Source organism: Aricia agestis, chromosome 13 (assembly GCF_905147365.1).
Source record: "Aricia agestis chromosome 13, ilAriAges1.1, whole genome shotgun sequence".
Lineage (NCBI taxonomy): Eukaryota > Metazoa > Arthropoda > Insecta > Lepidoptera > Lycaenidae > Aricia > Aricia agestis.
The window spans coordinates 15,770,019-15,832,364 of record NC_056418.1 but is presented as its reverse complement, the minus strand read 5'-3'; the positions used below and the strand labels follow the sequence as shown (position 1 = coordinate 15,832,364).

The window sequence follows — 62,346 nt, the reverse complement described above, 5'->3', positions numbered from 1 at the left end:
GGGTCCTTTTTATTAAAAAAAATGTACGGTTCCCAGGCATTAAATAAAAATGATTTCAGCTTATACCGCTATCGGCTACGTGGATTTCGATGATATTTGGTATACAGATACGTTATGTCTCGGGAAAGGACACTTTACATCCGGGAAAAAGGTACGGTTCCCATATGATAAACAAAAATGATTTGCGCCTAAACCACTGAACCGATTTTGATGAAAACTGGTGTGCACATACTTTGACTCTCGTGAAAGGATATAAGATAATTAGTGTCTTGAAAAATGTACGGTTACCGCGTTATAAAATTTCCTATTTTGCGCCTAAACCGCTGAACAGATTTTGATGAAACTTGGTATGGAGATACTTTGAGTCCCGGAAAAGGCCATAGGATCCTTTTTGTCTCGGAAAAATGTACGGTTCCCAGACGTTAAATAAAATGATTTCTGCTTATACCGCTACATGGATTTTGATGATATTTGGTATGCAGATACGTTATGTATCGGAAAAGGACAGAGAGTTCCCGCTTCTTCTTCCCTTCCCGCGCTTCCCGCAGAGTGCTCTTATGTAACTGGTCTGGTTTCATTGAAACCAGACCATTTACGTAACTGGTCTGGTTTCATTGAAACCAGAGTGCTCTTGTGTATTGCGCATACACTTGGGCACTATAAAAATTACTCCTGCGTAACTGGCCTGGTTTCATTGAAACCAGAGTGCTCTTGTGATTGCGCACACACTTGGGCACTATAAAATTACTCCTGCGTAACTGGCCTGGTTTCATTGAACCCAGAGTGCTCTTGTGTATTGCGCACACACTTGGGCACTATGATATTACTCCTGCGTAACTGGCCTGGTTTTATTGAAACCGGCCACCGCCCCGAAATCGGTGTGGGAGTTTTTTATTTATTATAATTACCAGCATTGGACATTGGGCATAATTATTGAAATACTCGTTAGTCTAATTAAATTATTAATCTAATTGCAAACTAACATAATTAGAATACATTTTATACATATTCTTATTAATCAACTTACGGGTAATTTCAGATGCACAATTACTTCATCAATCTGATTAATTTGTAATCTGATTAAAATTACTAATTACTTTTTGCCCAACTCTGCACGTGATAAACTAATTATTTCTACATTAACTAAATTTAATCAAAATCGGTTCAGCAGCTTAAACGAAAAATTAATAAAGTTTATTGCGTGAAAACCGTACATTTTCCATGATAAAAAATATTATCCTATGTCCTTCTCCAAACACTTACGTAATATCTACATGTACTCAATATCGATAACTTATGCCAAATTCATTGTTGTTGACTGCGCGGGACCGTACATTTTCCGGGACAAAAAGTATCTAATGTCATTTTAATTCATTCAAAGTATAAGCATACAAAATTTTATCAAAATCGGTTCAGCGGTTTAAGCGCAAATCATTTTAGAAACATAGTACATAAATGCTGTATACAAAACCTCACTAAGAGCAATAAGCATTAACCATTTTTGTACTCTAGAATATGCTACAGTGGGTTTTCAAAAAAATGGATTTCACTGTCGTAAACCTTATGTTATAAAGAACAAAACTGCATTATTAACTCAAATCCCCATTTTATGTGGGATGAAACACCAATGCTTAACAGCAGCCAATTATACAGGGTGTAACCAAAATAAGTGATAATACTTTAGGGTGTGCACGTGTTCCTTGTAGAGAGTTCACTGTGAAAGTAGCAGCGCTGAAAGACCAACATTTTTTTTCACTTTTGTATGGGGAAGCTCGTGACGCTCGGGCCCTTGCCCATACAAAAGTGAAAAAAAAATTTTGTCTTTCAGCGCTGCTACTTTCACAGTGAACTCTCTACAAGGAACACGTGCACACCCTAAAGTATTATCACTTATTTTTGTTACACACTATTATACAAATTATGCCGAATAAACGAAATGCAGCAAATCAAAGTTGTGTGTAACAATTATTAGTTGCATACAAATATTTAAGTTGTGTACAGTTTTGCCATTGTCATTGACGAATACACGATAAAAGCGACCTAATAGACAAGGACCAAGATAAGACAAGACACAACACAGAAAAAAATTGCTAGATGACGCCCGCAACTCGTTCCATCCGTTGCGCTAAATCTCCGTACATTTTTTCGAGAAAAAAGTATTCGATGTCCTTTCCTGGGACTCAAATTATGAATGGCAAATTTTAGCAAAATCTGTTCAGCAGTTTGGGCGTGAAGAGGTAACAGACAGACAGACATACTTTCGCATTTATGATATTAGTAAGTATGGATTGATAGAGTTTAACAATTATTAAAGTTTAATTGGAATATATAAAACTGGAATATCTTCAGTGTGACCAGGAAATGGCAGTTAATTAGACATTCCCAAGTTCCGTGCGCAGGCGCAGTTAGCAATCTGCCCTTCAGAGATCATCTCCAGATTAGCCAATTTGGACTTGCCATATTAAGGGCAATGTCACAGTTAATATTATTTTTAACAAAAAATTAAAACCGACTTCCAAGGTAAAAACAATAATAATATGAACTAAAAAGTATTAAATAACTCTTACTCTATAATAGTGCCTTTTTCAGAATTCGTCTAAATCTCAACTATTTCTGTACATACTAGAGTCTTCATTATTTGAAGTCGGTACCAGCTAATTTTATCGTGAGTTCAATGTCAGAATATCTGAAACTTGGGACTGGTACCGACTTCAAAGTAATGAAGACTGTAGTATGTACAGGAATAGTTGAGATTTAGACGAATTCTGAAAAAGGCACTATTATAGAGTAAGAGTTATTTAATAATTTTTAGTTCATATTATTATTGTTTTACCTTGGAAATCGGTTTTAATTTTTTGTTAAAAATAATAATTTCACTCTTTTTAGTTATCTACAAGATAAGGCTTTATGCGTAAATAACCACTACAAATGTTAACTATTTACATTATGTTACTGTAAGCGAAATTGTGGTAAATGCTTGCAGTTATCTAAGCGATGCTGCAATTTAAAAACTTTTATCTTTAAAGGTTCAGGAGTTCTGTTCAGTGCCTTTGGACCAAGAGTCACCTTCGTATGAACTTTCTCTTATTCGTAACATATGTTTAAGTTACTAGAAACAACATTTTAACCACTATGAGTCTTTTGATAAATTTCAAGGATTTCCCTCGATTGCTCATAGATCCCATCATCAGCTCACCACTTTCGTAATTATTATACAAAATCAAGATTATATCCTATACAACAACACAAGAATTTTGAAAATCGGTCCACAAACAGCGAAATAATCATCAAAACCATTTGCTTCGATGCAAAATATCACGAAAAGCATCAATAATTGGGTCATAATGTGATGAACCATGGCATAATTATGATTTTGATGATGATGATCAAATAAACTGATGTGTTGGCTTATGCTTTCAGTTGTTTAAACAACGCCGAAATCCTCGAACCTGTATCTATAAGGATTAAAAAGTTCTGTTGTGTACCTTCGGATCCAGGTTATAACCTGGTGCGAAATCTTACTTTTTGGTAGCATTTACCTCGAATGCTTCAGAAAAAATTGTAATCACTATATGTTTCCATACAAATTTCAAGGAGTCCCCTCGATTCCTCCAGGATTCCATCATCAGATCACCACTTTTGTGAACATGGTACCAAATTCGAGTTAAACCCTATACAACACAAAAAGAATTTTGAAAATCGGATCACAAATGGCTGAGTTATCGTTAAACATACAAATAAAAAAAAAAAAAGATACATACAGCCGAACGTATAACCTCCTCCTTTTTGGAAGTCGGTAAAAAGCAGCTGAGGCCGAGCCCATTTATTCGTACTATAGGCTTTTTTTTTTTACATATATTTTAGTTAAGTCCCAGAATTTTATAAATCCTGGATTTTTTGGATCACCTCATGGTAAGCCCAGCCAGGCAGCCAGGCCCTGGCAGACAACATACTTTCACATACTAATTAGGTTATACTTACAACAAATATCTATATATCTATGGACGCTTCATACCACGTCAGTCTGGCCCCGTGCTAAGTACCTGAAGGACTTGTGTTACAGATACCAGACAACGGAAATATATTTAATACTATTATTTATATATATACTATACATAAATTTGAGATTTTTATTATATTATACACAATATATTTAATACACATCCAGACCCGGGAACATTGAAAACTTTTTGTTCCGTCGGCGGGATTCGAACCCGCGACCCCCGGCTTGAGCTGCCACACACTCAACCAATTGAGCCACAGAGGTCGACAAAATATTTAAGTATAACCTAATTAGTAATTACACATTTGACATTATACATGGTGTAAAATAAGTGATAATACTTTAGGGTGTGTACGTATTCCTTGTAGAGAGTTCACTGTGAAAGTAGCAGCGCTGAAAGATCAAATTTTTTTCACTTTTTTATAGGGAAACTCTTGACGCTCGGGCCCTTGCCCATACAAAAGTGAAAAAAAAATCGTCTTTCAGCGCTGCTACCTTCACAGTGAACTCTCTACAAAAAACACGCATGTACGCCCTAAAGTATTATCACCTATTTTTGTTACATACTGTATTAATTGTCATGCTTTAAATTCTAAAGCCTAAAAGGACTCCCGTTACCCAATGAGGTCAAACACAACACGCCGGTTTTCTTTAAGAATTTTCATGTATTTACATAAGTACTTATGAATATCCGATGGGGCCGACTTGTTCGTGCCGAAGCGTCGGTTTCCCAAGTTATATCCGATCTAAATGTGCAGGAGCATTCGCTTGTAATGTAACGTTACGGAAACACGCAATGTTTAATCAGTGAGGGAGGAGAACCGAGCATTACAATAATTTACAATGCGTACCTTATAATAATACGATGTGTAATATCTTGATACAACTTGTAACATCAATGCTACGTGAGTCGTGACCTCGTGACAGTGAAATCAATTGGCAACAACTTAAAGTTACATTACACGCCAATGCTCGTCAGTAGGGAATGCAAATCCCGCGAGTTTATGAATACAATACCGCGAGATCTCGCTAATTTCGAAATCTCGCGAGATTAGCAGTTTCGTGTTTTTTTTTGCAAATTTTTGAAGAAATTACGAAAAAAAAATAATAAATATTATAAGTATTATAAGATTAACATTCATTTTCACGATTTTTTCAATAGAATTTTATGCATCAAACATTGTTTGATGTATCTGTCTATAATTTTTAAGTAGTAAACTTTGACATAGTAACTACTATATTATAGTATATATACATATACTATATAGTCCACGATAACGTGACGTCCAGAATTATAAAAGCGCACTATCAAACACAAATCTTTTATATAATAGTATATATATAATTTAAATCTTTTATATTATATAATAGTTCTTTTATAACAAACAAAACAACGAGAAGTCTAAATTCAGGATCTAGTTGAGATTCACAGTGCACCGTAATTGCTTAGGTCAGCTCCTCTTTGTTTTGACTCCGTGATCGCAACTCCGTCCGTGTCAGTCCGCGCTTCAAATAAGACGATTTTATGCTCAAGTGCAATCTCGTCATACTCGCGAGATCTCGCCTTTTTTTCGTCCGAGTCAATTTCGCCAAAAAAGGCCGAGATCTCGCGAGAACGAGATTGCATTCCCTACTCGTCAGTCAGGGAGGTAGTATTGTAATGTAATGTTCAAAATCGAGTCTAAATTGTTACATTGCTATACGTAAATGTTTGCGGTGAGGGAGCACCTTTATAGGAATTTTTGAACTGTACATCGGGCACATTTGTCATATTATAACAATTTTGGTAATTTTATAACTCTCTTTCAAAGATGTCGTAATTATAATGCCTAAGTAATTCAGCCTTCGTAGACTTAAGGGTCAGTTCACATTGTACCGTGACGAGGTGATACGATGTATTTTTAAATGGGCCATTCATTTCGTCCGAATCCATTCAGATGTTTAAGCAATTAACAGACAGTAAAATTTTCGTGTTCATAATACTAGTTGATGCCCTCAGACAGACAGACAAACAGACAGACATTTTGTCTAAATCAGTAAAGCAGTTCATGCTTTCAAGAGGTACCTAAAAAATCGACAGTAACACTTAAGTACGTGTTTATAATATACTTACTAATAGGATTTTCCTCCTATTTAATATTCTAGTGCTAGCCTCAATAAGAGATCTGAATTTTCCTATAATTTTCCTGTTTGTGTTGATTGATACTATGTATCAAGCTTAAGGATAGTTTCCGGTCTCGTACACAGGAAATAGAACTCCTCGGTCTCACAGAAAACCGACCGAAAATAACGCATTAATTGACGGTTAGGTAATGTAAACAAAGAAAAGAAACAACAGATAACTTTGAAAGTATCGACTGTCGAAGGGTAAACGAAACTGAGCATTTTCCATGCGCAGTAAAAAAATGTTAATTACCCTCCAACGCCGCACCCGTCTACCCTCCGTCTTATGAATTTTCTTAATATGGAATATTACGAAAATTTAATCAGAGTCGAGCGCTACTAGCTCATACAGTAAACACTGTATACAATAATCCGACCAAAATTTGACATATTGCACACGTCATATCAGAATATCGACAGAAACGTTATCATACCCGTAACACAAGTCCTTCAGGTACTTAGCACGGGGCCGGACTGACGTGATGTGAAGCGTCCATAGATATTATATTATTATTATATTAAACGTCAAACAAAACTTTGGGAACGAAGTTCCTTATCGCACGTTCGGCTTAAATCTGAAGGCTAAACAGAACGATATTTAACCTTGATTTGAACTCGACACTTTTTTATTAGTACCTGCATGTTAGGGGCAGAGTGCGTCAATTAGATGGCGTTTTTTAAATAAACAGTGACGTGTTGTTAGTATTCCTGGGCGTCAAAAGATGGCTTTTTTTTAATAATTTTTAGAGTCGTAAGTATATTATGTATACTTACAGGTTTTTTGAACATTTTGAACATTCGGGTGTCACTTGACACCTCTTACGATTTTTTTACTTTATGTGCTGGTGCTGCCGTCTGGCGTGAAAACATTGCAGTAAAATGTCCTATTACTTGTTTTGTTTACGGTACGCCAGGGAGGGGCAGTTAGCTATACAAAATATTCTGCTAAGATTTTACTGACTGACTTGAAATCTCTAAGCACATTTTATGACGCATAATCCAAGAAATTAATATGATTATTATTGGCTACATTATTGGTATGATAATGTTCATAGTGTCATAGATTTGGAATAAACCACCCGTAACTGAACTCATATATCCGTCGTGTCTGACGCATACAATGAATGGTAGTAATCAAAGTATTATAATGTCACTAGAGTACTAGACGTTTCCCCCGACTGTGTACAATGAAATGCCGCGGGAACCACGTCCATTTCATTTATCCCGTCGTGAGAAGCGTATGTCCTTGGGGTGCAAATTCCTATATCCTTCGGGTACAACTCCTGTGTATTCGAAGGACGTTGAATTTTTATAGCTTATGGAGGTCCTTACGCTATGTCCTTCAGCTAAATAAACCCTTTATTGTAATGTGATCTGATCAAATATGATCGAAAAGTGGTACAACGGGTCTGTCTTTTTTTATAAAATAAGGGGGCAAACGAGCAAGCGGGTCACCTGATGGAAAGCAACTACCGTTGCCCATGGACACTCGCAACATTAGAATACACATTAAAAAAAAAACGCTCTCTTCTTGAAGGTTAGCAGGTCGTATAAGTTCGGAAATACTGCAGGTAACAGTTCGTTCCAGAGTTTTTTCTGTCTTCGAACATACATCGAAATCGGAGCGAAGAAATGATATAGGGGTACACCATGGTGTATGTTATGAATCATGATTCATAAGCCCATAAAGGACCCAATTACTAGGACAAACGATTACTATCACATGAAGTATATTTTAGTCAATGATTTCCCTAGATCGACCTTGGTGCAAGAGTTTCACCATCATGGTAGCCACCAACCAAATAATGTTTGCATGAAAAACTAGGGATTTACGAGTATCGTTGACATCATCAAAACTGTTGCAGTTACTAATGAAATACCAGGATAACATGCAGGAAGCGTAAGATATTTGGAGGATAACGCTGCGCGGAATACTCATAGCCCTAGTTGTGATGCGGCGCGCGCCGGACCATTGGACGGTGACCCTAAGGTCGTTTCCGGTCAGCAATAATACGTTTGATGGCAAAATTTTAAAAATGTATCCAAGTGTCTCTACTGTCTAATCTCTATGTTTGTCTTTCTGTTCCTTCAGAAGATACCGTTAAACCAATTTTAATGAAATTTTGTGTAGAAGTTAAAGAGGCATAGAATAATTTTCAAAATTGCGGGCAACATCGACAACATAATAATAATTATCACAAGATGTCTTCGGTTTAGAATATAATTACTATTGACTACTACTGTATGTAGAGAACATCACTTTACCGAAACTATTTCCGGAGTCGGTGCTCTGGTAGAGTTAGGTCTACGAGTCATGAATTAGTAAAGCAAATGAAAAAATAACATTTTTTCTAAAGCTAGACAGAACGATATTTGACCTTGATTTGACCTCGACACTTTTTTATTAGTACCTGCATGTTAGGGGCAGAGGGCGTTGATAGTAAATATTCCTGTGCGTCAACTAGATGGCTTTTTTTAAAGTTGTTGTTAGTATTCCTGGGGGTCAGTAGATGGCGATTTTTTATATATTTTTTGAGTGTATCTTATCTTATCTTATATCTTTAAACGAGCAATTCTTGTATATATCTATATATATAATTAGAATCTAGGAATCGGCTAAATTTAGTATAAAGGGGGTTTCGGGGGCGATAAATCGATCTAGCTAGGAATCATTTCTAGAAAATGTCATTTTCATCGGATACCGAGCAAAGCTCGGTCAAACAGCTAGTAATTTATTATCCGTACAGGTTTTTTGAACATAAGAAATAACTTCGTTCCATTCGGGTGTCCCTTGACACCTCTCAAGTTTTTTTTCAACATTCACGTTCAATTCATTCAATGAATGTACACAAATTAGAAATGGCATGTTTTTGAGATGTATTGTAGGCATTGTATGTGTTGTTAGCGCGTGACTCTCGTTCTAGGAGTACCCATGTACCTATGTGGCAGAAGTACGTTAACTAGTATCAAAATCTGAAGTAGGCATTATCAGACTGTCAACCGAATACCGATTGTAGATTACAGATACAAAAAGTAAATACTTGATATTGGCCTACCTCATAGATCTTCATGTAGGTACTAGGGCCTTGTTACACGTACCGAGTAGAGTGGCGAGACAGTGAGAGACGAGTTTATACGTGGGAGAGCCATGCTTCGGCACGAATGGGCCGGCTCGACTGGAGAAATACCACGTTCTCACAAAAAGCCGGCGTGAAACAGCGCTTGCACTGTGTTTCGTCGAGTGAGTCAGTTTATCGGAGGCCCAATCCCTTACCCTATTCCTTTCCCTACCCTCCCCTATTCCCTTCCCTTCCCTTCTACCCTTTCCTTCCCTATTACCCAATTCCCTCTTAAAAGGCTGGCAACGCACTTGCAGCTCTTCTGATGCTGCGAGTGTCCATGGGCGACGGAAGTTGCTTTCCATCAGGTGACCCGTTTGCTCGTTTGCCCCCTTATTTTATAAAAAAAGTGACGGGACAGTGCTCTTGGCCAGTCAAATTGTCTGTTTGCACTGTCTCACCACTCGGTAGGTGTAATCAGGCCCTTATTAATGTAGTGTATCAATACTTTAGTACGGCTGTGGACCCGCGTCGGCCCATCGTGCCGAAGTATGGTTCTTCCACATTTAGGGCCTGTTTCTCCACTTCCTGATAAGTGCCAGATAAGCTATATCTATAACTTATCTGACAGATGGAGTATACTCTAAGTTCTCTAAGTTGTGAATAGCCCATACGGTACCTTTGAGGAAGTGGTGAAGTAGGCCCTTAATCACATGCGAGTTTACTTACTAGTAACGAAATTAAAGGTCTACCAGAATCTGATGGCAAATTTTGACAGCAGATTTTCAAAAAATATTCTTGATCATTGGATTTTATATATTTGCATGTTTCACACACAGAATCAGCCGCTATAAGGAACTAAAGGGATCAAAATGTTTTATTCCAATTACCCCGGTATTGCTAGAGTCAATTTTCTTTCTCACTTTTTGCCATCGGATTCTGGTAGACCTATAGGTAGGCACATCTTCAAACCAAAATATGGGCAGCAACGTGGTCTTGAGAGTTCGTGTCGCTGGTATCGAGGTGATAGGCCTCGGATTTGAAGCCATGGATACCGGGGCCAGTGCTCTGAAAAAAATTTAGAAGAAACTGCCATATTATATCCACCCCAAGGGTAACATCGAAATAAGGTATAATAATGAAACTCAACTTGACAACGCATTGCGATCAAAATATGTCGTGCTTGTATTGCTTTTCGCATCGCCAATGGGCATTGTCCAAAAAAAACACATGTACTTTTTATATTTTTTTTCGTTAAAATAGGGTATTTTAAGAATATAAATTAAATAATTTTGAAATTCATTGGCTAGTTTTTTCTCAAAAAATGTTTAAAATTTCGCTCTGACGTCATCATCGGCGGCCAATAATTGACCTCTGCAGTATGTTTTAAATTTCCTTTCAATCTTATTTATAATGGCTGGTTCGTCAAATGCAAGTTCTCATTATGTGAAAGCTGATACGAGAAACGAAAAGTTCGAAACGTAATGTTGGTCGAATTTATTGCTAATTTAACGCCATTGAAGGTCAAACAAAGGTTAAACATATTTGTTCAAAAATATAAGTAACCAATGGGTATTTTCTTCGTTTATATACAGAAAAACGATCACTGACCTTATTTCTCGAAATGTTTTTGTAATGAGCAAAATTAAAAAAAATGGACAATCCCCATTCAATCATTTTAATGTCCAAAAGATCACGATTTTACATAATATAAAGCACGTCTTAGTTATTTATATTATATACTAGCTGTCCCGGTGAACTTTGTTTCACTTAAAAACCTTTCCCGGACTTCAAGGATTATTTTAAGACTAAAATTAGCATAATCGGTTCAGCCGTTATCGAGTTATAGCGTTACTGATTATATAGATACTAAAATCGACATTTATTTGCATAACAAGAAAATACTTTTCATTACGACAGAACTCTCAATGAAAAATGTTTTTGTTTCAAGCTTTTTTTTATGAAATAAGGGGGCAAACGAGCAAACGTATCACCTGATGGAAAGCAACTTCAGTCGCCCATGGACACACGCAATATCAGAAGAGCTGCAGGTGCGTTGCCGGTCTTTTATGAGGGAATAGGAAGGAAATAGGGAAGGGAAGAGTAGGGAATTGGGCCTCCGGTAAACTCACAAACACAGCGCAAGCGCTGTTTCACGCTGGTTTTCTGTGAGCCCGTGGTATTTCTCCGGTTGAGCCGGCCCATTCGTGCCGAAGCATGGCTCTACCACGTAATGAGCATCGTGTTGCGCATCACGTTATATATGGCTCATCTTTTCCCTTCATCGTCATTCATAGCCGAATTATTCCTTCCGGCTGATCCTTCATTTGGAGCCTAATAGGATCTGATAAGGCTTCTGAGGAAAATCGTCTATCAGAGCAATTGATAAATATATAAACAACGCGGCGCGCGCGCAGTCGCGTTCCACGAGGCGGACAGGTGGACGCGTACGGAAATATTATATTATTATTAGTGATAGTGTTGCGGACATTTTATTATTATATAGATAATAGAATATCATATTATTCGAAAATTAAAAAATCGAAACTCGAAAAAAAATTTTAAGTGCAACAATGGGTATTGTCGAAACTCAAGAGGTCCAGAAACCAGGTATTTATATTTTTGTGTTTTCATTTTGTTAATTATATAATAATTATTTTATAAATAAGGGTAATTTTTTAAAATACAAATCGATTGTCATAGTTTTTCCACAGTTTTTATGAGCGAGCGCGTAATATTCATCGATTGATTTTGTTTACGCCAATCCTACCGCCAGTCAATAACAAACAAGAGCATTCTTAGGAATTTTAAAAGTAAAAAAAAAACTTCCATTTGAACAACCTAAATCCTTTAACGCGGTTCTATTGTTTAATGCAACATTAATAGCTGGGTTCCATGTTCGATAATCAAAGAGAATATAATCACTACGTTTTATTCGACGCACCCCTTTCTCTTATCCACAGTAGAAACATTTTCATTTATATATCAACTTTGAAATGGTGGGGCGCGTCATTTCAAATTAGACAAGCTCTACACACTTCAAACAAACGTGTTAACTCAATTTGACATGTGAAAATAATTTTATAATTGGTAGAAAACTGACTGGAGCGAACAAGGTGTGTAATTTTAATGTTGTTTTAAAATAGTAGAGTCAAGGGTTCTTTTAAGGTTGCTACATAAATGAAACTACGACAAAACTCCGGTCCTAACATTTATGTCAACTAAAAACCGCATCAAATTCTGTTCGTTTACGCACTTTAATGACGTATATAAGTTATAACCCCTCTTTTTGCGAGGTGGTTAAATGGGGGTATGTTCATTAAAATGATTAATTACTATGGTTGAATGGTGATGGTGATGAATGTCCATCAATCATGTTTTGCTAAGGTCGTGCTCCCATAACGAGGTGATACTTAGCGTTTATGATTTCCTAGTGTTTTGTGCTAATAACTTAGATTGTTTTTACGTGCAAGCGCTGTGACGGAGGTATGCAAGTGCGTTGCGAGTTGGCGAGCGGTTACATCTTTTAACCGATTTTTAAAAAGGGGGTTCCATGTTAGACTTGATATTTTGTGTAAATTATAAAAAAGTGCAAAATATAAGCATTCAGCGAAGTGATGATGATTATACAGAGCACTTGAATGCTGTGAGTTTGATAGAGTTGTACAGGGTTCTCAAAAATCCTATATCAAAATCGGTGTACACGTTGGTCTACAATGACACGGACAGACACGTCAAATTTAATAATATACTCCCACCTGTGTTTTTTTTCTATCGGAAAAATTTTAAGATATCGTGTTTTCGCTCAGATCATATAATGTAGTATATTATGTTTAGAAAATGAAACAATTCAGGGCTTATTTTCAAGTATAAAAATGAATTATAAAATGGACAAATTTGGGTTAGTCGCCCCCTTAAGGGGGCTATTCGTGCCGAAGCTTTAAATCTTCGGCACGAATAGTTGACAACAGACAACAACATTGAAGTAACACTTTAGGACTCAAGAAGTAGGGTTCCCATGGACTGAAGGAAGTGTCGAGTGGTCCTTAACACTTCCCCTCCAGTGTTGCTGATGTTGGCAATCGCTTACCATTAGCTTTGTCCACATTGTGCCTTTTTCTGTTCATCAAGGGCATGCCTTATAGCGCTGTCAACAGTGAGGCATGCCCGTAACGCGCGTTGTAATCGTAGCGCGCGCTATGACACTTTTCTTTGAACGCGGGTGGATTTTGACGCGCGTCACGGGCATGCCACATCTTCGCTGTTGACTGCGCTATAACGCATGCCCTTGTTGAACAAAAAAAGGCACAATGTGGACAAAGCTAATAGGCGATATTGCTTTTTCCGGTCTAGCGCAAAAAATCTGCAACGATCAATGATTAGCCTGCCATTATAGGCTCTATGGTGATTTCGTGACATAAATGTTATAATTAATTACAAACGATTTTGAACCATATTATGTAGAGGACATAAAGTCTGAATTATATTGACAAGCCGTAGATAGGTAATACAGATAACATTGAACTCTGCTTACAGGGAATAGAGTTTAAAATTAAGTGGCTAGTTATGTAGTTAAGTACGTATAATAATGGTCACTATGACTGTAACAAATTGAAGCATTTTCAAGTTCAAAGTTACTGCTAATCGGACCATTATGTGAAGGACCGACTTTATCAATATTTGGAACAAATTTGCGCCAAAATATAGGATTAATCACGAAATATATCCAAAATTGCTTTGATTTGATTGATTATAATAGACATAATATTTTTCAATTTATACCACAAAATTTATGTAAAAACCTTTAAATTCACAACTCAGGATTAATACACATTGCAACGCGAGGCGCTGCATCTCTATGTGTATCTCTAATCTCTATTAAGTAGTAACAGAGACTACAATGATATACGAAGTAAGTAAATTTCAGTGCGTCCGATTGAATCGACGCGACACACAGACAATGTGAACTGACCCTTCAAGTTGGAATCTATTATACGGAACTGCAGTAGATACCCCGATTCTATCAACCTAATGCAAAAATAATACAGTTTACTTCTTCGAACCAGTAGGCCTACGACGATACCGTTTTGAGACTCAAACAATCGGACGAGAATGCCGCGTCCTGCTCTAACAACGTCATTACACGTTTGTTACAGTAGGACCAACATTCTCGTACGATTGTTTGAGTCTCAAAGCGGTTTCGTGGTACAGGCCCAGCTTATATTTTCATTACACTGCTAGATCTACGCTCTTTCGACTTTTGCGGAAATCTCAAAAAGTTTTATTCAGCGTCTTATTGGTACATTGAGAGAGTAATGTAATTTTTTTTAATGAAATAAGGGGGTAAACGAGCAAACGGGTCACCTGATGGAAAGCAACTTCCGTCGCCAATGGACACTCGCAGCATCAGAAGAGCTGCAGGTGCGTTGCCGGCCTTTTAAGAGGGAATAGGGTAATAGGGGAGGGTAGGGAAGCGAAGGGAATAGGGTAGGGTATTGGGCCTCCGGTAAACTCACTCACACGGCGAAACACAGCGCAAGCGCTGTTTCACGCCGGTTTTCTGTGAGCCCGTGGTATTTATCCGGTTGAGCCGGCCTATTCGTGCCGAAGCATGGTTCTACTACGTCATTATACGTGGTAATTCTGACAGAAGTGATTGTTTACAAACAAGTGACGTAGGTCACCATGTGCGCGGCCTGCCGCCTTACCTGTAAGGAAGTGACGGAGCGCTGGCGACAAGGGCGACGCTTTCCATCCGGCATTACTGATAAACTTAAACTGTATGTTATTAAAAAAAAAAGAAAAGGAAAAAATAAACCGGCGCTCTTACACAGTAAAGAAGCAAAAAAATCCGACGCAAAAAAAATACCGCGTCAGATTGTGTGAAAGTTACGCTTGCATAATAATAATATTATGATAATGTCATGAAATTGTATGTGATTAAAAAAAATATTGACGCGCGACAAACACTAAAAAAAATGTTACGCCGGTTTCAAAGTTAAACCTCGATTAAGTATGTTTTGATCTCGTTCTCAACAATAAAATCTCTAAAATAATTTCTAAAAAAAAAATTAACGTGCCATAAGCCACGCTTCGGCACGAATGGGCCGGCTTGACCGGATACATACCACGGGCTCACAAAAAACCGACGTGAAACAGCGCTTGCGCTGTGTTTCGCCGAGTGAGTGAGTTTACCGGAGGCCCAATCCCCTACCCTATTCCCTTCCCTACCCTTCCCTATTCCCTTCCTTATCCTCCCATATTTCCTCTTGAAAGGCCGGCAACGACCGGGGCGACGAAAGTTGCTTTCCATCAGGTGACCTGTTTGCTCGTTTGCTACCTTATTTCATAAAAAAATAATCCCAAAGTAATTTAATGTTTTCTGTACTTTAATGACATTTTGACAAAAACTCAATTAATTTTCATTCCTTTCAATCAAAGTTAAAAAAATCTGCCAAGTGGGAGTTGGACTCATGAAGGATTCCGCAGCAGCAATAAGGTTTATTTATATGAAATTAAAAGGTTTTTGATTTATTTTTATATTTCAGTTGTTTTAATGAAAGTTAAATTAAGGTTTACAATTTATGACGTATAAAAAAAACTATTGACTAGATCTCGTTTAAACCTACATGCGTTGGTAGTTTTTACAGTAATGTACATCATACATATATTTTTTTAGACTTATCATAAAGAAGTTAGGGGGGGGGGGGGGCACACTTTACCACTTTAAAAGAGTCTCTCTCGCAAACTATTCAGGTTATTTTTTTTTTATTATAACCTCAATATAATTTTTGAAGACCTATCCATAGATTTAGATATCCCACACGCATAAGTTACATGATTTTTTTTTAATTTCTTTATCAAAATCTTAATGCTGTTCACAGACTACATCTACTTACCAAGCTTCAATAGTATAGCTCATATAGTTTCGGAGAAAAGTGGCTGTGACATACGGACGAACAGACAAACAGACAGACAGATAAACAGACAGACATGACCACAGAAATGGATATAGCCTATAGGACATGACGAATCTATAAGGGTTCCGTTTTTTGCCATTTGGCTACGGAACTCAAAAAAACCGTTAGAAATTAGAATATTTAATTAAATAATTTATAAGTTATAACTTATAACCAGAGGTCGGCGTAGGTAGTGCCATTTAGGGTGAATGACCTCAATTGTATATGTTAACATGGACATACCTCCGGGATCGCGGGATAAAATCCCGCGTTCCGAATTATCGCGAATAATCAAGTATTTACTTTACAATTAATGAAAAAAAACGAGTTTTGAGTCATAATTTCGCCGATAAAAAAGGCCTAAATAAATGAGTCACTAAACTTTTTTCTACGTCTAATATTTCTTCAGCCATGTTTTGCTTAGTTGCCAGTATGAAAAAAAAAGATTACGCGTCAAAATCGATATCTATTATTTATTAACTAAACATAACTCTTTCTTTTTAATTATAATCCATATTTATTTAATACCGCAGGAGCAAGACGTGTTCGGGGTGCGGGGTGGCCCGCACCCCGCACACAGCAAGCAGACACTTGCGAGTAGCGCATGGCTTGTTGTTCTGTGTGTAGCATTTTTTTTGCGCGTGAGTCCAAAATATCCCATCCACACATAACAGACGAAAAGAACAAAAAATGTTATATTTATTTGGATATAAGTAGTATATCGTAAAGCACTTTCAGGCTTGCCTGTGTTGCCTGCGAATGATCGCTCGGTTGTTTGCGTCGAATGTTTAACGGTGCCACTAAGCAAATTCATTATTGTTTATTGTTGTTTAAATATATTTTAAAAGAAAGTCAATATTTGATAAACATTAAATGGATTTTTATAATTAAACAATCAAATTATTTGCAGGTAACACAGGCAAGCCTGAAAGTGATCTACGATATACTACTTATATCCAAATAAATATAATCACATTTCTGTTAATTTTTTACTTATTTGTTAATATCATATAAAACTTATAATTATGATAAATAAATAAAAAACTAACAAATTATTTCTTTATTTACGTTTGTCACAATATTTGTTGTTTAAATATCAAATTCTGAATGTATTTCCGATTATATATTATTTCAATGCGAATCCCAAAATCGCGGGATTGAGAGGCATGTCCACGTTATGCCGCGATTAACGAATCCCGCGGGATGGCACTACCTACGCCGACCACTGCTTATAACGTATCGATTGAACCAAATATAGTTCCTTTTTCAATCACTACTATATAATGTCGTTAAAAGATTAAAGTATTAATTACTTCATAGTTTATAGTGTATTAAACCACAGTTAATTAATATTGTATCCGCTTATCTCAAAGTACAAAACAATGGGTCAGGTTAGTCTTATAAAATAAGGAAATATTATGTTTTAATAAATTCTCTTTCACAAATTCTTTTCAATATTTTGTTCTAAAAATTAAATATTTAAACAGCTGGTTAAAATATTTGATAATGAAAGAATGCCAAAGTAGTCTGTTTGCAGAGTTTGCTAAATGTTTTTGTCGAATATTTGGAATTTTCAATTAACAAAATATATTTAAGTAATCTACTTATTTTTTAAACAAGCAGTATGCATACGTCATAATATTATGACGATCTCTGTGCCTCAGTTGGTGGGCTATTGGTAGCTCAAGCCGGGGGTCGCGGGTTCGAATCCCGCCGGCGGAACAAAAAGTTTTCTAAGTTCCTGGGTCATGGATGTGTAATACTCCCCACACCGGTTTCGGTGACGGTGGCCGGTTTTCATTGAAATTGAAACCAGGCCAGGTACGCAGGAGTAATTTTATAGTGCCCAAGTGATGTGTATTAAATATGTGTATCATATAATAAAAATCTTAAATATATGTATAGTATAAAAGTATTAAATATTATATTTCCGTTGTCCGGTACCCGTAACATAAGTCCTCCAGGTACTTACCACGGGGCCAGACTGACGTAGTGTGAAGCGTCCATAAATATTATTATTATTATATAAAAATATTACGATTATTAAATTATATATAGGTCTAACTACCAGAATCTGATGGCAAAAAGTGAGAAAATAAATTGACTCTAGCAATACCGGGGTAATTGGAATAAAACATTTTGATCCTATTTTTTTCTTTTAGCGGCTGATTATATGTGTTAATCATGCAAATATAAAAATTTATCCAATGATCAAGGATATCTTTTTGAAAATCTGCTGTCAAAATTGCCATTAAATTCTGGTAGACCTATGTACCTATGACATACTTTCGAATTATTATTACTCTAGATTTTTCAGAGCTACATATTAATATTATGTACCGTATGTTCTTCTATTTCATTTATTTCTGTTTACCTATAAATTTAGCGTACATTCAAAGTGACACTCTTCCTTAACGATTTTAGTTTGTAAAAACCTCAAATTAGTGCTCTCACAGATGTCTAGATAAGGAAACCTAGCCCAGGTTTGCCGAAGTGGCTGGTCGCAAACCAAACATATTTCTATGTTTGACGTGGGAGAGCCATGCTTCGGCACAAATGGGCCGGCTCGACCGGAGAAATACCACGTACTCACAGAAAACCGGCGTGAAACAGCGCTTCCGCTGTGTTTCGCCGAGTGAGTGAGTTTACCGGAGGTCCAATCCCCTACCCTTTTCCTTTCCCTACCCTCCCCTATTTCCTTCCGTACCCTCCCCTATTTCCTTCCGTACCCTCCCCTATTACCCCTTAAAAGGCCGGCAACGCACCTGCAGCTCTTCTGATGCTGCGAGTGTCCATGGGAGACGGAAGTTGCTTTCCATCAGGTGACCCGTTTGCTCGTTTGCCCCCTTATTTCATACATATATATATATATATTTTTTTTTGATATATATATATATATAATATATATATATTAATCTGGATAAGGATTTTTTACACAATAAGGCTTTATTCAACTAGTATAATTTATATAAGGCTAGAATTAACCGACTTTAATAAATGAGGTCCTCAATTCGACCCGTATGTATGTAATATTTCCAGAACTGCCCAGTTTTCGTATATTAAGTTAGTCTATATCAGGCATCAGCGTCCGAACAAATGTACCAAAATTCAAAAATTTTAATTCTTAATTATTCAGTACGTACAATTTTAAAATCAGTTTTGTTTTTTTTTTCAATACTTATGTTTGATCTCTTGGAAGCAATTGAATCTATTATTTTTATTATTTATCAGTTAATGTGTAAACACTACAATAGTTTAACAGAATTACCATTTACAGAAGTACAGAAGCACATTATACTAAGTATTTCAAATGTTTCTACCGTAAAGACTCTCTCTTGTTTACATTGGAATATTTTCCATAATTTTCCTGAAGTCACAGGAAAACTGTGAAAACTCATAATTAGTTTAGCGAAAATAAGGTTTCGCTGCGATTCCTTGACCAAATTATATTATTATTATGGAAAATTAATAGTAAGGTAATTTTAGTGCTTATTCTATTGTTTTATAATTTCTAGGAGGTAAATAAACGAAAAAATTATGGTTATAACATTATTATTAACAAAGATGAGCAATTTTTACCCTTTTTTTCATTAGCTCCTTTTGGTCACAGCGTGCAGCGTGATGTTGTATAGTCTGAAGCCTTACTCGATAAATGGACTATCCAACACAAAAATAATTTATTTAAGAATAACATTGTCCTACAAATAAAACAGTCCATGTTTTAGGACCATCAATTCAAAGTATGAAACCCTTTCTATCTCCGTTAGCTACCACTTTCGAGTTATTTTTCGCAAATAAAAATGTTGTTTGTCGTATCAAAATGAAGCTACTTACAAAAATTAGCTTGATAGTAATAAAAAAAATTGTTCTAGGGCTCCCGTACTATATAGATTTCACGACGTTTTTATTAGGTCTTGCTATAGATCATGTATCTAGAGCTAGTCTAGTAATTAACTACTATACCTATACCCTAGTCCCTAGGGCCTAAAATCTAAGACTAATAGTTTGACAACACCGTTAATTTTAGCTCCAACGAGTCGGTTGAGTTAACAATTGGTTATGGTTTTTACCGCCATGTTGGATGACTAGAGACTTCCTGTTCATGCACCGGAAGTACAATTTTCGTCACAAACGTTACGAAAAAAAAGAAAAATGTCAAGTGCGAGTCTAATTAAAAATGGGGTTATGTACAAATTATCGGAAATTGTTGTGATTTACAAAAATATAATCCTGCACAAACAAAATATGTCATAGCGTGATCGCGTCGCTACTTAAATAAATCGTTGCATACAATTATTGCTATAAGTGATCTTGTATAGCGGCCAAACCATGGTCCACGGGTTCGCGTGGACGCATAAAAATTGAGCTAAATTATTATAAATAGTAGAGAACAGGAAATTCGATTATCCGAACAAATCGATGGTCCCAACGAATAAACGTGCAAGAGCTCTTACCCAAAATTTATTTTTTTTTTGATTTTTCGTTTGCATAGCCTATAATACACCTATATTAATATTTTTGAATTTTTTTGACTTAAAATAACGTTTTTATAGTATTAATTATTGTACGGAAAAAATAATGTGCTGTTTCTTTGCCCGAGTGATCTCTCTTTAAGGATCTATAGGCAAGTTGTACTTCATTTTATATGTATGTGTCCTCGTATAGGTGTGAGGGAGTTCAATATTAATTGTCAACAACAACAAAAGGTCAACAATATTGTTTTACTGAACCGTCAACAAGAAAATATAAGCTAACTAGACGTTCCACGCGGCCTCACCCGCATAAATGAGAAACCGTACATTTTTCCGCAAAAAATAGCCTATGTTTCTTCATCATGTTCTACTCTACATCTGTGCCAAATAACTTAAAAATTGATATAGTAGTTGGCGAGATAAGCGCCTTCAAATAATTTTCCTGGTTTTTTCCACGTTTTCCTACGTTTCTTCACTTCTATTAGTCTTAGAGTGATAATTTATAGTCTTTAGACTTCCTCAATAAATGAGCCATGTCATAAAGAAAACATTTTTCAAATCAGACCAGTAGTTCCTGAGATTAGCGCATTCATACAAACAAACTCTTCCACTTCATAATATTAGTATAGATTTACATTTTATACCATGCACTAATAAGGTCGTATTACATAAATAATGAGTCGATCTTCTTAACACGAATATACGGGCTTTTATCTTTACAAACATGTTTAAGCAACAAAATATACAAGAATAAGCGTGTAAATAACCAGAGCATGGCTCAGGGGGAAAAAAATATACATGAAATAACCATGCAACATTTCATTGCACTTGTTAAAATTTAATTTATGACACGAATAAACGTGCATTGATACAATAGTTTTAACAAGTCACATATTATTCACTAAAATAATAATTTAATATGGTTTTTCTTAAATATGTGGTAAACCGTCAATATTTGATTTTTAATAAATATGTGAGCTGAAAGATATTTTTTTTACCTTTAATTTGAATATACTTTATAATTGTCTATTTATTATGTAGTCAAAGTTATGTGGTTCCAAACGTTTTTTTGTCTTCCTGAAAAGTTGTCTTTTTTCGATTGCACGTTTATTCGTTGGGGCCATCGAAATGGATATTTGTTAGAATAAGATTATCGCACTGTCTCGTGTTTGCTGCGTGTTCGAGTAATAGTATAGGATCCGACCGTAAAATCCTGCATGAATAGTTTTTTTCGAACAAATACTTATATTTAGATTAAACTTAATTAGAGGTACTTGCGGCTACTTTTAACAAGGCAACCTAACATTAATCCATTCTATACGCTCTAAAGATTATTCTTAAATATATTTGATCGAAAAAAACTATTCATGCAGGATTTTACGGTCGGATCTTAGGATATAAGCGGTGGTTTGCGTTCCACTGTAATCGAATGTAAGTTGTCTGAGTACCCTGTATCTTGATAAGTACTACTCGAACACGATTAATCTTGTTATTATTTAAACAGCACAAGTATTCAGGTAACCTAGATAAACTAGGGTACAAATGAAAGAGCAATAAGCGTCTTTTCGTTTGCCCTAATTTACGTAAGCCCAGGTAATCTTTCATTTCATCGTTTTCATCCAGCTTCGCTAGATTAAGGGCACGTTCACACCAGCGTAGACACATGATATAAAGCTTAGGGGTTACACGATCAGTCTGGCATCAGTTCTGGATCAGTCTGAGACTAACGCCAGAATGATGTCCGGAAGGTACATGGTAAAAAAATGATCAGTCCGTCAATAACACGGTTACACAATCATTCACCCGTCAGTTTGGATCATACTTTGATGGACTGAACTGATGTCAGACTGACCGTGTAACCCGAGTCATACTACTGCAATATTTTGACGCTAAAGGCAGCACCAGCATAGACAGTAAACAAAAAGTTTTGTTCGACGTTTGACAACATTAATGTTAATATTCTGATATGACATGTCGAATTTTGGTCGGATTATTTACTGTATGTGTTAGTAGCGCCCTCTGCTCTGACCTTTGCATACTATTTATTCCCTATCAATAAGAGATATGAAAGAACGGGGCGGGCCGGTCAATTTCGCCGTGAACGATAGCACATAGGGAAGCCTATATTACCAACGCACACGGCGGGCAAAAAGACCGCGCTGCAGGTGCCCGGCGGGCACTGCCGGCGCATGTCCGCGGCTGCCCGCCGTGACCACACACAAACCAGTTTACATGCAGTAACGCGGAGGGCGTGTGTGTACGCGGCGCGGGCAGCCGCAGACATCGACGGGCGTAGACCGGCACGCCCCGCCCCATCGCGTCGTCTGCTGTCTGCAAAGCGCCTAAGAGATCAGAACAGCGTACTATCACGTCGCGCACGAGTAAAATATTCCCAGCATTATATTTTGTACTGCAGTGGTAGTCGTTATAGCGTATATCACGTGATTCCTGAAGCTGCATTCAAGCTATTGAGATTGGACACCTAATGTTGTAGAAAATTCACCATTATTTTGCATCAGGAATTCCGTCTTCTAATGTTGAACATAAGAGTCTTCTTATGCATATAATATATTATGAAGATAATATTATGCAAGTTAAGGTACAAGTTGGAACCGAGCGACACGCGACAACTCAGGGCTGTAGCTAGAGTCAAATTTGAGGTAGGGCAGCGTCGGTTACAGGTAGGGCGAAAGCAAAAAAAATCGGTCAAGTGCGAGTCGGATTCGTGCACGAAGGGTTTCGTACCGTTATAGATAAAAAATAGGCCAAAATTGTGTTTTTTGTAATTGAGCCCCCTTTAAATATAAATGTTATTTTAATTGTATTATTAATTAATTAAGTGATTTCGCAAAAATGTCCAGTGCCTACTGTTGCCATTAATATCAATATGCAGCAAAAAAGGCCAAAAAACACGAATCCTTAAATATTGATTTTATTTTGTTTTTAGTATTTGTTGTTTTGATTTATCTCTAGGTCAATGATGTATTCAATTCATTCAATAGTTATTCTTAGATACTTAAAAAAATTCTGTGACAAAGCATGAGCACTATATCTAAGAACTACATATTATTAAATCCTCAATTACGAAGAACAAGCGAACAATATGGTTAAACTTCTGGATGTAGCGATCCACGTGTGAGTGAGAGTGAGGAAATAATAATTAATTGTTGGGTTGGGTGATACGAGTCAATAGATACGACTAAAAAGATATTTAGATTATTATTGTTTCTGCAAACTTATTAAAATAATAATTAATAATAAAATAACATAAAATATTTAAAACAGCTGAATTCTACGATTCGCCATATTATTAAAAATGCGAAGAACTTCGTTCAGATCAACTTTTTTTGTTTTATTTTTTCAAAGGCCAGAAATACCATACCAGCCATTCTTTCGTGACCCATTGACAGTCTTTGAGGCCTATTAATCGCAGTTAAAGTTGAAAACGTGGACTCGCACACTGCAGTACTACATCTTTTTTTTTCATTAAGATTATAATTAAATGGACGCATCGCTTCATGTACTCGTGATTGAAATGCCATATATACACAGAACAAAGAATTATTATCGACGACTTCTGTGGCCCAATGGTTGGCAGCTTAATCCGGGGGACGCGGGTTCGAATCCTGCCAACGGAAAAAAAAGTTTTTAAAGGTATAATAAAAATCTTAACTATAGAATGTATAGTTTATATAAGAATAAAGTATATTTCTGTTGTCTAATACCTGTAATGCAAGTCCTTTAGGTCTTCCTTTTTAGGGTTCCGTACCCAAAGGGTAAAAACGGGACCCTATTACTAAGACTTCGATGTCTGTCCGTCTGTCCGTCTGTTTCCAGGCTGTAACTCAAGAACGGTAATAGCTAGAGAAATGAAATTTTCACAGATTATGTATTTCTGTTGCCGCTATAACAACAAATACTAAAAACAAAATAAATTAAATATTTAAGGAGGGCCCATACAACAAACGTGATTTTTCTAACATTTTTTGCTTAACTATCAATGATGACAACAGGTAGGCACTTGAAATTTTCACAAAGGCCTTAATAATATATGTAATTTAATAAATAATAATAAAAGTTAAAAAAAAAAAATAAGGGTTAGGTAGGTAGGTAGGTCCCATACTATTTTTGCTCTATACGTACATGCACGTACCGTACGTGCGCGGTATAACCCTTATTGCGCGGGTCCGACTCGCACTTGGCCGATTATTGGTATTTTTAAGGTAGGGCATTGTGATTTTAAGGTAGGGCATTGCCCCACTATGCCCCCCCCTAGCTACGGCCCTGCGACAACTGCAGAGGGAGAGCCATGCTTCGACATGAATGGGCCGGCTCGACCGGAGAAATACCACGGGCTCACAGAAATCCGGCGTGAAACAGCGCTTGCGTTGTGTTTCGCCGAGTGAGTGAGTTTACCGGAGGCCCAATCCCCTACCCTTTTCCCTCCCCTCCCTCTCCTATTCCTTCCCTACCCTCCCCTATTCCCTTGCCTTCCCATCCCTATCCTCCCCTATTACCCTATTCCCTCTTAAAAGGCCGGCAACGCACCTGCAGCTCTTCTGATGCTGCGAGTGTCCGTGGGCGACGGAAGTAGCTTTCCATCAGGTGACCCGTTTGCTCCGTTATTTCATTTTAAAAAAGACGACGAGTCGTCGCGACACTTATACTGGTTTGTATGTATTTCTATGAAATACCATCCGCAGCTAGCGACACGAAGCGAGCGACACTTATTCATAGAAATACATAGAAACCAGTAGTGTCGCGACACGTCGTCTGCTGTTGCTGTTGTTGTTGTGTGTCACTCGGTTCCATGCTCTTCCAAAAGAGGACACGAGGGAGGTGTGTGTATCTGTGTCTTTAACTCATAAAGTTAATATACCTAGCGGAATAGAGAAACAAAGGCCTGAGCAAGAGAGATGTCACTATAACACTATAGAATTCATGTTCAATCATGCTTGTGTAAGTGTATACGTACACATATTTTTCACACATATGAAAACCAATTTTGGTTTCGTTTGACAGCTCGAGATTGTTGCTCTATTCCGCTAGGTATATTAACTTTATGCTTTAAGTCTTTAACTCTGCGCTAGTCTGATTTGTCGCTAAGAGAGGTTTTACATAATTTACAATTTGGATAGTCACCGCGAGGTAATCCTATAATTCCCGTTTTATCTCTGAAACGGATATTTTTGGACTTCCTGTTTATCTTGTTATACTTAGTGGTAAAAAGTTTTAACTCCCTGTTTAGAATTTTGGACGCGGATTTGACGATAATTATATTCTACATTGTTTAAAAGAATTTTCCAATACTTGTAAAAAATCGTGTCACGGTGTTCAATGGTAAACCGATTTTAATGATTATTTTGCGGTTAGGTATGAAAATCTCCAACGTCTATTTTACGTACTAGAAATTGCATTATAATATAATAATAATCATAGTTATGGTTTAAGAATGATGTAAAATATATTGTATTTACTAGAATGATAAAACTATTTTAAATAATTATTATTTAGGTTGGGTTGCACCAGAGGCGTGGTTAAAGTTAAAGTTAAGGTTAAAGTTATGGTTATAGTTAAGGCTAAATTTAAATTTAACTTTAACCTTAACTATGACCGGAGAAATTGACAGATGACAGCTGGTCCAACAAGGTTATAAATGAACGTGGGCGGGGCGCTGCTGGTAAAGGAGAACTGTCAAAAATTGCGTTTTTGTATGATGACAGCGTTAGTTCCTTTTTTCGCCACGTGCATTTAAAACCTTGTCGAGCTCTATGGTTATGGTTAAATATGGCGTCTTGATGGCGTCCAGTTTTAACTTTAACCAAAGATTTGACATTTTGCATTGTAGTTAAAGTTACAGTTGTAGTTAAAGTTAGTTGGTGCAACCCAACCTAAGAGGTCACATCTTTTCATGGGCGTAGCTGCCGTCTCCATAAAATGGGCTCCCGGCCTGACTGCTACAAGTGAATGGCTAAGCTGGGGCACTTTTCCCTTTACCTTAAGCATTGCTATGCCACTGTATTAATTCAAACATGCTTTAGCATAATAAATTTTGGTTTTTATTTTAGTAATAGTACTTACTTTTGGCCGGCTACAACAGCAGCAACAGCCATTAAAATTTCAAATCACAACGGTTTAAGCGGTTATTTATTATTATAGGTATACCTAAAATGAAAAATCATGCACTTAAACATAAGTGTGTGGAATATTATGTAAGTTGTACGTAAACACACTTGCCCCTGTTCACTATCAGCACTCATCTCGAGAGGCAGATAGGACAACTACGTCGGACTTATCCCAGATACTGACCGTAAGACCTTGATGACAGATGTATTTCTCTGAAAGATTACAAAATAACTGCGCAATATAAGTTGAAAAAATGCGCCTAGCTTACAATTAGGCGCATTTGTTTTTTTTTTCTGCTTAGGGTAGTTTAACATTTTACTGCCGCACTTAGATTTGAATATTAATTACGTAATTGTAATTAAATGAAGATTTTCACATAGCCCCATAATATATTATATTAAACTCTTCATTTTTTTATGAAATAAGGGGGCAAACGAGCAACCACCCATGGACACTCGCAGCATCAGAAGAGCTGCAGGTGCGTTGCCGGCCGTTTAAGAGGGAATAGGGTAATAGGGGAGGGTAGGGATGGGAATAGGGTAGGGGATTGGGCCTCCGGTAAACTCACTCACACGGCGAAACACAGCGCAAGCGCTGTTTCACGCCGGTTTTCTGTGAGAACGTGGTGTTTCTCCCGTCGAGCCGGCCCATTCGTGCCGAAGCATGGCTCTCCCACGTCTAAATCTAGAGTATAATCATCATTAAATGTCACAGAGTGCGGCCGTTATACCCTAAACTACCCTAATTAACTTTTAATATTATGTTTTGGTTGTAATTTACCCTAAACTACCCTTGTGTAAATATGTACTACCCTTTTCAAAAATTATAATTACCAATGTTATTCAAATAACTCATTAGAATTTTTATCTACAGGGTGTAACAAAAATAAGTGATAATACTTTAGGGTGTGTACGTGTTCCTTGTAGAGAGTTCACTGTGAAAATAGCAGCGCTGAAAGACCAAAATTTTTTTTCACTTTTGTATGGGTAAACTTGTGACGCTCGGGCCCTTGCCCATACAAAAGTGAAAAAAAAAATCGTCTTTCAGAGCTGCTACTTTCACAGTGAACTCTTTACAAGTATCACGTATAGATACGTAAGGATACCTATACGTATCTATAATATTATTATATTCTGTATCGAACTATCAAATAGATATTGCTGTTTTTAATAATCCAAGTAGACTCTTATATGTACGAATTATCATACTCCTTTGTTTAGGCATTTAGGGCATTCCACGTTATCGGATATCTTTCCGGTGTATCGTGAATTAATGCAATCAGCATTATCGATCTTTATCACGAAAATTATCGCTGAACATTCATTTCATCACTTTTTATCTTTGCGAAGTTCGTTTGTCTATTTGTGTGGCTTTTTAGGGTTCCGTACCCAAAGGGTAAAAACGGAACCCTATTACTAAGACTTCGTTGTCTGTCTGTCTGTATGTCTCCAGGCTGTATCTCAAGAACCGCTACAGCTAGACTTCTGAAATTTTCACAGATTGTGTAGGTATATCTGTTAACGCTATAACAACATATACTAAAAACAAAATAATATTAATATTTGATGGGCACTCCCATACAACAAACGTGATTTTTTTGGCATTTTTTGCTTAATATCAATAATGGCAACAGGTAGGCACTTAAAATTTTCACAAAGACCTTAAATATATTATGTGTACTTTAACAATTAATATTATTATTTAAATAATATAAAAAATTAAGGGGGGCTCCCATACAAAAAACACAATTTTAGGCCTATTTTTGTTCTAGAACGGTACTGAACCCTTCGTGCGCGAGTCCGACTCACACTTGGCCGATAATTTTTTATTATTAAGAAGTATTTTCTGATTACAAAGTACTGTAGATTAAACAATTCCAAGAAATTCTTCTACTTCTAAGGGGGGATTTCACCAAAGAAATGGAACGCGTTCAAAGCACTCTGAACCGGTATCCGGATCAAAACGTATAAACGCGATTATAGCGTCGAAATGCATTTCACCAGCATAAACTGAACGCGTTCACAGCAAATCCGAGTTTTATCTTTTGAACGCCCAAAGTCCGAAGTTTAACGTCAAAAAACCCGTTCAAGCCCTGTCATGGCCGAACGAAAAACATTGACAAAAGAAATGTCAAGATGACCGTTTTGACACTTGCGTTTGTTAGTTTATGTATTGTTTCTTGCTATTTTGTGGTTAAATTAACGTGAAAAGGCTTTAAAATGATGAAAACATGTAAAATAATCGCGTGACGTCACGTAAACTTAGATTTAATAATCGCGATCAAAAGAAGTTTGTGAAATCCAATCGAAACAAAACGAGATTTACGTCGCAGCAGGAACGCGTTCAATGGGAACTAAGTTTTATAAAACTAAGTTTTATGTGTGTTTGGTGAAATCCCACCTAAAAGTGATCCGCTTTCAATATCCTAACTAGCGACTGAAGATAAAAAAACAAAAAATATTAAGATTCCAAAGTCCATATGAAAGCGTTTGGTTGCTATTACAATTAAAATATTGCAGTAAGAGTTATAATTGAATATGAGAAATTCTTGGAATCAAAGCTGTTAAAAGAAAAATAAAAAAATATTGTCTATATCGCAAAATAATTTCGCAAATTGAAAGGTTCGACCTTCTCGGAATTTCGTTATCCCTATGTCCTCAACTGCCTTCCAGATTCTGTGCTTCCAGGAACCTACTGAAAAATGCATAAGTATAGTGCGTCAAGAAAGTCATGACGGCGGGAAAATTTTCTAAACGTATTCACGCATAAAGGTGTATTTTTTCCTTTGTATTTTCACAGAGAACGCTTATAAGTTATAACATTTTAAATATAATTGTCACCTTGCACATTTTTATCTCGAATAATAAAGTTCTCTTATTTTTTAGTTCATTTAAAAAATTTCCCGCCTGTCATGACTTTTTTGACAAACTATAGTTATACTTTTCGCAACGCAATTTTGTTATTGATTGCTTATAAAACCGCTCAATTATTTAATAAGAAAAACAAAATATATATATATATTTATGGCTGTTCACACACAAAGGCTAGTGCCATCTAGCGCATAAGAAACAAAATCGGCCAAGTGCGAGTCGGACTAGTGCACGAGGGGTCCGTACCGGTATAGAGCGAAAGTATCCAAAACATTGTGTTTCTTGTATAGGAGACTTATTTATATATGTATATCTTCTATGAGCTCTTGCTAAAAAATCGGCCTGTTCATTTCCCTTAACACCAATACGTGACGATGACCAGACTAAAACTATATTTTTTTTGTTTAATGTTGTTAATTTTGTATATTTTTCTCTAATATCATGGATAATATAGTTAGTTGTAGCACAAAATTTGGGGTTATTTAAGTTTTGAAGAACGCTAAGACTATCGGACACTATAATCCATTTATCATAAATAAAGTTTTTAATTTTCATCTCTCTCATAGAAGCCAAATTTGGATGAAAATTAAAAAAATCAACCGAAGTTATACACCTAGAAGTAGTTTCATTGATAGTGAATGGATATTACAGTTTTTAAATAAATATACTCCAGATACAGTACCAAATAATTATAAGAACAGTAATTACAATGTGACAACATCTCCAAATTCTTTTTTAGTAGATAGTTTTACATTTGAAGAGCTGAAAGCAGCCATAAAATCTCGTAAAGATTCTGCTTGTGGTCTAGATTGTTTATCTTACAAAATGTTTAAATTGTTAGACACCAAAAATATGAAGTTGTTCCTTAATCTATTAAATTCATTGTGGTGCCATTCCATGATTCCTGAACAGTGGAAAACAGATTGTCTCGTTCAAATATTAAAACTCGAAAAGGATATAAATGTTGCAGATTCATATAGACCTATAACTTTAAGTTCTTGTGTTGGCAAAATATTTGAACAGCTTAACAGCGATTGGAATTTTTTATAGAAAGAAATCATATTTTACCTAGTAATCAGTTCAGTTTTCGGCGTGGCCGTTCGGCTAGAGAGAGCTTGAGTCATTTTTGTTTGGACATAATTACCTGAAAAATTGGTAAATTGGGTGTATCATTTTCTTAGTGGTCGTAAATTATATGTGAAATTTGAAAATAAACTGATTGGTCCAAGGTATTCCTACAAAGGAATAAGTCAAGGTGGAATTCTCAGTCCTTTACTATTTATTTTTGTATATACATAAGTTCAATATTGTCTTAGGTCAAAACATTACTAACCTATAGTTTGTAGATGACTGTACTGCAGACAAGTTGTCTGCAGCTATTGAAAATCTCAGAGTTGCTATCCTCGGCCTTAAGGCCTATTATGATGATCTGGGCTTGGACATCAGCTCTGAAAAAGTTTTTTTAAAAAAACCTAGCAAAACAACAAACATTGTCCTACAATATGGCGATAGTAAGTTAGCAGTTGTCAAAATTGTTAGATTCTTAGGTGTGATTTTTCAGAACTCCTTCAAATTTAATAAATATATTGATTACTTAGCAAACAGGGCTTTAAAGGCTTGCAATATATTAAAGTCTTTAGCAGGCACTTTTTGGGGAGCTGATCCAAAAATTTTATTAATTCTTTACAAGGCTATTGTAAGAAGCCATTTTGAATATGGTTATGTATGCTTTGCTTCTATTCCACATTTTGTTGATAGACTAGATAAAGTTCAAAATAGGTGCTTACGGATTGTGCTTGGTGCAATGTGTTCCACACCCATAATATCAATGCAGGTTGAATGTAACATCCCTCCTTTGAAAATTCGCTTTAAATATTTAATATACAGGTTTTTGTTGAGAATTTCATCCATTAAAAATCATCCTCTTCTTATAAAATTGCAGAGTGGTTCTTCTTCCTCTATTTTATTACATTACCTACCTGAAATTGTAAAAATAAAGCAAGACTATAACTTATATGAAAGTGACTTATGGCCTTGCTATATGAGCACATTTAGCTCTAAATATTTTCCACTAAAAATTGTAATTGATAATTATTCTTTGAAGTGCAAAGAAGATGTCTACCTTTTACTAAGTAACCTAGTTGTACTTGTAACAGTTTTACTCTTCAAAGATTTATTTTTATTAATCACTTGATGGATATCTTTAAAACTGCTGAAGCCATCCCGCACTCCCTTCAGCAGCTTCTGAAAACACCCGACTGTTATAACTTATAAGCCAATATATGAGTACGTCCTTTCTACCATTGGTGATATATAATTAAATAGGTACTCACCAGTCATTACCTATATACCTTGAGATTGTATATAGTAACACAGAGATAGTTCTCTGTAACGGTTATGTGTTGTAAATTTCCTAATTATATATAAGTACTTTGTGGTTGTAAATAATTCTCTTTTATATTTGCTTTTCATCTCGTTTTTCTTAGTTTTAGTAATAAAATATTATTTAATGTACATAACTTTGAACTGTTTATTAGCAGACTTTTTAGCCTTTTTAGGCATCTGTCAAGAGTCAAGACCACGTCAAGACAATGAAGACAATGACCAATGACGACAATATGTCAAATTGAAGAAGGGACAGTATTAATTAAACAAAACAATACTATCAAAACATGAGAAATGGCTTCGGCCTGATGAAAAAACTTATTATTCATATTATTTATATTAAAGAATTGGCTTCGGCCTGATGAAAACTCTATTCCAGATGGTTAATATAAAAGAATTGGCTTCGGCCTTCACTATCATTCATTAAATGGAGAAAACATAGAAATGGCTGTATGGGCAACGCTCCCTTTGCCTGTCCCGACCGAGACGAATTAATAAAAAAAAATGTCTATGGTTATGGTTAAATATGGCGTCTTGATGGCGTCCATTTTTAACTTTAACCAAAGATTTGACGTTTTGCATTATAGTTAAAGTTAAAGTTATAGTTAAAGTTAGTTGGTGCAACCCAACCTCAATATTGTATCCTATTAAATATTTACACGCCGAATAACTAAACAAAGACTGAATGTCTCTGTCTGGCATATTGGAAACATCACATAACAAACAAAGGCGGCGGACATTGAATAGGAAGGAGATAAAATATTATATTGTATAATTATTGTATGTAACTTCAAATTCAACTTCAAATTCATACATGGGAGAGCCATGCTTCGGCACGAATGGGCCGGCTCGACCGGATAAATACCACGTTCTCACAGAAAACCGGCGTGAAACAGCGCTTGCGCTGTGTTTCGCCGAGTGAGTGAGTTTACCGGAGGCCCAATCCCCTAACTCCTACCCTATTCCCTTCCCTACCCTCAACTATTCCCTTCCCTTCCCTTCCCTACCCTCCCCTATTACCCTATTCCCTCTTAAAAGGCCGGCAACGCACATGCAGCCCTTCTGATGCTGCGAGTGTCCATGGGCGACGGAAGTTGCTTTCCATCAGGTGACCCGTTTGCTCGTTTGCCCCCTTATTTCATAAAAAAAAAAAAACTACGTAAAAATTTACGCAAGTAAATAAGCACAAGTTTGACTTTAAAAAATGTTGATGTAAGTTACAAGAATTACACCAATAATTCTGATCTAGTATTGGGGACAATCTGCTTCTAAAATCTGTTGGGACAATACTAGAACAGAATCATTATCTATTTACGGAGAATATTACATAGTATTAATATACTTGTGCGTACAATCAAGAAAAACTCTATAAGACACTCCAAGCGGATGAGAATCAAGAAAGACATCTTTGTTATGTAACATCAATTATGTTATTAATTATGTATTATCATTATTGAAAGCGTTTTTTGAGCGCTGCATACTTTTCCTCCAGTGTGAGCATGTGGGTAAAAAGGTTAACGCTATTTAATATTGATTGAGTCTTTTGATCTTTTTGTTGATTGAGTAATGTTAAGATTTGACGGGAAAGGTAAACCGCATCTTTGATGAGCCTATCATTTTGTTACAAGAATAATAGCCTACATGAGTTCTAAACTCTTAACCAATGTAAGCCATTAAGTTCTTTGGTTATACTGTAGAGCTTCTCTAATTTGAAATGACGTGCCCCACCACTTCACTAGTTGATGTAAATGAAAAATTTTGTACTGTGAATACGAGGGAGGGGCGCGTCATTTTAAGTTAGACAAGCCCTACCCGAATATTTACACTTTTCGAACACTAAGCTATAGGACGGGGTTACGGCTGTCAAATCCCATACATTTGGTGGCGTTAGCGTTGGCGTTTATGATAATCGCTTGCCGCTTGTCTAGGGGGCTGGACAGAATCTGTCGTGAATCTCTCAGCGTTTCTATCGCATTTCTACGCTAAGCCCACAGTGGTAGTGATGGTGATATCTTCAACTGCAATATGTATAGAGCCAATTCAGTAGCATCATAATTAATATCGCCATTCTTATGGTGAATGGCAATCTGCAATGGCATCTTTTGCTGTTGTTGATGACCAGGTGGTTGTGATCGGAAGTGGCACACACTAATGGCCTTCCCCGACGTGCCGCGCCTGCGCACGACCGCTAATCACTGACGCACAAAATGACAATGGGAAATTGAGTCGTTATGTTTTTGGTTACAGTCATAAAAACGATTTATTGTTTATTAATGGGCCAAGTATTTAAACTTTGTAAATATAGGGGAGGGTGGGGAGCTTTGGTACGGATTTTACTTGATTATTAGAGCGCCTTCACATTACGTCGCAAGCAGTGCGGCCGCGCGACTTCTATACAAAAGAGGTTCGCGCGGAATGTGAAGGCAGCCATTATGAAGATACACTCAAATTACGCTTATAAATGAATGATCTCTAAGAGTCCGTATACGAAATTTTGCCGAAATTTTTAATTTAACGACAGAAATAATCTATATAGATAAAATTCTATCAAATTCTATCAATATAGAGAAAAAAAAAACAAATTGTGCCAAAAAATACGATTCAAAACAACCTAAATCTCACATTATATTACTCGCCGCAAGGCTAATGTGAGATTTAGGTTGTTTTGTATCGTGTTTTTTTGGCACAATTTGCTTTTCTTTTTTTTTTTCTTTTTTCTCGAATTGGATAGAATTTTATCTATAGATTATTTCTGTCGTATTCTTTTTATGAATTACAGCTCCAAAATGCCGAAATTAACAGCAATTCTTTGCCCATTTTCTCTAAAATTTTGCCGAGTTACATATTTTTTTACTCAGTTATTTCATATTAAAGTGGTAAAAAGTAATTCCAACATTGTATAGACGACTTTCTCAACAGTACATTGTATTTTTTTCATACCGTTAAGACGTCAATACAATCCATAAACAGGTGATACTCTAAACCTTTTACAGCAAAAATCACAAAACTGTCGAGGGTTTGAGTTTGATTATTTAAAAATACTTAAAAAAAAAACAAAAATCTAGCTCCAACATTAGATTATAATTGAAATGATATTACATGTTGTGCATTAAAACTTATAGAAATACTGTATTTTAACTGTTAAATCACGTCTGATAATCAGCGAAATCGGCAAAATTTCGTATACGGACTCTTAAAGATCATTCATTTACTTATAAGCGTAGTTTGACCCCCGGTTTCTGAAAGGTTTGTCAAATCACTGATCAACTAACACTGCTGTTTATTTAACAAGGAGGTCAAATCAGTTTGAGTTTCTGATACATTGATCAGCCGCAAATGCAAAATTAACTAATCTATGATCATTTTTAATTTGACTAGCGATTTGTTTGTTTTCGTTCATTGCTTCACTATTAACTATCAAAAATGCAAATTAAATGTCAAACGAAGGAATTGCAGACTGTCATTGCTTTCAAAAATGTTCTGGAAATTTCAAATCTGATACTTTTTGAAACATTGATCAGACGAAAATTAACTAATCTGTGATCATTTTGATTTGACGCGCTGATCAAATTAAACTAACTAACCGTGCTTCTAGCAACCCAATTGTTACTTGACAAGAGATTTAACAGGCGATTAGTTAATTTTAGTGTTGATCGGCCTTTCAGAAACCGGGTGTCAGTGTATCTTCATAATGTACATAATGTTGTGTTGATAGTAAAAAAAAACTGCATTTTCACGACAACTGAAACTAAATTTTTCATATACACATTACACATCATATTTTTTTTACTTTTAAATGGCTAACGCGTCATGTGTGTGAAAGGTTCAACTGTACAGTAGCTAGTTCTTATTTACGTATTTCTTCTATTGACATACATCTTTTTTCCAGCGCGATGGCTAGGCACGCGTCACGTGGTGATCTTCCTGCTGTTCCTATCGACGGTGGTGTCGTACGCCACGCGCGTCAGCATGAGCATCGCCATCCTCGCCATGACCAAGCCGAACCAGCATGGACACCAGGTTAGTACGTGGCAAAGTTTTTTTTAAGGATTAGAAATAAAAAAAAATTCTAATAGTTAATACTAATGGCCTAAATTGGCCTCGTTAGCTTCAGCTGATGATGACTGCCATTTAGTAAGTCGTTGGGATTGAGACGCTTAACTGGTTTCAAACTGTATATAGTAGTGTTGCGTCTCGTTTTGCTGTAAATTGACCCTAAGATGGAAAACAAACGTGCAGTCCGCTCGCTAATCAGCTTATCCCTTCAGAGAAACTTCTTTCACTTCCACTTCTTTTAAGTAATAATAATCTTCATAGATTGATGTTGACATGTTAGTCAATCAAAAGCTCTGGTGAGTGAGGCCTATGCCCTCAGGGCCTCACCAGAGCTTTTGATTCCTTTCGGGAAGGCCCAGAAACCGGTCATGAAACTAGATCCTTAGTACAAGTTTAATTAAAAAAAACCAGACCCTCCCAATGTTAGTAACAATCATAAAAATATATTCACCTTATTATCAAATACACCTGGTCTCCTCTATATAAGAACCCAACCGATATTATTACAGAAGCAGCATTTTTTTAATAACACCGAAATCTGGTAATATCACTGCAGTAATAACAATCGTCCTAATTCCAGCGAACAAAAGTAAAAATTGGGAAAAACGGTAAAAAGTTGCATAACTTCTGCAGATAACTTCTGAATGGTCAACCATGAGCGTAGCTTATGCTCATTTGCATTTCGCCAGAGACACATATTTGAGAAGACACTTCGAGAAAATATTTTGTATCTTCAGAGAAATTAATTCACATTATATAGCTAATCTTTTTGATTTGGTCGCGTTATGACAAGTCAACGTGAGGCTAGATTTATATACGTCCGCCCGTACGCGCGGTTTGGCGGCGACACTGCGAAATCACAAGCGTATATGAAAATAACAGAGGGACTAAAATGGTCACATTTAGCAATTCCTCTCAATCAATTCAGCAAATGAATTGTCAAAACTGTCAAACTGACAAAATATGTCAAATTAGTACAAATTACTAGATATGAATTGCATTTAGCGATTTTAAAAGAATGAATCATACTATGATTCATAATAACAGGACCACCGTGCCGCTATTTAAAATAAAATCGGCCAAGTGCGAGTCGGACTCGCGCACAAAGGGTTCCGTACATTGTTATAGAGCAAACATAGACCATTAATTAAACATAAACATCAAAATTAAGGGGGCCTAATTCCCATATAAAAACACAATTTTTGGTCTATGTTTGCTCTTATGTACATTTTATGTACATTAAAAGCCCCCCTTATTTTTTTATTTTATTTGAACATTATTCATAAATATATAATTAAAGCCTTTGAGAAAATATCAAGTGCCTACCTGTTGCCATTATTGATATCGAGCAAAAAAGGCAAAAAAAATCACGTTTGTTGTATGGGAGCCCCAAAATAAAATTAATATTTAAAGTATTAATTTTATTTTGTTTTTGATATATTTTATTGTTATAGCGGCATCAGATATACACAATATGTGAAAATTTCAGAACTCTAGCTACAGCGCTTCTTAAGATACAGCCTGGAGACAGATAGATGGACAGACAGATGGACAGATAGACGGACAGACAGACATCGAGTCTCATGAATAGGGTTCCATTTTCACCCTTTGAGTGCGGAACCCTAAAGATCATCATAATCATTGCTCGTGATCTCGCGGTGTAGCGACCAAACCGTTCATTCGCACGGACGCTTATATATCCAGCTTTAGTCGTAATCAGTTGCCTGCGTTTGATATAATCTGACCGACTTCAAAAGGCTCGCCATATTATATTTACGAGTCAATTTTTCTGATAGTACAATATCGAAGAACGCGTGTACATTTCCATCATTTTTCTCTGTCGATACAAAAATATTTCTTGATTTCTCTTGCGTCCCGTGGGGCACGCGTATTGAATGTGAAGGAGATAAACCCTCTTTCGCTCTCCCACTGCGGTTTGAAATACTACTGTTCAAATAATGATACCTTAACTGTTTCATTTTGCTAGCTTACCTAGCAATTTTCTTTACTTTTGTTCAGAAAATGGCGTAAGACATATTATAAAATTCCATAGCAGGTAGCTGACAATGATCTCAAAGATGAAAGATCTACTTACTACAAAAGTTTCCAAAAAAAATCGAGGTCGAACTATCTCATAAGCAGATCTGTTACTTACAGCCAGCTGCGATCGAAGCCTGAAATTTCGGGGATTAAAAAAAATCATTCATTCATTCAAAACGTTCATTTATAAGAATTGGTGAAACACCTGTGCCGAAATAAAAGGCAGGCTGCTCTTGCATTACGTCCAGCCTAAAATCTAAGGAACATAACAAAATTTCACAAACCAAAAACACCTGTGTCGAAATAAAAGTCGTGGTTCTTGCAGTCCAGCTCGGTCCCTAACCCATGTCTGGTTTGAGCATCGGCAACAGCTGGGCTGATATTACGACGATATTGTGCGGTGCAATCGTTCCCGGTTTACGACCGAATGTGCATATTTTGCTTTTTCAGCATATTGATAAGGATGCTAAAACCTTTGATACTCGATAGTAGACCAGTCGCTGCAGCCTGATTTCTTGGGCACGGTTTTTTGGGTTAAGAATAATAATTATATAAACTGATTAGGTAGGATGTAAGGAAGGGTGTCTCTGTGTGAACCCCACCTCAGATTGTGCTTGTAGTAGACCTGAAAGCAGTGACCAATAATATGTGAAAGACAGGACTTTCCTGAAATGCGCAAAATTTCCATTGCGTGGCTAAATCGAAGATTGATTCCATCTTTCCTTTAAAACTCATCAATTAATATTTTTCTGGTTGAACTTTCTTCAGGGAGAAAGAAACCTAATTGCTTGTCTGCACAACAAGTGGCGATATTTTTAAGACCTTCAAATTGTAAAAATGTTATTAGAAATACTGAATACTCAGCCCTGTTACGCACAAGTATGCTATCTCAAAAAACTCGAATTTGAGAAAAACGGCTCTAAAGTTTTAAACAAACATTTGCTTGTATTGTATTAATAAAAATGTGCTATAAACTTAAAACTGTTTGATTGACTTTGTTGAATGTTTCTAGAACATATTGTCATATATATTTTTTAAATATCTGTAATACTTAATATTTAAATAGAGTTAAACGAGTTATGAATAACCATCACTTCATACAAACGTGGTTACGCGTCGTGTGATAATTTAAGTTAGAAGAGTTGCGTGCAATCAGCAGCATGCGATGGGTGGAAAACTTATCTATGTTATCTAATAATTGTATTAGATGTGTTTGACGAGTGCTACCGAAAGGTGGTAAAAACCTCAGCTGCAGTTCGACGCGGCGTTATGTCGCCAGATGTGAGCGTCTTTGTCAAATTTGTATGGATTTGACAATTTCAAAGACGTCTCACGTAATTGAGGTCTGTCAAATCAGTATAAATTTAGAAATGCATCTATGCGTCGCGTTGCGGTCTGAATTGACCCTTACAAATGTCACAGACGCTCAGTTCGAAAGTTAGGCTTTCGATCTGAGACTATAAAGCGTCAGTGACACCGCAACCGATTCAATGCGGCGCACGTTTTTGAAGACTTTCAGTCATGGCGGCATACAATTTTCTCGTGACACGTGAGCCGTGTCAGACGCCATAGAAGTAGATGACACGGCTACCGTGTCACCCGCCACGTTCAAAAAGGTTTATTGTTTTTCTTGGTTTTTACGTGTTTATTAGCTTAATTTATTTAATTGAACCCAAACCATTGATGTTAACGGAAGGCTACGTTGTTTTGAGTTGATTTCGAGTAGTTTTACTAAGTTTTAACCTGAAAATGGAAGGTAAGCGATTTTTTATTCAGGTGTTGCAAACCTTTTGTAGGTTTCAAAGTTAAAAAAATGAGTATATTAACTAGATCTGGGTTTCCGATGTAAATTATACGCTCGTAGATAAATTTAAAGAAGTTCGTTGTTAAGTTTTTTTAACTTCAAAAAGGAGGAGGTTATACGTTCGGCTGTGGATATTTTTTATGTGTGTTCAACGATTACTCCGCTGTTTGTGAACCGATTTTCAAAATTTTTCTTTTGTTGTATGGGGTATTTGTTCCGATTAATCCGGTTCCGAGTTGGTACCATGTTCACAAAAGTGGTGGTCTGATGATGGGAACCATGAGGAAATAAAAAAAATATATGAACTAGCCAATTCCATACATAAAAACTAAGTTTTCTCGATATAATATTATATAGATTTTTGATAAATTGGGTTGAACGAAAGCTGAAAAGCACGATAATTGGGTTTCAGTTATAAAGCTTATAGGACTACTTTTAATTGCAGGGAAACGTTTTATTCCTATGGATAAGGAAGTTTGCGAAAACAGCTAGTCAGAAATATTTTCGAAAGAAACAACTTAGATTAAAACAAAAATCGTTAGTGGATTAGTAATACTTTGATGACAACGCAAGTATTTTTCTACATTATTGTTTAAAAAAATTGCGAGAACTTGAAAGTCTAAAATAATATAGAATAATATGGGCTACCAATATTACTTCTTTATATTCCTAAAGCAGGTCCGCAATTGTAGCAACAGACGGTACAGCTGCTGGAGCTTCTGCCAAACTTCAAAAAAAATTTAGACGAACTATCTCGCTGGTTAAAATACTGGAAAATAAAGGCCAACGAAACAAAATCGGTCCATGTTACATTTAGCCTACGACACGAAACATGTCCCGAAGTTGAGCTAAATGAAATCAAAATCCCACAATCCGATGACGTTCGATACCTGGGCGTATATCTAGACCGTAGACTGACGTGGAAAAAGCACATCCAAACAAAAAGAAAGGCACTCGACCTCCAACTGCTAAAACTTCAATGGTTAATGGGCAAAAAGTCACAACTCCGTCTTGAAAATAAACTTCTACTCTTTAATAGTATCTTAAAACCTATCTGGACCTACGGCATCCAGCTGTGGGGTACAGCATCACCATCGAACATTGCCATCCTGCAGAGGTTCCAGTCAAAAACGCTGCGTATGATAACTGGTGCCCCCTGGTACATCTCAAACACTCACCTCCACAAGGACCTGAAGGTAGAAACTATTAAAGAGGAAATAAAAAGCGCCCTACAAAAATACTCCAAAAGAATGCAAAATCATCCCAACCTCCTGGCTAAAAACCTAATGAGCGAAGAGCCTAATGCAACATTCAAAAGGCTCAAAAGACGAGCCCCTCAAGACATGTTAATATAAACAGAGCTAGCACCGAAATGGACATATCACTGGATATGGTCCATACACGCCAAGAATGAAACACATAAAATCCAGCTCAATGTCATAAAGACAGATCGCAGGACATAAAGGAGATAAAAAAAAATCCTAAAAGTTTACTACTAAAAAGCCCGGCCGCAAATTATCCGAATTTCTGATCAAAAAATACATTTTGACACGTCAGAATTCTGATAACATGCGGGGTCCACAACAAAATGTATGAACAGAGTGCGTTCCGGCGGGGGTCCGGCGGGCGTACGACGGGGCTAAAAAAGAAGACAGCCCCCACTTTTTTCAATTCACAGAATATTCAGAAACAAACCCTATAGGCTTGTTTTACGTGGAAAATTAAAACGGTTTTGTTCGGAGTAGAACCTTCTAAAGTGTAATTTGAGGGAGATACAATCGCTTTCTAAATGACACGGCTCACGTGTCATACGCCACACGTTAAAAACCCATTAGACGCGGCTGCCATGTAATCCACAATGAATGCAGCTTTTAAAAAATGTTGACGGCCCCTATTTTTTTTCAATTCACAGAATATTCAGAGGCGAAGCCTATAGGCTTGTTCTACGTGGAAAATGAAAATGTTTTTGTTCAGAGTAGAACCTTCTAAAGTGTAATTTGAGGGAGATACAAGCGTTTTTTAAATGACACGGCTCACGTGTCATACGCCACACGTTAGAAATATGTATGACACGGCTCCCGTGTCATCTGCACTGAATCGGTTAAGTGTCGCCGCGACAGAGCGACAGATAGATGATCTATGCTGAATAATTATGAAATTATAGAGAACATCATTCGAGCCAATTAGGCCTGGAGATACTGACACAAAATTCTTGGTCATTTGTACCAGTATAGCGGTTTTACAGGGGTATAATTACGTAAAGGCAAAAAATTTTTGTACCAGGCTAATTTTTGCATAGCTAATCATCGTCGAGTAGCCATTCACGAAAATCACCTTGCCATACTTTTCCGACAGCGCCCAATGGCCGCCATTACACTGCAAAGGTGTCTTCACGTCCGCGTCGGTGCGGCCCGGCCGGCCGCGCTCACTGTTTCAGCGAGTGGCCACGCGTAACTATTTCAACTATAAGATAACAGACTTAGTTTGAGTTACAGAATTTATTGATACATTCTGCCCATCTGTATTAACTTAAATTGAATGAGTAATGCCTAACTGATACAATAAAAAATAAAGTTAAACGAATTTGTCATAAGAGATTCTGACTCACTGATAAATAATTTTTTGAAATTGTCTATAGTGCCATATAGACTGTACTGATTAAGACTATTTTGCAGTGGTTAGGCGTAACTCGTCTACTTTAAAATAGCATACTTGTGCGTAACAGGGCAGTACTGATCGATGAGGATAATGATTGCTAATTATTACGCTTTGTTTGTTTCTTCAACTCTAAGAAAACTAAAAAATGCTCGTTTCGATTTTGATTCGCTAGAAAGGCTACATTTACCAATGATATTAAATACGTGATAAAATTCCAATGCCGTGCAAAATCGCTTACAGTTTGTATTGTTGGACAAATTCGAATGCTAGCAGTTTGGTGGTGAAACAAACAGTTGAAATAGTACCACGAAATAACGAGCAAACACAAGTTGTGGTCGCTATAATTACTTTTGTTCATTGATTTATTTACACGCAGAAGGTCAGGGCATTTAGCCAAGTTGCCAGTAACCACTACCAAGTTAAAAATTAGAAAGTGTATGGGATTTTAATTTTTAACTTGAGTCGATTCAAAAATGTCATACTTACTTATATTTTTCATCTGCAAATTATTTTAGACCATTCTCAATAACAGTAAATAACTAACATGTTTTAGTGCAAATACTCGATTGCGAAGGTTGCAAGAAGTCCCTTGTGATATTTCAGTTCTAAGGAGACTAAAAAATTAAAAAAGCTGGATGTTTACTGCGGGACAGTACCAACGCAAGTGCGTGGAGAATTTGCAGATGTATGCAACTCTTCAGGTTTCATTATACACTTCCATTACACGTGCTTATAATCTTCAACCCCCTTTGTAGTCCACTCAAAGAATAGTCCGAAAGAAGGTGTAGAGTGCGGGAGCTGTAGAACCTAAGCAATTACTTCAAAAATGTATTCCCCAAAGGGTAAACAATAAACATACTAAGAACTCTCCCCAAATTGGATGTCCAATAGGTAAATATACTAAAATCTCTCCCTACCCCGACGCTACCCCTAGGGGCCGAGAATTTTTAGTATGTTCATCTTCTGGCCATCTTGAACGCATTTCCGAAGAAATTGCTCACGCACTCTATACCTGCTTCTATAAGTGGACTATAATGGTTATGTAAGTAATTGTTTCATCTCCAGGTGTTCGACTGGAGTCAAAGCATCCGCGACACGGTCCTCTCCTCGTTCTTCTGGGGCTACATCCTACTGCAGATCCCCGCCGGCATGATGGCCGGCCGCTTCGGCGGGAAGATGCTCATGTTCGTCTCCATGATCCTCACCGGCATTGTCAACTTGCTGGTGCCACTCGCTGCCAGCTTGGTAAGTCATCTTATGTCATGACATTTTCAGCAAAGACGGTGACGATGAATGACAGTTAAATAAACGGCTTCAGATTTTCGAGTGTTCCCTTAGACTACGGTTACACCGTACACGTTCAGTCTAGCTCTGGCATCAGTTTGGTCAGGAATGATGAAAGAAATAGCATCTAACCGGTTGATTCTAGCCGGAATTTTTTTATTAAGTGTCCGGACAATATCGTTCTGGCATATTCAGTCTGAGACTGACCGTGTAACCGTAGTCTTATAGTAATGGGAGTCCGGTCCCTTATGACGTATACCGGCCGGCCGGAGCCGGTTGGGGCTTCTCGATGGGCAGTCCAACATACCAGGCTGCTTCAGCTCAAATGAGGCCGGCCCAAACCGGAACGGGCAACGTCAATGTGAGAATTTGGTAATGGGTGGGCGGATAACATGGCCTCAAAGGATAGGCCTGAAAGACTGATTTTGTGCTTTACCAAGTCATGTTACTGGAGCCTTGAAGGCAGTGCCTATGATAAAGTCCAGAACTAAGTGCGTGTCACTAGAGGGATACGAAGCGTAATATTATTTCTAGTGCTGCGCAATTTTTAAAATAAAAGTCAAATACTCTAGCTATCAGGCGATCTACCAGCTCGCTTCCCGATCCATTTAACATAATGTAAATATTGTCGCTCTCTCTTCAGTAATAGTTATTGTAATTCATGTTTCTGGTGGCTATTGGTCATAACTTATTATTTACTTAAGTATAGTTTTAACGGCCAAATATCGGTAAATATCGAAAAGTAAACACGAAATATCCTTTGACGAGCAATATAATAATTGATGACTTATGTTTGAGGAATAAAATACTGGGTAAATAGTCAACTGTATTTACATTATCACGTCAATTATTTAAATTCATTAGCACGCGTCATATTTATATTGCTATTTACATTCCGCAGGCTTTACTAATTAACGCTGGCAGAAGGCCACAGTTATAGAAATGGGAAAGAATATAAATATCAAATTTCAAAATATAATAGAAACACTGTCACATGCTTTGAAAATATATTTGAGGCATGAGAACTGGCCCCTTTACTCCTAAGCGGTAATATAATATTATACTGGAATAACATATAAAGGAAAAGATAATAACATGCGTGTAGATACGGCAGCCACATCATTAACCATTCACAATCAATGGCGGCCTTAAAAGAAATCGCCTGAAAAATGCCATAAAACATGGCGATGGATGCGCATCATTTGTTCAAAAGAAGTTAATACATTTCTTTTTCAGCCTCACACCATTTCCTATTCTATTTATTGGTGGGAAGGTTTAAAATGATTTGGCATTCTCTTAGACGGTATCGGTTCCGCAGATTTCGTTTGCATGTGGATTTTATTGGAATTGTAAAGAGTAAGGACTGAGTAATATTTTTCACACGCTACGATAAATGTAAGAAAACTGCAATAGTGTTCTGTTTGATTTAAAGTTAGGAAGTCCGTATAATAATCATGTTTATTATAGTAGGTACTGGGGGTCCAATCAAAGAAATTGATAAGGCAATACTAATGACTTGACATGGCCCGACAAAATACAAAAATCAGAACCAATTTATTTAATAATGGAAGATGCCCGCAACTCCGTTGCGCCAAAACTCGTTTATAGCGTGGGAACCGTAAATTTTTTCGGAACAAAAAATATCCTATGTCCTTTCCCGGGACTCAAAGTATCTCCATGCCAAATTTCAGCAAAATCGGTTCAGCGGTTTGGGCGTGAAGAGGTAACAGACAGATAGACAGACACACTTTCGCATTTATAATATGGCAAATAAATAACACGGCAACTAATATCTTTTTTAGGCGACTTTCTATTAAGTCACAAAAAACTAACTTTGCAGTGATTAAATATCTTAGCAACTATTAAACTATACAAGCAACAAAAGGCTAGGATCAAAAAAACTAAAAAACGGCTGCTACTGTAAGGTATCAAATATATCAAGCGGGATCAGTGTAAAACTGGTTAAGGTATTATAAAACCTAATGTGGCGACTAATTTTTCCGAGGGGATATCAAACATTTTTCACTGGCAACTATTGGCTTTGATTATAAAAATACACATTTGGCAGCGATTGTTAGGTAGCTTTAAAACTGAAAATGGGTATTATAATAATGTATTTGGATATTAGAATATTGTTTGCAGATTCGTAAATTCTTGAAAAAGGCGGCAAATGCGCTCGTGTGTCTGAGCAGTGCGAGGGCTGCGGAGCGGACAATGAATCAAATTTTATGTCTTTCATTGCACGCTATTTAGTGTTTTGGGTAAGAAAACCGGCGCCGTATCAAGCGCATCATTTTTATTTCATTTCATTATTAATGAAAAGACTTAACAGAAGGCCTACTTAACCACGGATATGGAAGTGGGGGACGGGGGGGGACGGGGGGGCGCAGCCCCCCTGAAAGGGGGTCACGGAGGGTGCAGCCCCCCGCCAAAACAAAAACAAACAATCCAGAAAGTCCAAAAGTAGGTTAGGTTAGGTTAGAACTTAGACCACAACACAGAGGGAGCCGAGCGAGCGTAGCGAGCGTGCTGCGGCAGCAGCCGGCGACCGTTATAAAGTAAAAGGGGGGCTCGGAGAGCGCAGCCCCCTGCCAAAACAAAAACAAACACAATCCAGAAAGTCCAAAAGTAGGTTAGGTTAGGTTAGAACTTAGACCACAACACAGAGGGAGCCGAGCGAGCGTAGCGAGCGTGCTGCGGCAGCAGCCGGCGACCGTTGCAAAGTAAAAGGGGGGCTCGGGGAGCGCAGCCCCCCGCCAAAACAAAAACAAACACAATCCAGAAAGTCCAAAAGTAGGTTAGGTTAGGTTAGAACTTAGACCACAACACAGAGGGAGCCGAGCGAGCGTAGCGAGCGTACTGCGGCAGCAGCCGGCGACCGTTACAAATTAAAAGTGGGGCTCAGGGAGCGCAGCCCCCCGTCAAAACAAAAACAAACACAATCCAGAAAGTCCAAAAGTAGGTTAGGTTAGGTTAGAACTTAGATCACAACACAGAGGGAGCCGAGCGAGCGTAGCGAGCGTGCTGCGGCAGCAGCCGGCGACCGTTACAAAGTAAAAGGGGGGCTCGGGGAGCGCAGTCCCCCGCCAAAACAAAAACAAACACAATCCAGAAAGTCCAAAATTTGGTTACGTTAGAACTGTGACTGTGCTGCGGTAGCAGCCGGCGAACGTCACAAAACACGTTGTAGGTTGGGTTAAAGGCGTTAAAAAGTAAGTTACTTAAAGTAAGTAGGTTAATTTAATCCTAAGATTCCCAAGGGGTGCAAGTGCACCACCTGGCACCCCCCTGCCGGCGCCCATGATTAATTCAAAACTAATTAAATTAATCGATTTTGATTGACTTAGATTAGTTTTCCGTTCGATACATAATTTTTTCACTGCCTTTTGTTACACTTAAGATAGTCAAGAAAAAATTAAATAGACCAAGAATAGTTTTTTTGCATGTCACAATTTGGTTTATTTGGATCCCTAAAATTGTAGACAAAATAAGTTTTTATGAGATCTTGTTTGTACTTATTTATTTCAGACCTTGGTCAAGTTTATAGACAACCCCATTTTAGAATTTATGAAAGCCTATTTTAACTTTTTATCCGCCAATAATCTGTCGCCTTAGAAGAAATTCAGTTGCCACAAAAGAAAATCACTGCCAGATAAAATTTAAATAAAACCTCAAAACTCATTAAAAAGCCGCCGCTATCTAGTTAAAATGCTACCTCAAATTAGTCGCCAAAGTAGTTTATTTACTATCCATTGAACACAGACCCGGAATGGTAACAATTTGTCGCCGCGTTAAATACATGCCTTATAATAATTATTAGTATGGATGATATTTTTATTTCAGTTGGTTAGGATACTTTAAGACGCGGGAAAGGATAATCTTTTGTCAGCATCTAGTGTTTGGAATAATCCTAAAGAACACAAATAAAACAGTAAGGCTCTTAACACACTAGGCTGAATTACGCAGGCGTAAATTCCGCCGCGTTTAAATTGCATACAAAATACGGCCCGAATACGAATGGTGAGGGGTGACACACTATTACGTCGCGTTTTGTATGCGTTTGACATTTGCGGCGGAAATTACGCCGGCGTAATTCAGCCTAGTGTGTTTAGACACTTAGTCTCAAAGACATTAAACAATAATAGAACAGTTTAATATTATAACATTATGTTTACCGTGGTACTAAGCTAGGCCTAAAGTTAATTAGCTTTAATGTTTAGGATATTTAATTCAGTTCTTAATTATCTAGAACCCGATAACAATCAAGTGGATCTATATCTTGACATTTACAGTTTGTGAGGATTCCACGAACTGAGATAGACATTCTTTGGGTTCTTTAAATCATGCGATAAGATATCGTGTACTGCGTACGGCCTACGACCCTTGTCGCCCGTCGTGACTCGTGAGTCGTGTCACGTGTGTCGTAACTGAGGGTATAGACGAGTTTTAAATTTTGAGTGACCACTATCGTTGGTAGTTATTTTAAAAAAAATACGAAAATCAAAAATATATTTTATTATGTTACTTATCTCTTATTTCTATACAGCTCAAGAAAAATATAAGCCTCGTTACTATTATATTCATTGTTTATATCATAATAATTCTGAAAACGTGTTGTAAATCGTTGCATTGTTTACGTAAGTTGGTATGATCAATTTTATACGAACAACATCGCAAAGTGAACATTATCCAGTATCCTGATTCTTGTCGTACTATAGATATCGGATCGTACTATATCAGCAAGTCCTTCGTTGTAAGGGGATACCGACGAATTGCCTGATATAGTATTTCCCTTAATAATCAAAGGCCTATGATTTGATAGCTATTTCAAACTTGAGTGGAGTGGCTACATTAAACATCAAATTATAAGTACGACTTACGTAAACGATGGTTTATTTTAGTAGAGACTTACTTTAGTTTGGACGATAGACTACAAGACGTATTTGTAACACACAAATTTCCAAAGGTTTAAAATTAACATTAGATGGTATAGTAACGGAAGTGTCATTCATTTGAATGAATGCTTTATTTTTGTTTAAAATAATGTATTCGGCGTTTTTTACGCAAAACATACCCCATTAAAAAAGTAAAATTAAAATTTACCGTCTTATATTATTTAGGAAACACAACATTGTTTTCTTACATAGGGTCACAGATCAACTCTGTCATTCATTGACTTTCCAACGGAAATGGATAGTTAGTAAAACATGTTTCATCTTCCGCCTTTAATGCATCACTGATAAATTCTGTCATTAACCCCAACGCAAACAAACCAAAGTATGTACCTAAGTACCCCTCCTTACATCTTCAATTACTTTAAGGGTGACTGGAAGGCGGTGGTGGCGTGCCGGATCCTGATGGGTCTGTTCCAGGGTCTGCTGTACCCGTGTCTCCATGGTCTCATCGGCCAGTGGGCACCAGCTATGGAGCGGAGCCGAATGGGCACTTTTGTTTATTCTGGTAAGTTCTGCGCTATCATCAATAATAATAATATTTGATAATAATATGATCGCAAGAGTGCCTAATGCCTATTAAGGTGTTAGGTCAAGAAATAAAACTATTGCATAAATTATACAAAGAATTCTATTTAAACTGAGGTTTAAATAGAAGTCTTTGATATTATACAGTACAGGTAAAAAAACTAAGTGATAATACTATATGCTAAGTACTCACATACAGTTTTACTCGATAGTTTTACTGCAAATCAAGTAAAAATTACCATGTGGACCGCAAAGCCTCGAATCGAGCCGGCTCGATGGAATTAAATAAATCTAATTTCTTCGAACTTACTCGACGAGAGCCGTCGAGAATTACTCAAGCCATAGGTGCTCAAGCGTGTGAGCTTTGCGGTCCACACGATAATTTTTACTCGATTTGTAGTGAAAGTGTCGAGTAAGTAATGCTAAATATGTGGACGAAAGCCCGAGCCGTGGTTTTTACTCAACCTGATTGCTCAATCGAGTTAAACCGTATGTGAAACTTGAAAGTACTCACATACGGTTTAAGTCAATAAGTAATACTTATATAATAATAATACCTATGGACGCTTCACACCACGTCAGTCTGGCCCCGAGCTAAGTACCTGAAGGACTTGTGTTACGGGTACCAAACAACGGAAATATATTTAATACTTTTATACTATACATATATTTAAGATTTTTATTATATGATACACATATTTAATACACATCCATGACCCAGGAACTTTGATAACTTTTTGTTCCGTCGGTTCGAACCCGCTTGAGCTACCAACAGCCCACCAACTGAGCCACAATTCGTGTACAGTATGGGTGATGGGTCCCCTATGTACAGTTCGATCTGAAAGTAACAGCGCTGAAAAGAGTTAACTTTTTCACCTTTGTATGGGAAAATACATGACGCTTGGGCGCTTGCCCTTTACAAAATTACAAATCACAAAGAAATTTAGCTCTTTCAGAACTTCTAATTTCAGAGTGAACTCTATTTATAAGATGTAGATTAGATTGTAGATTTATTACACCTTGTATACTATTACGAAATATTCTAGATGTAGGATGGTCGTACAATGCAATAAATAAGAGAGAAACAAAACTAAATAATTAATGTAGGTTATTTTTATTCTTGTGCGTCCACATAATATAACGCTCTAAATATAAAATCCTGCGGGAATAAACTTCCTTTGATTAAAACTAGCAGTCCCTACTCCCTTCACAGAAATTTTGCTATGCGTAAAACAGAGGCCGGACCACGAAACCGTTATGCTTATTAGACTCAAACAATCGTACGAGAATGCCGCGTCCTACTGTAACATAAGTGAAATGACGTTGTTAGAGCAGGACGCGGCATTCTAATTCGGTTGTTTGAGTCTCGAAACGGTTTCGTAGTAGACCTACAGATACCCCCGACGACAGAAATGCACAACATCTTGCTCAGGCAACACTCCATCCCTCAGCTGTGGATTTCTCCATCATTTCATGTTGCCTACCAAATTCATCAAAGCCATTCCAATATATTTTATACGTGGGAGAGCCATGCTTCGGCACGAATTGGCCGGCTCGACCAGAGAAATACCACGTTCTCACAGAAAAACGGCGTGAAACAGCGCTTGCGCTGTGTTTCGCCGAGTGAGTGAGTTTACCAGAGGCCCAATCCCCTACCCTATTCCCTTCCCTACCCTCCCCTATTCCCTTTCCATCCCTACCCTCCCCTATTACCCTATTCCCTCTTAAAAGGCCGGCAACGCACCTGCAGCTCTTCTTATGCTGCGAGTGTCCATGGGCGACGGAAGTTGCTTTCCATCAGGTGACCCGTTTGCTCGTCTGCCCCCTTATTTCATAAAAAAAAAATTGGGAAGCTCAGCAGAAAAATCCAGTCGATTTTTGAAGCTACCTGAGAGTAAACGCTGCAATTTATAAAACTACTATTACCTGGGAAGGCAATTTGTATGGAGCTCGAGCTGCGGTTAGGTCTCGTATCCGTCAGGCTTCGATAACGACAGACGGAAGAAAAATACAGGAAATACACCGGAAACTCTAACTAAAACAATGTTTAGACAGCTTAAAACGTTTTAGTGTTTTAAATTTAAAATACTAAGCTAGGTACGGGATGTTTGGTCGAATGTCGGTGCAAATTTTTCGATGTAAAACTATCCTATATAATAACATCCTTTCCCCGAAAATCAAAATTCAATCCTTTTCAAAGTATTTTTATACTTTTAATCCCAATTAATATTACTCTAATAAAAGCTTATAATCGGTTTAAGCAGATAACTAACTTTAGAATTTATGAAGTCCAGTTGGCCATTTTGAGTCAGTCATTGATTCTGAATTTATTAAAGAAAAGAAATTTAATCTATAAGTATAATTTATCAGTAAAGCAGTATGAAGTGAACACTGATCACCAAATAATTGTATTTTCTCAAATTTCTGGATTTAGTCTGCGCTCCCCAACTACTGAATTGAACGCTGACCCAGAAAATCATGCCTGAATATTATCGTCATATTTTATTATGTAGTTGTAATAATTTTGCATTCTAAGCAATAAACTTGTCAATTCACAGGTAGCCAACTCGGCACCGTAATCGAGATGATGTTGGCCGGGGTGTTGGCCGAGAGCGCTTGGGGCTGGCCTGCCATCTACTACGTAGCGGGCGCCACGTGCCTGAGCTGGGCGGCGCTGTGGCTGGTGTTCGGCGCCTCCTCCCCCGGCACCAGCAGGTGGATCACCAAGGAGGAGAGGAAGTACATCGAGTATAGTACGGGCTCCATGGATATCACGGAGAGTAAGGTAAGTGTCTTGACTATAGTACCAATTGGTACATTTTTCTTAAAGAGCCTCGTGTTCGAGGTACAGGTCAGCATTTTTTTATTATACTAGATGTCCCGCGCGGCTTCGCCCGCGTAAATTAGGAATTTTACAGAAACCGTACATTTTCCCATAAAAATATTTCCCCCGTTTTTCCCACATTTTCCTAAGTTTCTTCGGTCATATTAGTCTTAGCGTGATAATATAATATAGCCTATAGTCTTACTCGATAAATGATCTATCTAACACTGAGATAAGTTTTTAAATGACCTGTAGTTCCTGAGATTGACGCCTTCAAGCAAACATACTCTTCAGGTTATGTATCAAAAAAATCCATACCTACCTAATATTATAAACTCGAGTCTCGATCTAAAAGACTATGAAATGGTATAATATGGTAGTGATGATGATGATGACGATGATGAATGTAATTTGCATAGTAGCATATGCTTTCTGTTCTTAAAACAACGCCGAAACTCCCAAACTTGTATCTATAAAGAATCAGGAGTTCTCTCAGCACCTTCCGAACCACGGTATACCAGGTATATCTGGGTGCAAAATCTTACTTGTTGGTAGCATATGCTTAGAATATTTCTCACGAAACCGAAGTCACCACATGTTTCCCTATTAGTTTTGAGGAGTTCTCTCGATTACTTATGGATCCTTCATCAGATCACTACTTTTGTGAATATAATACCAAATTGGGATGATACCCTATATACCAAAAGAAAAAATTTGAAAATCGGTTAACAAACGGCGGAGTAATCGTTGAATATAAGAAAACGAACATAACACCTCCCCCATTTTGAAAGTCGGTTAAAATTGTAGCCTATGTGTTATTCTGATGTATAAGGTATATTATTGTAAAGTTTCATTAAAACCCGTTCAGTAGTTTTTGCGTGAAAGAGTAACAAACATCCATACATCCACATATTCATACATCCTGGATACATCCAAACAAACTTTCGCCTTTATAATATTAGTAGGATGAATCGCTTTCGAATTTGCGAGCGCAGTTGTCGAGCAGTCGCTGAATATAGTCATCCGGGTCGCTGCTTTGACAGCTCGTATACCATTTAACCAAAACTACCATTTTATTTACCATAATAATTTAACCAGATTGCATCTTTTGACTTTGCCAACCACGCGTGTGTGAACCTAGACACTTAATGAACCATATTAACCAACAAACCAAACCAAACCTCCAAACTCTACCTAATACAAACCCTTTACACCTCATCTTTGGTTTCTTTTATAGCAGATTTTTTTTTGTTTATTAAATGCACTCGAACATAAATAAAAAATGAGCAAACCTATTACCTAATGGCAAATGATTACCACCCACGAAAACTAGAGAACGTTTCTTTGACGTTTTTTGTTCCCCATAAACCACAGACTTACTCAGATTATCTCCATGTATGATGTTGTTGGTTTTGAGAAAAAGAAATGTTTCCGTTTTACTTTAAGGCCGTATCAATAATCTTTGGTGTATTTGAATAATATTTATTTCATAGTCATAAGGTCAAAACCGGTACACCCGATCTCTGGGCGAAGCATCATGAAATAGTCACAAAGTGTTTCTTGAAACAGCTCTCAGAGTAATGAAAGTGTACTTGTCTTAAGTGCAGTGCTCTTAGGACACGAAGTAGCTAAGATACCCGGAAGTTTCTTAATTTTATTCATCACCAGCTTCCTAGCTTATTAGCTAGAACTGGAGCAAAGTACTTGTTATTTTCGCTGCAAAATTATACTTTTGTGCCAAATATTGCTGCACAAATGGAATAGCTTTATGACTTTCATGGTTCTTTTGAAACGGTAACTCATTATTATCTCAAATAACAAGAAACCTGAATTATTTTGTCCTTACTGAGAATAAAAAACATACTGAAGCAAACCACTTTTATTTTATATTCCTCCATTTCGTGTTTCACAAAAATAATATTACGTAACAACGGTTAAAGCAACATCAGGCAACATCCCTTAAATATATAACTGGTGTTATTAAAAATGTGGCCTCATTTCTTACGCGTTCTACTGATGACTGATGGAACTACCCTGTATTTCCAAGTGGAATTATAAAAGCATAATTATATTTTGTTTTTATATACCTAATTTTGAAATTAAACAATGCTTATTTTAACCTTCCAGAGAATTCCAACTCCGTGGAAGGCAATCTTGACATCGGTCCCGTTCTGGGCGATCATCCTGGCGCACAGCGGACAGAGCCTGGGCTTCTGGACGCTGCTGACAGAGATGCCGTCCTACATGGACAAGGTGCTCAAGGTTGACGTTAAAAGCGTAAGTATATTTTACTATTTCAGTTATAATAATAATAACCTACATAGCCGTTTTCGGCTTCAGTGAATTCAGACTCTAATATGGTGTATATTTTATATATTTTATTTGCTTTTAGCCCTGCTTGTTTGCATAATAACAGACATCAGAATGTCGAATCAGAACGGCGTAAAATGATGTAGTTGCCTCCTCTTCGGGCCTTGCTATCCTTGCCCTAAACCTCAAACAGGTCATTGCATTTTGTGCTTAAGAGGTTTCATAAGCTTCATCGTCATGATAGTAACCTGAGCATACAGAACAGTCGGGTATTATGTTCCTTTTAACATTTATAAGACCTAATCGTATTACAGAGTGGTCTCCTATCAGCTCTGCCGTACGTGGCGATGTACATTCTGAGCTTCGTGTTCAGCTGGACCGCCGATTTCCTCATCAACAGGAACATCTTCGCCCTCTCCACTACTAGAAAGATCTTCAATACTATTGGTGAGTTTATTACAACATACCAAGGTACAGTATAAACTGTCATGCCCATTTTTTTTTATGAAATAAGGAGGCAAATAAGCAAACAGGTCACCTGATGGAAAGCAACTTCCGTCGCCCATGGACGGAAAGACGGAGAACGTGGTATTTCTCCGGTCGAGCCGGCCCATTCGTGCCAAAGCATAGCTCTCCCACGTATAAACGTATTTCATATAAATCTACCTTATCTAAGACTGAGGCTGAGACTTATCTTTCTGGCTTTGTTTGAGGATAAATATTACCTACTCCTCACTAATTCTCCAGATTTATTCCGTTACCGATCAAAATAAAGTTTTGGTTTGTCCCTAAGGCACACTTACTATCAAAAGGCTTTGGTATTTATAGTTACCACCGTTGATCCTGGCTGCACAGGAGATGGATGATTGGAGGAAATGTGTGGTAATATATTGAACAGATAATATAAAGTAGCCTGACATCGTTAATGTAATTTAATATTTGATGTTGTAGCGTTCTGGGGTCCCGCCGCCGCGCTACTGGGTCTAACGTACATCCCGGCCGGCCACCTGCCGCTCGCCGTCTCCATACTGACGCTCACAGTCGGTCTGAATGGCGCGCATTATGCTGGATTCTTGGTGAGTGCTATCAAAAAACAGAAGCAGAAAATACATGAGACGTTATAGTTGATCTAAACACAAAAGAAATAATTGATAAAGATGATATCAATTATTTTGATGATTTATTTATTTATTTTAAAAGGTTTGTCAACAATTGCTAACACTTATAATAAAGTACAGGATACACTTAATTAATTATCATTCAGTCTTGATGATGATGTTATAGACTGATAACAATGATGACAATGGTATATAATCTCAGGAACTCTAAAATGATATCCAATTATTATGACAATGCTAGGATGACTTAGATGCTTAAGCCCAGGCCATCGTGAACTGTAGATTACGATAACTGGGTCTAAAATGCAATAGCGCATGGCTCATTAGTCATTACATAACTGCCTGGCAATCCACTGCCACTGACCATCGTCCACCATCATACACCATTACTTCGTTAATACAGGCTATCGCCACTGTGTAAACGGCGATGACTTGTATTGGGCCAGCATAGTCCATTATGAAGAGGCACCTGCTTAGAATGATAATAATAAGTTTGACAATCATGACGTTACTCCAGATCTCGCACATCGACCTGTCACCGAATTTCGCCAGCACGCTGATGGGCATCACCAATGGCTGCGGGAACATCTTCTCCATCATGGCGCCGCTCTCCGTCACACTCGTCGTCGCTGATGAGGTAAGATAAGATATAGAACCTTCCGTCGTATAAGAAGATAGAAAACTCAACACAATAATATATAGTTTTGTTTTCAACGAAGCCGTAAACTAAGAACCGAATATAGTTTTGCAGATAAACTATAATATAGTGTAAAGATTTATAAAGTCTTACGGTGCCACTCGTTTGTGATGGAACTGTGGGATATGTGTGGAGGCCAAAGGAAGATCTTCCGACCGAGCGAGGTGTTATGCTCGGTCAGGCCGAAGCCCACGTGATATATTTCAGCTGTCGTATATATACCGACGCGCTCAGAAAACTTCGATAGCGCGATGCAAGAATGTTAGGCGAATTGTGGGTACCGCCACATCACTCCCCCCCGAAGACCGGAGGTCAAATCTTGAAGTCTTGTCGCATGAGTCGCCAGTGCCAGTGAGTTCCAGTGAGTCGGAACTGTTGCAGTGAGTCCCAGTGCGAAGGAACTGTAAGCTGCTGCACGGGATTCGGTGAGTCGGATAAGCTGCCGTGCGGGGGCCGATGCTATGCGGTTGGTGTAGTGAGAAAGCCCGATGATGCCGATGCGGAGTCGCCCAGGCCGCGGTACATAGAGGCGATATGCTGGCTGGCACGGTGCGAAGGGGCGGGGAGTGATGATGATGAAGGAGGCGTGCTCTGTCGAGGGTCACCAATGTGGGATATGCGTGGAGGCCAAAGGAAGATCTTCCGACCGAGCGAGGTGTTATGCCCGGTCAGGCCGAAGCCCACGTGATAAATTTCAGCTGTCGTATATATACCGACGCGCTCAGAAAACTTCGATAGCGCGATGCAGGAATGTTAGGCGAATTGTGGGTACCGCCACAGTCATACAGGCTCTTTTAAACTTACTAAATCATGACTTGTATCCCTTACAGAACAGCGCGGAAGAGTGGCGGAAGGTGTTCTTCATCTCGATCGGGTTCTACTTCCTCAGCAACCTCTACTTCATCCTGTTCATGTCGGGGCAGGTGCAGGACTGGAACGAACCCAAACCCACAAGCTCCTCTATTGGTGAGTGACCCTGAAGAGATAAGTAAATATTTGTATTCACTACAATATAGCACAGATTTACATTCACTACACCATATTATTATCATATTTTGTGAGTGCATCCGTCTGTTAGGTCATAGACGGACTACAAGTTGCAGTCGGGACGGACTGCTCTAGAGCGGTTGCGTTGGCACCGACCGCTCAAGAACTGCTCGAGCGGTCCGTATATTGCGGATATGAATTTAGTATGAAAATTGCAAATCGCCGTGCGGCGACCGCATTTTGCAATCAATTTCGACTGCAAAATGCGCTCCGTCTATGGCCGTAAGGCCGGCCTCTTCTCTCTTCAAGCAAAATTGACAATTAGAGATATATAAAATCTTTGGGAACGTAGGTTTGGGCACTGGGCTAACGCGTAGGCTACTTTTTTCCGAAAAATCACAGTTTTTCGATTGATACTGTAACATGCTTTGTTGAAAATTGAATGCTGTCGAGGTGCAATTTCGAAGACGGTTGTTCCTAGTTATTATTGAGTAATTAATGTAATAACAAAACTTAATTTGTTCCAGAAAACGGAGAGCAAGGAGAAAGTGAAAAATCGAAAAATCTAGAAAAGAAAGACAGCGTGTCCGACCAGAAATTATGAGAGAACGAAAGAACGATAGTGTAAACTAGTCAACGAATTTCATAGAAATGTTATAACATTATAACAATATGGGGGTTCAAAAATCTTAAGGGGCAAAGAATATGAGCCAAAAATAAGGCCTTTATAATATAAAAGGAATAAATATGAGAACCAAAAAATAAAGGCCAAAATTTTTTTTGAAACCGAGTTTTGGGGCCAAAAAAGGTTCATAAATAAAAGATATTAGTAATCAGTAATCACACAAAGGCCAATAATAGTTCCAAGCAAAAAGGGACATCAAAGTGATCCAATAAGGAATTTTACCTTGACACAAAAGTCACACTGTAAGTGTCATAAAGTAGAGTAAATCCACCGTTTCCCGGAAACGAAACTCGCTTAACAAAAAGTCATATATTATGCACAAACGAGACGTCAATAGAATTGTTTTGCTATTTCAAGTAATCAGTAGATTAGGTACTTACGAGTACATTTATACAAAATTATGCAAAATTAATGCAACTTCGTTCCTTTTTCGATGTAGTCAAAATATGGAAATATTTAGATTTTAGACCAAACTACCATTCTTTCTCATGAAATGTCAAACCAACGTATATAACATTCGTTTTAAGGATATTATGAGAATATTTTTTGCTGTGCGATAGGAAACAGACTGGATCGAACTAGGAACAAAGCTTCTTATATCTTTCGTAAGATAAATATCTTACGAAAGATATAAGAATAAAATGAGCTACTAAAATCGCTTTAAAGAATCAGCGGAAAAGTTTACAAATCTGCTGCATATTCAAACTCATTTAACATTTTATAAAAATTTATATTATAAAAATTTACGCGATGTGATGCATTCGCTACTTTAAATTATTTGTAATCGTGCTTATGTGTGCGTGCACCTGATTTGCGATCTAGTTTAAAAATGCTATACTGTATAATATTTATACTGTACAAAAGCCTCCCAATAATGGTCGTTTCATTAAGATTCAATTTTATAATTTTATTTTCCAATATTCGACGTCTGATTTATTTCTGTGAACCAAAACACGTGTAAGGTATTTTCTTTTCATTAAAAGTGTAAGCCGGGACTGAACTTTCCGGAATTTTCCAGATGCTATACTGTATAATATTTATACTGTACAAAAGCCTCCCACTAATGGGCGTTTCATTAAGATTCAATTTTAATTTTTTTTTCCAATATTCGATGTCTGATTTATTTCAGTAGACCAAAACACGTGTAAGGTATTTTCTTTTCATTAAAAGTGTAAGCCGAGACTGAACTTTCCGGGATTTTCCGGTCGGAAAAAATTTGACCCCAAAAATAGATTTCTGGACTACAATACAATAACTTTTTTAATTTTTCACGCCGGGTTGGTTCCCGAACCGGTGGTACGTCAACAAGTAGGGTTCTAAAAATATTGTTTTCAAAATTAAAAATTGTATAATATTTTTATATAATATACTAATTTATTTTATAACATAAAAGATAATAGCCGAATTTCCTAGTAGGGTTTCGTATTTTTCTACCCGAAAATTTCGGCCAATATCAGCTATATTAGTATGTCTATGCACAGAAATAAATCATGATTAATTTCTGTGAGATTATGTGAAGATTTTCCTTAATTACTTAAAAGGTATTCGAAGTAATTATCTATCCAAACTATGGTTGAAACCACGAGTTGAGTAACAAAACTCCATATTTTTATTTATTTGTCAATGTTATTACAAATTTTTTGGTTTAATTCGTAGCTGTTTGGATTGCAGGCGATATTTAATCAAAGTATTTGCCTGGTAGTACAAACAATAATTTTGTTTTAAAACAGGTTTGAATCGATTTTATCGTGAATTTTGATACCGCCAAAGAGACGTATTATTTATTATTTATTCTGGCTGTAATTGTATAGCTGATAGCTATGTAAATAAATGTTATTATTAAGTTTTACCTTTTGTTTATTTCGTTACCAAGCCCTGATTCCATGTTATCATTATTGGGTATCTAATATATAAAAATAAATCGGGTTTTCCTTCCTGACACTATAACTCCAGAACGCACGAACCGATTTCCACGGTTTTGCATTCGTTGGAAAGGTCTCGGGCTCCGTGAGGTCTATATAATAGCAGGAGTCACCAAATGACGGACCGCGGTCCGCATCCGAACCACCGAACCATTGTATGCGGACCGAGCATTTTCGAAGATGAACTTCAGTAAAAATAAATTTCGGTCTCGACCACAGAAAAACCGTTTAATAAATAAATAAGTAAATAAATAAATAAATAAAAATGGATATAGTTAGAACCGTCATGTCGCTCCAATTTGTATGAACACGAGCGTGTCACTTTTTTTATACCTACTGTGACGTCATAAGAGCGCTTTTGTGATGGAAATACCCGTACGCGCGGAATCGATTCGAGGGCATCGCCGCGCCCCGTCTCTTTTGCCACTTTAATAGGTATAATCTAAAGATACGTGCTTGCCAGGACACCTAGTAATATATCATATTATTCTAAACTAAATCACTAAACAGGAACATAAATATATCTATCTATATAATATACTTACTTATAATAAAATCGTAGAGGTAAAATTTTTGTACATTGAAAATAAACTTGAAAAAACGAGTCTGGGGCATGTTAGAAGAGAAATAGAACACATTTTACCTACTTTTGAATTTTTTGTATCTGTCTGTTTGTCTGTTTGTACAGGCTAATCTCTGAATCCGCTGGACCGATTTCAATTAAATTTGGCATGATGATACCTTACATCTCTGGTCAACATTTAAGATACTTTTTTTTAGCCGACTTTCAAAAAAGGAGGAGTTAATGTTTACTTTGCTGTTTGTGGTCAGATTTTCATAATTCTGTTTTTTTTGTATAGATAAAATCGGCCAAGTGCGAGTCGGACTCGCGCACGAAGGCCAAAAGTTGTTTTTGTATGGGAGCTCCCCTTAAAATTTAATTATATTCAAATTTTTTATTAATTATTAAAGTACACATATAATTAAGGATTCTGTGAAAGTTTCAACTGCCTGCCTGTTGTAATTTTATCGATATCGAGCAAAAAAGCAAAAAAATCATGTTTGTTGTATGGGAGCCCCCCTTAAATATTGATTTAATTTGTTTTTTTTTTTTTTTTTTTTTTTATTAAATAAGGGGGCAAACGAGCAAACGGGTCACCTGATGGTAAGCAACTACCGTCGCCCATGGACACTCGCAACATCAGAAGAGCTGCAGGTGCGTTGCCGGCCTTTTAAGAGGGTATACGCTCTTTTCTTGAAGGTTTGCAGGTCGTATCGGTCCGGAAATACTGCTGGTGACAGCCCATTCCAGAGTTTTACAGTGCGCGGCAGAAAGTTACGCGAAAAACACACTGTGGAAGACTGCCACTCATCAAGGTGATGAGGATGGTATGTTTTTCGCGTGGGACGATAGCGAAAAGTTGCAGGTGGTATGATTCCGAACAATTCCTCAGAGCACTCCCCGTGATACAACCGATAGAGGATGCAGAGTGAAGCTACATCTCGGCGTAATTCCAGGGGGTCCAAGCTGTTTGAAACACTATGGCAGTCAACAATTCGAGCAGCCCTTCGTTGGATACGATCCAGAGGGAGCAGTTGGTATTTTGGCGCCCCTGCCCAGAGATGAGAACAATATTCCATATGAGGCCGAACCTGCGCCTTGTAGAGTTGTAGGCGTTGGTCCGGACTGAAGTACTGTCTCGCTCTGTTAAGAACGCCAAGCTTCTTCGAGGCTAATTTGGCCTTACCCTCAAGATGATATCGGAACTGGACTTCGCTCGATATGTTGACGCCAAGTATCTCAATGCTAGGGGAGATGGTTAAAGATGTGCCCTCGAAACGAGGATAAACGACGATTGGTGATTTTTTAGTGGTGAACGCGCAGACTTGTGTCTTGGCGGGGTTGAATTGGACTAAGTTACGTCTACCCCATTCAGAGACCTTCTCCAATGAATTCTCCACCTTAGACACAAGTTCGTTTCGACTCTCAGTGACATTTTGCCGAGAAATATTAGGGGAGCCGGTATATACAGCATCACCTGTACTATCATCCGCATAGCAATGAATGCCTTTGGTTTGTAACATGTCATTGATATGCAGTATGAATAGAGTAGGCGATAGCACACAGCCCTGAGGGACACCAGCATTAACAGACTGAGTTTCCGAGCATTCGCCGTCAACTACGACCTTTATGCTTCTGTCTGCTAAGAAACTAGTGACCCACTTACATAATTTCTCGGGCAGCCCGTATGATGGAAGCTTTGATAGCAGCGCTTTATGCCAAACCCGATCGAAGGCCTTCGCAATGTCCAAACTAACAGGCAATGCCTCTCCCTTCGACTCAATTGCCTGAGCCCAACGATGAGTCAGGTATGCCAAGAGATCACCAGCCGAGCGACCCTTACGGAACCCGTATTGTTTGTCGCTTAGCAATCCCTGGCCGT

At 37.4% G+C, this 62,346-nt stretch overlaps 1 protein-coding gene and 1 long non-coding RNA gene across 3 annotated transcripts; one reads left to right on the top strand and one right to left on the bottom strand.

Moving 5' to 3' along the window:
* Positions 1-11,728: 11,728 nt before the first annotated feature.
* Positions 11,729-58,160, top strand: LOC121733185 (putative inorganic phosphate cotransporter). Of its 2 annotated transcripts, none has more exons than XM_042123356.1 (11): positions 11,729-11,835; positions 35,927-36,057; positions 43,661-43,840; positions 49,201-49,339; positions 51,918-52,144; positions 54,311-54,460; positions 54,808-54,940; positions 55,445-55,569; positions 56,129-56,248; positions 57,139-57,274; positions 57,823-58,160. In XM_042123356.1, exons 1-11 carry the CDS (start codon positions 11,799-11,801, stop codon positions 57,897-57,899), a joined length of 1,455 nt encoding a protein of 484 aa, XP_041979290.1. In that variant the 5' UTR covers positions 11,729-11,798; the 3' UTR covers positions 57,900-58,160. The 2 variants fall into 2 exon arrangements, with proteins under 2 accessions (XP_041979290.1, XP_041979291.1); XM_042123357.1 differs by lacking the exon at positions 11,729-11,835 and adding an exon at positions 35,704-35,709.
* On the bottom strand, positions 31,797-32,202 carry LOC121733192. Its single transcript, XR_006036521.1, has 2 exons — positions 31,986-32,202; positions 31,797-31,896 (listed from the first exon to the last, which is right to left on the bottom strand). It is a non-coding gene; the product is annotated as an uncharacterized LOC121733192 (long non-coding RNA).
* Positions 58,161-62,346: the final 4,186 nt, after the last annotated feature.

Excerpts from the sequence above, each read along its gene's own strand:
- LOC121733185 (XM_042123356.1), top strand. The coding sequence starts at position 11,799 with ATGGGTATTGTCGAAACTCAAGAGGTCCAGAAACCAG. Across the intron at positions 11,836-35,926 it reads TCAAGAGGTCCAGAAACCAG|CGCGATGGCTAGGCACGCGT; the intron begins GTATTTATATTT and ends TCTTTTTTCCAG. Across the intron at positions 49,340-51,917 it reads GGGCACTTTTGTTTATTCTG|GTAGCCAACTCGGCACCGTA; the intron begins GTAAGTTCTGCG and ends GTCAATTCACAG.